The sequence below is a fragment of the Azolla caroliniana genome, unplaced genomic scaffold, assembly GCF_043228905.1.
Source record: "Azolla caroliniana isolate FFs.n. ecotype wild unplaced genomic scaffold, voAzoCaro1.0.p SCAF_17, whole genome shotgun sequence".
NCBI classification, from domain to species: domain Eukaryota; kingdom Viridiplantae; phylum Streptophyta; class Polypodiopsida; order Salviniales; family Salviniaceae; genus Azolla; species Azolla caroliniana.
In genome coordinates this window covers 15,459,722-15,531,810 of record NW_028230452.1, presented here as the reverse complement: position 1 = coordinate 15,531,810, position 72,089 = coordinate 15,459,722, and the positions used below count along the sequence as shown (strand labels likewise).

At 43.0% G+C, this 72,089-nt stretch overlaps 4 protein-coding genes across 4 annotated transcripts; 2 read left to right on the top strand and 2 right to left on the bottom strand.

Annotated features, from left to right (window-relative positions):
- The first annotated feature begins 26,163 nt into the window (after positions 1-26,163).
- LOC147853276 (allene oxide cyclase, chloroplastic-like) lies at positions 26,164-30,271 on the top strand. The gene is made up of 5 exons (XM_087333351.1): positions 26,164-26,571; positions 26,939-27,108; positions 28,771-28,916; positions 29,060-29,203; positions 29,687-30,271. Exons 1-5 carry the CDS (start codon positions 26,471-26,473, stop codon positions 29,936-29,938), a joined length of 813 nt encoding a protein of 270 aa, XP_087189477.1. The 5' UTR covers positions 26,164-26,470; the 3' UTR covers positions 29,939-30,271.
- Positions 30,272-32,153: 1,882 nt separating this feature from the next.
- On the bottom strand, positions 32,154-34,464 carry LOC147853275 (sirohydrochlorin ferrochelatase, chloroplastic-like). Its single transcript, XM_087332769.1, has 5 exons — positions 34,185-34,464; positions 34,011-34,072; positions 33,790-33,900; positions 33,171-33,263; positions 32,154-32,468 (listed from the first exon to the last, which is right to left on the bottom strand). Exons 1-5 carry the CDS (start codon positions 34,450-34,452, stop codon positions 32,358-32,360), a joined length of 645 nt encoding a protein of 214 aa, XP_087188895.1. The 5' UTR covers positions 34,453-34,464; the 3' UTR covers positions 32,154-32,357.
- Positions 34,465-37,688: 3,224 nt separating this feature from the next.
- On the bottom strand, positions 37,689-40,440 carry EIF6A (Translation initiation factor IF6). The gene is made up of 7 exons (XM_087333552.1): positions 40,325-40,440; positions 39,939-40,035; positions 38,959-39,044; positions 38,842-38,886; positions 38,626-38,756; positions 38,423-38,533; positions 37,689-38,257 (listed from the first exon to the last, which is right to left on the bottom strand). Exons 1-7 carry the CDS (start codon positions 40,332-40,334, stop codon positions 38,000-38,002), a joined length of 738 nt encoding a protein of 245 aa, XP_087189678.1. The 5' UTR covers positions 40,335-40,440; the 3' UTR covers positions 37,689-37,999.
- An 8,356-nt stretch (positions 40,441-48,796) lies between these two features.
- Positions 48,797-51,526, top strand: LOC147853273 (uncharacterized). Its single transcript, XM_087333675.1, has 4 exons — positions 48,797-49,018; positions 50,368-50,636; positions 50,742-50,806; positions 51,119-51,526. Exons 1-4 carry the CDS (start codon positions 48,822-48,824, stop codon positions 51,299-51,301), a joined length of 714 nt encoding a protein of 237 aa, XP_087189801.1. The 5' UTR covers positions 48,797-48,821; the 3' UTR covers positions 51,302-51,526.
- The last annotated feature ends 20,563 nt before the right edge of the window (positions 51,527-72,089 follow it).

Sequence of the window (72,089 nt, the reverse complement as noted above, 5' to 3'; positions counted from 1 at the left end):
CGCCACCTCCTTTATCTTCGGTCTTATGTCGACACACGGTCTCGACTGCCGAAGTCTTCGGAAGCAGTGTGAAGGAATCCCTTCGTTCATGCACATTTACCTTGTCTTCCTCATCGCCCTTCCGGTCGTCCGCTTTTCCGTCCACACATTCCGTCTCTCCGGTCTCACATTGGCGCACGTGCACAACCGCCTAAGTCTCTAGAATAGGTGTGGGGATATCCTTTCTTCCTCAATCTTCTTCCTCCTTGTGTTGGGCCTTCGTCTTCCCGTCACCACCTTCCGTCTCTCCGGTCTCACGTTGGCACACGGGCGCAACTGCCAAAGTCTCTGGAACAAGCGTGGAGAAAGTGTCGACATGGCTATCCGTTGTCGACTCGTCCATAGCCACCTCCGACTCAATGTCATTTGTCATGGCTACCTCCTCAATATCTTCAGACTCAAACACTTTATCTCCCTCGATCATGCAAGATTTTCTCATGCTTGCACCTTCATCACCTGATGTTTCGTACACAATGCGTGTTCCGAAACATTTATCCTCCCTCGAAGTGGCGTTCGCCATCCTCGAGTTACCGGCCTCCTCCTTGGCCGTCGTTTCTTCGTAAGACAAGAAGGTGACTTGCTTCACACCTTCTCTCTCAGTACCATCATACCGAACCTGAGCCTTTGTATCGGCCACTTCATTAACCCGCATTTGTTGGGAGGTCTCTTCTTCCTCAATCACCATTTGCCTCGGTTGTGTCTCCCTTTTAAGCTTTATTTCTTTTGTTGGTGGTGCGTTGCTGCATCTCGCCCCTCTTCGATCGTCCCTCATGAGCCGTCTTGTTGTCGTCAATATTCTCGCTCGCCCCTTATCGTGTAGTTGGCATACACTTTCCACTTTGCTCCAATCCTCGATGAGGCCATTTGCACCATCATCTTCTTCGAGTTTGAGGCCAATGGCCATCCTTCCCATTCGATCGATTGACTTCACGAACATAAGGACCTTATCGACCCCCACTAATCTTTGTTCCCGCTCCGAGAGTTGAGAAAAATGATGGTCAAAGTCTACGAATGCTTGTGTCGCTCCTTGGTGGGTCTTCGCTGATGTCACCCATTGGTCGAAGTTGCGTCGATCTCGTCCCTTCAGTCTCTCATAGTCATATTCCTCCAATAGAGCCTTCTCGAAAGTCTCCCACAAATCATGAGCTTCTAGAAGCTCTTTTACATCTTTGAAGATCGGTTGAGACACCACCCGACAAAAGTACTCCAGCCTCATAGCTTCGTCCACACCTCTTGAATCCATCTCCGCATTGTAGAATTTTAGAAAACTTTGGACTTCGGCGCCGTTGAAATAGCTCACTCGCTCGACTACGCTATCGACGGCTTGTTGGGCTTCATTTCGTCTTTTCCCTTCTCTTAGAAACTCCATCCTTTTTGACATTGCCTCCATGAGATATTCGTCATCCAGCCTTTCGCCTCCGGATCGTTGCGTGAGTCGGGTGGGAACCACTGAGGTTTTAGACTAGGAGAAAGAAGAATATGAGATAAGGCTCCTTATGAATCGATTGCAAGAAAGAGAAATATTTGAAAGAAGATATGAACCTCGTGAATCCCACGAGTATAGTGTATTAATTGATACTTAGAATGAAAGAGAGAAGTAGATGGAAAAAAACACGTGAATCCCACGAATATATTAGATTGATCAAAATCCTTGTAAAATAATCAACAACCTCTATACATCTTTCTCTCTTCCTTATATAGTGTTGGAAGAGTCTAAGTTTATCACATGCAAGCATCATGCTTTTCCTATCTTTAGATTTCATGCACACTGCATGTGCATGATTAGCTTTCTCTCTCATCTTTTCTTTTAACTCGAGTGTCTATGCATGAATAACTTTCTGTACCATGCATGTCTAGAAATTTTACATGGGATAAAGTTTAGTATAACTTTAAAATTCACAATACGCTAGTATAATGATAAGGATTAACATTATTAACATGGAGGTGCAAGGTTCGAATCTTGCCCCATGCATGTAATATATAATTTTATACTTTCTTCTATTTACAAATATGTCTCTTCATCTGGTGAGAGACTCTCACCGGCCTTCTTCATCCGGCTCTTGCCAGTTCTGCTTCATCCGGTTCTCGCCGGTTTTCTTTATCCGGTTCTTACCGGATCCTTCTTACCGGTCCTCTATGTCCGTTTCTCACCGACTCTCACCGGCCTTCTTCATCCGGCTCTTGCCGGTCTCCTTACCGGTTTCGGTCCTCACCGGTTCTTCCTTCCGGTTCTCACTGGGTACTCCATATCCTATCCGGAGAAACCAATAATGTAATTTTTCACGTAGTGTGTGAATTACACTACGACACTCGCCCCCTCCGAACCCGCACATCCTCCGGTATGTGCCGAAGTCCCCGATGCTTGCTATTCACCTTCATCCGAAGCTTCCTCCAATTCTCCCCTTAAGTTGACTATGAGTTGTAATCCACTTTCCTCGCTTTCCGCATCACCACGATCTTCGTCCGATTGCTCCTTCTTGTCGGTCTTGTCTAGGATCACATAGGGTTCTTCTTCAGTCCGCTTCTTGAAAATCTTCACCCATTTCCCGGCTATAGGCACTCGTAGCGTCGTTCCATCCAACTCACATAGTCGGTAGGTTCCGTTATCGAAAACTTTCCGAACCTCATATGGCCCGAACCACCTTTTCGCAAAAACTTTGCTCGCGAGCATCGTTGTATGTTGATGATCCAAACTACTGTCGTAGACAATCACCCAATCTCCTTCTTCAATCTTCCGCGGTCGTAGTCAGTGCTTTGTGTCGAACCGGCTTTTATTCCGGAATCGCGCTTCTTGTTGTCGGCGTATTGCTTCCGCTATGTCTTCCGGTCTTCCCTCCAGTTGTCGTATCCGGACCGCTAGTAGTTCTTCCCAGCTCATCTCTTCCTTCCATGGTAGCATTGTCCATGTCGCGATTGCGGTTTCCATCAGCATTACCGGTGCTTGTCTGTTCATAAGTTCTGCCGGCATGTAACCGGTTACGGAGCTATGCATCGTCCAATCCGCCCATAGTGCATACAGAAGCATCTGCGACCAATCCTTCACCCTTCCATCACATGCCTTCGCAAGTGCTTTGACAATCGGACTATGTCCTCGTTCGATCTTCCCGTTGGCTTCCGGATTGTATGACGTTGTCAGTGTTAACCGAACGCCATGTTTAGTGAAGAATTCCTTAGCTTTATAAGAGTCGAGTTCTCCCCGATCCGCAATCACTTGTCCTACGCACCCGTACCTGCAAAACACTTCTTCCAAAAGGAATTGGCATACCGTAGAACACGTTTTCCTCCGTAGCGCCCGACCTTCTACTTGGTTTGTGAGATCTTCCCGAGCTAACACCAAGTACTTCTTTTGTCTGATCCCGGTTGGCATGGCTACAATGTCGACCATCCATTTGAAGTTGATTGTTGGTGAGAATGTCGGATGTAACTCATCTCGGTGTCGAACTCCGGAGTAGATTTGACACTTCTCGCAACTGTCCGTGAACTCCACGACATCTTTGTACATATTTTTCCACCAATATCTTTGCTTGATCTTCCCAAATGTTGCCCATGTTCCCCGATGTCCAGCCCAATCAGATTCGTGAAATTCGGACATTAACTGGTTTCGTTGCTCTTTTGTCCCGACTACTCGAAGTGGTATGCCACCCGGTCTTTTCGGCTCCCTCCATAAAAATCCATTCTCCAAGAAGAACTTTCGTACTTGCCATTTCTTACTTCGGATCTCGGCTCTCTTCTCTTTATTGTCCGATGATTCCTCGATTTCTCGTAGCATTTTCCCGATCAACAAGGTTTCTCCCTCGTATTCTTCTTCCCGGAATTCTTGGATTACGTCCACCCGGCATATGTGCTCCGAAGCAAAGTAGTCTTCGGAAACTTCTTCATTATCGGATTCGGTTATGTCATCTCCGAACCACACCCTTGATAGCATATCCGCTATAGCGTTGTCTTTTCTGGAGATGTGTCTTACCTCCGGATTAAGTGACTTAACATATGCAATCCATCTTAGCATAGCCACATCCGGTATCGTGCAACACCGCATCATCCCGAGTATTGGAAGACAATCCATTTCGATCACTACTTCGGCTCCGATCAAATAATCTCGATCTGATTTGATTGCCGACACGACTCCCCATAATTCTCTTTTAACTTGTGCATATCCGTGTTGCCTTTCGTTGAGAACCTTTGCTCCGAATCAGATCGGATATCGCGAACCTTCCGGGTCGGCTTGATTGATGACCCATCCGATTCCGGTTGGACTTGTGTCAACCGTTACTATGATCGGTTGGTCATAGTTCGGCTTCTTTAGTGCTTCTGCCCTCCGTAGTGATTTCTTGAGCTTCGTCACGGCTTTGGTATGCTCCGGTTTCCATTCAAACTTCTTACTCTTCCACAACAAGTGATAGAGTGGGTCCGCTATATGTGCATAGTGCGGAATCCATATGTGGTAGAATGCACATGCTCCAAGAAACCTTCGAACTTCGGATTGTTACTCGCATACTTCTTTCATAGCTTGAATCGCATCGATCTTGGTTGGTGACGGTCTTCGGCCGTAGGGCCCACATAGATGTCCGACTACGAATATTTCTTCTTGTCCGAATGCCGATTTCTCTCCGGAAAGTGTTAGATGCACATCTTCTAACTTCTGTAACACTTTCTCACAATCACGGATATGGTTGACTACAAACCTTCAGCATCCCCGTTCATCCATAGCTTCATCTTTTTCTTCCACCGCACACCCTTTCATCGGAATGTCATCTAGGAACGGCATCGTTATCTCCGGAATGCAATCCCGGAGCACCTTGTTCATCGCATTCATCATATGTGTGACTGAGTTCGTCGCGCCTTGTGGTAGCGTACACATCCGGACTAATCCTATCGGTGTCTGCATGGTAGTGATGTCTTGGCTCTTCACAGCTAGTTGGAATTGGTCATATCCGGAGTATAGGTCTCCGATGGAGTATATCGCACGACCGGCAAATGCTTCCGCAAATTCGTCCACTATCGGACCGACTCCGGAGTTCCAGATTGTGACCTTGTTTACCGGTTGCAAATCTTGAATAAATCGGAGTGACCCATTCTTCTTTGGAACCGTAAACCATCAATTTGAGTATGGAGCATTTGATGGCTCTAGAATCCCCATCGCCACCTTCTCCTTGAGCAAGTCGATGATTTTCGGAATATGCGCCCGTGGCACCGGAATCGGCTTCAGGTTCCACGGCACATGGTCAATCGTGAAGATCACCATCGGCTCCACTATCTTCGGGTCAACGCATCCTATTTCTTTCGATGTAAATGCAAATGCTCTCCCATGTCGCTCTAGCATCCCAGGGAATCGTTCTTCTTCATTCTTTAATAGGAACCCAGCTCCACTGATCCGAAGTTTCTTCCGGGTCTCATCTGTGAAGGCATGTCCGATATCCATGGACTTCCGAAGTGTCGGATCCCCCGAGACTTCTTTCCTCTTTTGTTCGCTATCTGCGGGTAACGGTCCCGCGACCGGTTTCACTTTCTTCTCCACAGTCTTGTATTTCATATTTACCATTGCTTCTTCTTTGCGGAGCACATCCGGTCCCATTTTCACAATGATCTCGTACATCTCAACCGACTCCACCGGAACTACCCGGTTTCCCTAGCTTGTATCTTCCGCGAGCTCTTCAAGCCGTTGTAGTGTGCTCCCATAGAACACCTCTTCGACTATTCCCACGATTTCTTCGTCTTCTTTTATTATTGATGCCGACCGTAACTTATCCTCCACTTTTCAGTATTCTTTCTTCATTCCTCCGGTTACGGCCGTGTACGTGGATGCCCATCCAGACCGATTCGTACTTGTTTTGCACCGAGAGGTTTCTTCTTGTGTGGGGTATCAGGGCTTCTCGGACTATCACTTCCCCACTCCGCAACAGTCCACTCTAAAAATCCATTCTTGTTTGGGACAAGAGCTCTCTCTTCTTCCTTTCATGATTTGCTGGTACCGTTAGGAATTGGACGGATTTCCCTCCGTTTTGGCTCCGAATTCGCGCAAAAGCCGCACCGCTATCGAGCACCTTCGTCTCCATCCGTGATGCCGTGATAAAAGGTTGCCCGAGGATCACGGAGTGTGAGACCTCGTCTTGTATGAAGAAATTTTGGTCGATCTCAACATCCCCAATCTTCACCGTCACATCCGGACAAGCCGCAAATAGACCTTCCGTTGCTTTAGTGGCCGCCCGGATCTTCCGTCCATGATTCATGTTAATAGGCCACTTACCCTTCCGGTAGAATTCCTTGGACATCAAGTTCATCTCCGATCCGTGATCAATCAATGCTAGCACGGGTTCTTTGATGTTACCAATTCGAACCGGAGTCTCCGTAGTTGCGCGTGCCCAGTGTGGCTTTGTGTGGTGAGAATTCGGTATTTCGTCCTCCAATTCGGTGTCATTCATTAGAACGGTATTTGCATTCACCCTTGGAGCGTTCTCCTCCATACTTTGCCTTTTTCTCTTCACGAGATCCACAAGAAGATCGTGGAACTCCTTCTTCGCTATTCCAAGTAATTCTCGAAGCGAAAAATCTACCCGGCTATCGAGGATTCTCTCCTTGAACACCTTTTTCAAGTTCGTTTGTTGTTCGATGTCCGAGGCGAGCTTGAATGCCAGAATCATCTTTTCTTTTCCCTTACCTCCGGAGTTCCAGCTTTCCGGTGTCTTTGATGGACCGGCCGCCTCATCCGTGCGCCGTCGCTTCTCATCTACATACACTTCATGCAATTGCCATAAAGCAAACACACTATTCTTATCGACGAGGCACTCCCATCCCGTAGCTTCCCGGATGCCTTCCGCGGTGCTTCGGATCTCATTAGAGTCGGTTTTCTCGGTGTTTTCTAGCACTTCCGGCCAAAAAGATGTTGGGATTTCGGTCCCTCCGGATGGGATGTCCGGAGATGAATGACGGCAAGCCCGGTTGCGGTTACGGAACCGGATGATGAAGAGTACCCGGCATGAAGCCGGATGAAGAGTACCCGGATACGGATCCGGATGATGAAGACCCCGGTTACGGAGCCGGATGACGAATGTACCCGGAGAGAGATCCGGATGCGGGGGACATATTTGTGAATATGTTTGCCAAGGGCCCTTGAGGCTATATTTGTAAATAGCCCGAAAGTCATATGTGTATAAATATGACTTAGGGCAAACAGTTTGTAGTTGTTGCTCATTTTTATGTTTTCAGCCGAGAGAGAGCAAAGTGAGAGCAGCCGAGAGAGAGAGAGAGAGAGAGAGAGGAAGGAAGAGGTCGACGCCTCTGTGTAATACCGCCGCCTATGGCGAAGGCAGTGAGCTCAAGGTTGTTGCCTTGTAGCTTCACCATTGTACATCTCTGTGTATAGTGATAGTTGGAGTTTGAGGACTCCCGTGGTTTTTCCCATTTAGGGTTTTCCACGTAAAACATCCTGTGTACTCTTCTCTCTATTGTCTTCGTGCATTTCGTGTATTTCCCGTTTTCTATGAATCGATCCTGTTCCTCGGTTGTGGCCGAGCACTGTTGTTCAACAAAGTGGTATCAGAGCGACGGTAACACAGAAAATGGAAGGCGGCAGCAGCGGGCAGCCGGGGATGATGGTGCTGAATGCGCAGAACTACGCCGACTGGAAGATAAAGATGGAGGATCTGCTCATTGTTCGGGACCTGTATGAACCGATCGACAGGTCGGAAATACCCAAGGGGGTACTTGAGACGGAATGGAGGCTTCTGAACCGGAAAGCCGTTGCAACCATTCGGCAATACGTCGACGTGAGCGTTCTACAACACGTGGCGAACGACACCAACGCATATGAGATGTGGCGGAAGCTGTCGGGCCTCTACGAGAGGAAGAATGCGTTGAACCGGACCTCCCTGATGAGAAAGATAGTGAACCTCAAGTACCGGGACGGCGAGAGCATGGTGGAACACGTAAGCACGTTCATGGGATTCGTGAACCAGCTTGCGGCGATCAAGTTCCCGTTGGAGGATGCAATGCAAGCCATCATTCTGATGTGTACATTGCCGGAAAGCTGGGAGAACTTGGTGGTGACTCTCAGCACCTCCTGCACCGAAGATAACTTGTCTCTACAAACGGTAAAGACAAGCATTTTGAACGAAGAAGCGCGTCGGAGAGATAAAGAACCGGCCTCCGACTCGAAGGCGCTGCTTACCGAATCGGAACGGGGAAGACAATGGAACCGGAGTCCGCAAAGACGGGAGAAGTCGGGGACCCGGTCGCAGTCAAGAGGAAGACCCACATGCTTCCACTGTGGGAAGCCGGGGCACTTCCGGAAGAATTGTCGGCATTACCGAAAGGACAACGGAGCCGACGACACCGATTCGAAGAAGTCACCGGAGAGAAACGGTGCATACCGAGGAGCCACGGACCGGAGAGGTCCGGATCGGCGAGGGCAGGACCGGAAAGGAACGACGGCACTCGCGGCAAGTGAAGAAGAGATAATGCTCATTACCGAAGAGAGGGAGCTGAACCTTGCCGGTGTAGAGATGACCTGGGTGGTCGATTCCGGAGCGTCGTTCCACCTGACACCGGAAAAGAAATACTTCTCATCCTACACAGCCGGTGAGCATGGCTGTGTCCGGATGGGAAATGAAGGCACATGCCGGATTGCCGGCATAGGAGACGTGTGGCTGATGACATCAACCGGATGCAAGATGCTGCTGAAGGATGTGCGACACGTTCCGGAGGTCCGATTGAACCTGATCTCGGCCGGGAGGCTAGATGATGAAGGCTACACGGGTAGCATCCGGAACGGTGTCATGAAGTTCAGCAAGGGGAGCCTGATAGTGGCTCGGGCCCGGAAGGTCAACACACTGTACCTGATGAATTCCCGGCTATGTCCGGAGGAGCTGAACGTGGCAGCTGACACTGCCGGTGAGCTGTGGCACAAGAGATTGTGCCACATGAGTGAGAAGGGGATGAAGAGGCTTGCAGAAGACAACCTTATTCCAGTGAAGCATGTGCACCTGGAGAAGTGCACCGATTGCCTGGCCGGTAAGCAGAACCGAACCTCCTTCCACTCAAGGCCACCGACGAGACGTAGTGTACCATTGGAGTTGGTGCACACTGATGTGTGTCAGGTAGAAACGAAGTCACATGGCGGAGCCCAATACTTCGTAACATTCATAGATGACCATAGCCGGAAGTTGTGGACGGCACCGTTGAAGACAAAGGACCAAGTATTGTCCGTCTTCAAAGAACTCCACGTGAGAGTGGAAAGGGAATCCGGCAAGAAGCTGAAAGCGATACGAGCGGATAACTGAGGGGAATACCAGGGGCAGTTCACGGAGTACTGTCGCTCGAAGGGAATCCGGCTTGAGTTTACCGTGCCGAAGACGCCGGAACTGAACGGGCTGGCCGAGAGGATGAACCGGACCATAATGGAGAGGGTCCGGAGTATGTTGGCGCATGCGAAATTACCAAAGGGGTTTTGGGCTGAGGCAATGTCGACGGTGACATACGTGATAAACAGATCACCCTCAGTACCTTTGGACGGAGACACACCGCAGAGAGTGTGGACCGGTAGGGAAGTATCCTACCGGCATCTGAAGGTGTTCGGGTGTCTCGCATATGTGCATGTGGCAAAGGACCGGAGAGGAAAGTTAGATCCAAAGACCCGGCCATGCATATTCCTCGGTTACGGCGACGACGAGTTCGGCTACCGAGTATGGGACCCGGTCGACAAGAAGATATTCAGGAGTCGAGATATCATCTTCATGGAGAACAAGACACTCGCCGACTGGGAGTCGGAGAAGAAGATGAAGAGCTCCAAGTCGACCGGTGAGGATCAACTCTACGAGGAGCAGTCCCGACCGGCAAGGGACCGGTTAGCACTCGAGGATCCGGCCGAAGACGGTGAAGAAACAGAACCGGCCGAGGAAGATGAAACTAATACCGGAACCAGCCCCGATCCCGAAATGGATTCGGATGAAGAGGAAACGGAGGAGCCGGTTACCGAAGCTCCGGAACGGAGATATCCTCTAAGAGAGAGAAGGGCCCCCCGGAGATTTCCGGAACCAGAGCACGTGCTGCTAACCGACGAGGGGGAGCCGGAGAGCTTTGAAGAAGCAAAGCTTGACACCCATAGCCGCAGGTGGTTAAGTGCCATGCAGGACGAGATGGATTCCCTGCATGAGAACCACACATATGAACTTGTGGAGTTGCCGAAAGGAAAGCGGGCACTTCGGAACAAGTGGGTGTTCAAGCTGAAACCGGGAGATACAAAGCCAGGATCGTGGTGAAGGGGTTCCAGCAGAAGAAGGGCGTCGATTTCGACGAGATATTTGCCCCGGTAGTGAAGATGACCTCTATCCGGACGGTGCTCAGCATAGCGGCAAGCATGGACCTCGAGGTAGAACAGATGGACGTGAAGACGGCATTCCTTCACGGTGACCTCGAAGAAGAGATCTACATGCAGCAACCGGAAGGATTCGAGAAGAAAGGGAAGGAGCACCTGGTATGCCGGTTGAAGAAGAGCCTGTACGGACTGAAGCAGGCTCCCCGGCAATGGTACCGGAAGTTCGACTCCTTCATGACCGACGAAGGGTACCACAAAACGCAGTCCGATCACTGCGTGTTTGTGAAGAAGTTCGAAGGAGGAGACTCTCTAATACTCCTCCTATACGTGGACGACATGTTGATCGTCGGACGGGACCAGGTCAAGATACGGACGCTGAAGAAAGCGCTTCACCAAACCTTCTCAATGAAGGACCTGGGTCCGGCGAGGCAAATACTAGGGATGCACATCATCCGGGACCGGAAGAAGAAGCAGTTGTGGCTGTCACAGGAGAAGTACGTGACAAAGGTGCTTCACCGGTTCAACATGTCGGAAGCAAGACCGGTCGGGTCAACCCTCCCGGCAAACTGCAAGTTGTCCAGCAAGCAAAGCCCCAAGACAAAGGCTGAGAAGGAGGACATGATGAAAGTACCATATGCCTCTGCCGTTGGAAGCTTGATGTACGCAATGGTGTGTACAAGACCGGACATAGGATATGCAGTTGGAGTGGTGAGCCGATACATGAGCAATCCCGGCAAAGAGCACTGGAACGCGGTCAAGTGGATACTCCGATACCTGAAGGGCACGGCAAACGTGTGCCTCCGATTCGGCTCCGGTAAGCCCGAATTCGACGGCTTTACTGATTCGGATATGTCGGCTGATGCAGATACCAGCCGGTCCACATCAGGGTATGTGATGACGTATGCAGGGGGAGTTGTTTCGTGGCAGTCGAGGCTGCAGAAGACGGTTGCGTTGTCAACCACGGAGGCGGAGTACATGGCGGCTGTTGAAGCCGGCAAGGAAATAATAGGACTTCATTAGAGAGCTCGGTATCCGGCAAGAGGAGTACCGACTCTACTGCGACAGTCAGAGTGCCATCCACCTTGCGAAGAACGCGGCCTATCACTCCCGGACGAAGCACATCCAGCGAAGATATCACTGGATCTGGGAAAGGATAGAAGACAAGGAGTTCGTGCTGACGAAGATCCACACGGACGAGAACGGGTCGGATATGCTGACCAAGGTGCTCACACCCGACAAGCTGGAAGCATGCCGGAAGAGGGTCGGATTGGAGAAACATCCCATGCCGAAGTGAAGGGGGAGTTTGTTGGGATTTCGGTCCCTCCGGATGGGATGTCCGGAGATGAATGACGGCAAGCCCGGTTGCGGTTACGGAACCGGATGATGAAGAGTACCCGGCATGAAGCCGGATGAAGAGTACCCGGATACGGATCCGGATGATGAAGACCCCGGTTACGGAGCCGGATGACGAATGTACCCGGAGAGAGATCCGGATGCGGGGGACATATTTGTGAATATGTTTGCCAAGGGCCCTTGAGGCTATATTTGTAAATAGCCCGAAAGTCATATGTGTATAAATATGACTTAGGGCAAACAGTTTGTAGTTGTTGCTCATTTTTATGTTTTCAGCCGAGAGAGAGCAAAGTGAGAGCAGCCGAGAGAGAGAGAGAGAGAGAGAGGAAGGAAGAGGTCGACGCCTCTGTGTAATACCGCCGCCTGTGGCGAAGGCAGTGAACTCAAGGTTGTTGCCTTGTAGCTTCACCATTGTACATCTCTGTGTATAGTGATAGTTGGAGTTTGAGGACTCCCGTGGTTTTTCCCATTTAGGGTTTTCCACGTAAAACATCCTGTGTACTCTTCTCTCTATTGTCTTCGTGCATTTCGTGTATTTCCCGTTTTCTGTGAATCGATCCTGTTCCTCGGTTGTGGCCGAGCACTGTTGTTCAACAAAAGACACCTTTGCTCCCGATGACTCCCCGACACGTATTCCCGCGGTTGTCGCATAATTGTTCTTCGCCGCTATTTCCTCCTCTAGGACCTTCTTCATGCCGCCTTTTCGGAAGTTCGGTCGGAGAGGCTTCCGAGAGTCCATCGAATGAATCTGATTTCCCTCGTAGTAGATAAGATCCTGTCGTAGCGCTTCCTTGTGCTCGTCGCAATCCCTCCGATCATGTTCGGTGCTATCGCACCATATAATTCGACGGTCCATATACTTGGAACTTGTGGGACGGTCATCTGACTTCTTCACCATCGCGATTTTTAGATTCTCCATCTCCTTCAGCAACTGCTCCACCGTAGTTGCATCTATTCCCTTCTCAGTCGTAGCTTCCCGAGCCCGTGGTTGATAGTCTTCCGATCCGGATCTCGGTTTCAGAATCGGTTCTGAAACCCTCTTTTCTTCGTTGGCAAGCCATTGCCCCCTCTTTGTGTATCGCGCGACGATATCCCGCACGCTTTCCCATGTTTCGGTGAGGCCACTCTCGGTAGTCATGTCCTCTAGAAGCACTCCAAGATCCTTCCGGTCCCGGACATCTACGGCTCGTAAGAACATGATAACTTTGTCCGGTGCGAGGATAGCTTGATCTCTCATAGACAACCTCCCGAACCGACTTTCAAATGCCGAAAACACATCGAGGACCTTCATCCCCTTGTCCGGTGTTTCTACCCAATCCTGGAATCCTATCCGCGTTGCCTTGGAGGAGTCCTCGATAGCGAACGTGGTCTTTAGCGCCTCTTCAAATGCTTCCCACGTCGGATTTTGTTGTCGTAGCACATGGATACTTGCTTGAAGCCCGTCAGTAGCTACCCGGTTGAAGGATGTCACTTGCAGTCCTTTCGAAATCCTGCATCGTATCATTTCCGCCTTGTAGTCCCGAAGATAGCGCGATACGTCCTTCCCGTTGAATTGCCCGATCCGTTGCACGAGCCACTCTACTGCCGCCGCTATCTCCGACATCGCACGTTGTTCTTGAAGCATCCGCTCGAACATCATCATCATGTTGTTAGCCTCCGGTTGATTTTCCATCTCCTTGCCACTCGTTTTCACGTCGGGTTCACCACTTGTGTCGTGCCTTTCGCCTCCGGATCGTTGCGTGAGTCGGGTGGGAACCACTGAGGTTTTAGACTAGGAGAAAGAAGAATATGAGATAAGGCTCCTTATGAATCGATTGCAAGAAAGAGAAATATTTGAAAGAAGATATGAACCTCGTGAATCCCACGAGTATAGTGTATTAATTGATACTTAGAATGAAAGAGAGAAGTAGATGGAAAAAAAAACGTGAATCCCACGAATATATTAGATTGATCAAAATCCTTGTAAAATAATCAACAACCTCTATACATCTTTCTCTCTTCCTTATATAGTGTTGGAAGAGTCTAAGTTTATCACATGCAAGCATCATGCTTTTCCTATCTTTAGATTTCATGCACACTGCATGTGCATGATTAGCTTTCTCTCTCATCTTTTCTTTTAACTCGAGTGTCTATGCATGAATAACTTTCTGTACCATGCATGTCTAGAAATTTTACATGGGATAAAGTTTAGTATAACTTTAAAATTCACAATACGCTAGTATAATGATAAGGATTAACATTATTAACATGGAGGTGCAAGGTTCGAATCTTGCCCCATGCATGTAATATATAATTTTATACTTTCTTCTATTTACAAATATGTCTCTTCATCTGGTGAGAGACTCTCACCGGCCTTCTTCATCCGGCTCTTGCCAGTTCTGCTTCATCCGGTTCTCGCCGGTTTTCTTTATCCGGTTCTTACCGGATCCTTCTTACCGGTCCTCTATGTCCGTTTCTCACCGACTCTCACCGGCCTTCTTCATCCGGCTCTTGCCGGTCTCCTTACCGGTTTCGGTCCTCACCGGTTCTTCCTTCCGGTTCTCACTGGGTACTCCATATCCTATCCGGAGAAACCAATAATGTAATTTTTCACGTAGTGTGTGAATTACACTATGACAGCATGATGTATTGTTTGGTGACATGTGTTCACGACCACATGCTCGGTTACATTCGAGAAGCCAAGATGCCGAAGGAAGCATGGGAAAATCTATCAAAGTTTTTCGCTGCCAACACGACCGCGAGGAAGCTTCAACTCCGCCAAGATTTGAACAGCATTCAACAAAGGGACATGTCCATCACGACATACACCTTGAAGATCAAGGAGCTTTGCGACTCGCTCGGCTCAATAAGCGTAAGTATAGATGATGATGAGATGGTGCAAATATGCCTCGGCGGCCTCGCACCACGGTTCGGCGCGATGTGAACCGCCGTTCTAGCATGGGAGAAATCTCCCTCCTTCTTCAAGCTCCAATCAATGCTATTGGGCGAAGAAAACCACGTGCGTACAAGGAGCAATGACTCGGAAGGCCACATGCTCTACACGCACTCTAATGGAGGAAGAGGACGCGGACGAGCGAGAGGCCGATTCGGCCAAGGACAAGGCGGACGAGGTCCGACCTACGACAACAACTCCCAATTTCGGCTGCAAAACGGAGGCCAACGAGGAACCTTCGCAAGAAGGGGGAGCTTCCACACCGGCCTGAGCCGTCAAAATGCAACCGAATGCGGATATTGCGAAAAGCTCGGCCACCACGAAGAAGAGTGCAGAAAGAAGATGTGTGAATCGGCTTCCACAAGCCAACAACTCACGAATTACGCACACAACTCCGACTATGAAGATCATGGCGGAATGTATGCACACAACTCCGACCGTGGCGAAATGTACGGGCACAACTCCGATTACGAAGATCGTGGCAGAATGTTCATGATGAAACATAGAGCAAACTCTATGTCAGCCGCTACCTCAACTAGTGCCTCCGGTCCGGAAGACGTATGGTTTGTCGATTCCGATGCCTCGAACCATATGACATCGCATCAAGAATGGTTCCGAGAACATCGAGAGCCGGACCGACGGCTATGTCGAAACCGGAGACGACACTACGCACCGGATTCGGCACATTGGCAATGTTCCGTTCGGAAAAGAAGGTAAGCAAAATTACATTAAAAATGTCTTGCATGTACCGACCATTACGAAGAATTTGGTCTCCGTCAGCCAAATTGTAGAGCAAGGGATGCAAGTTTGATTTAATCAAGGCGGTTGCTTCATCGAAAAAGAGGGCCGACTCATCGCACGCGGACGAAGAGAGGGCCGGATGTTCATTCTCGATTCATGCGAGATGAAATCTACCATGTTCGCGAAAAACACGAAAGCCGACTCCGACATAGACCTATGGCACAAGCGAATCGGCCACATCAATCTCAACAAACTCAAAGCAATGAAATCGAAAGGAGTCGTCATCGGACTCCCGACATTCAAAGAGAAGGAGATTGAAGGTGTATGCGAAGCGCGCCAATTCGGGAAGTAACACCGACACCCATTCCCGAAAGAGCGGAACGTGAGCAAAGGTCTACTAGACGTAGTCCATTCTGACGTATGGGGACCAGGGCATACGGCTACATTCGGCGGATGCCGATATTACGTGCTCTCCATCGACAACTTCTCTAGGTACAGTTGGATCTACCCGATGCGGCAAAAGAGCGAAGTGTTCGGACACTTCAAAATTTCAAGAATGAAGTCGAGAAAGCCACGGGCCGACATGTACGATGCCTTCGATCGGATGGCGGCAAGGAGTACTTCTCGGACGATTTCACGGCGTATCTCCTAAAGGAAGGAATTCGACGAGAATTCACTTGCCGACACACTCAGCAACAAAATAGAGTAGCCGAGCGCAAAAATCGGCACATCCTCGAAGTAGCGCGGGCCATGATGAACGAGAAGCATATGCCCAAGTCATATTGGGCCGAAGCTACAAATACGGCCGTCTACCTAATGAACCGGTGCACAACATCCGGCGTGCACGAGGTCACTCCGCACGAAAAATACTTCGGAGAGAAGCCGGACTTATCGCACATCCGGATATTCGGCGCGATCGCGTATGTGCACATCCCCGACGAGAAGCGTCAAAAGCTTGACCCAAAGTCAAGGAAATGTATCCTCGTAGGATACTCACTCAAACAAAAGGGGTACAAGTGCTACAACCCCTCAAGTTGAAAATCTCGAGTAAGTCGAGACGTCGTTTTTGACAAGTCCGCATCCTGGTACGCACCAGAGACAACTTCGCCTCCAACTCCGCTCGACCCGGAATCTGCCGAACAAGAGATCGAGGATGAAGATCGCCCTACGCGCATGATCGAAGAAAGTCCGATCACGACCCGACTAAGCGGACCACAAGAGCCTTTGAGCGATCAAATCACATCACGGCCTAGCCCGAAGATGGACAAAGGCAAGGCGAAAATGGTGGAATATGAAGACAATCGCTTCGACGACGATGAATCGACTCACTTACTCGACAGTGAGTTCAGCGGTTTCGAGGTACCAATCGGAGCCAAGAAAGCCCTCATCTTTGCAAATGAAAAGCTCCGCCGATCCACTCGTGAAAAGAACCCCATAAGCCGATTTGGCTACAATGATTATATGGCGTACCATTACGCCTTTATGATGAAGGTAGCGACAACACGGGAGCCGAAAACCTTTTCGGAAGCTACGAGGGACTCGCGATGGATCGAAGCAATGAACGAGGAGATGTAGGCACTACGGAAGAACGAGACGTGGGATCTCGTTCCCACCTCACCACACAAAAAGGCGATCGGATGCAGATGGATCTACAAGGTGAAGTATAACGTCGATGACTCCGTAAACCGCTACAAAGCTCGACTCGTAGCGAAAGGATACGCTCAGACGCATGGCGTCGACTACGAAGAGACCTTTGCCCCAGTGGCAAAGATGACGACGGTGCAGACCGTAATTGCGATTGTCGTGGCGAAAGGGTGGCACCTCCATCAAATGGACGTCAAGAACTCCTTTCTACAAGGCGAATTAGAAGAGGAGGTGTACATGATCTAACCACTCGGCTTCAACTCAAGCACCCATCCGAAAGTTGTTTGCCGACTCAAGAAGCCACTCTACGGCCTCAAGCAAGCACCGTGTGCTTGGCATTCGAAGATAACGCAATATCTTCATCAAATCGGCTTCCGTATGTCAAAATCGGACAACTCCCTCTACATACAAAGCGATTCCGCAAGTCCGATCGTCATCATCTTATATGTGGATGACCTAGTCATTGGAGGTGAGCATCTCGTTGAAATCAATAAAGTCAAATCCCTCCTTTCCGACAAGTTCGAGATGACGGACATGAAGGAGCTCCACTACTTCCTCGGCATCGAGGTAATTCGGACTCCGACCGGAATCATCATCTCTCAACGGTACTACATCCTCGAATTGTTATACAAGTTCGGGATGGCTAAGTGCAAATCCATGGCAACCCCGCTCGATCGTAATCTCAAACTAGATGCGAACTCCGGCACCAAAGCGTGTGAGCCGACTCAGTATCGGCAACTCATCGGGAGTCTCATCTACCTCACGATCACATGACCCGATCTCAGTTATCCGGTCGGTCTCCTTAGCAAATTCATGCAAACACCGCGTGATACTCACTTGGATTGCGCTAAGCGAGTTCTACGCTACGTCAGCGGCACAATGGATTGTGGCGTCCTCTACAAGACCGCGATGCCAATACGACTCGAGGGGTACACAGACGTCGATTGGGCCGGCTACAAAGCTGATAGAAGATCAACCTCCAGATTTGTTTTCTCCCTCGGCAACGGAGCAATATCCTGGAGTAGCAAGAAGCAGCCCACCGTCGCTCTTTCGAGTACGGAGGAGGAATACAAGGGCACAACCGTAGCTGCGTGTGAAGCCGTATGGCTCAAGAGGATTTTGAAGGATCTGGGCGTACCCATCAAGGATCCAACTTCCCTTTACTGCGACAACATGAGCAGTATCTATCTGGCTCGGAACCCGGTGTTCCACGCGCGGACAAAGCACATCGAAGTGCACTATCACTTCATCCGAGAGCACGTTCTGGCTGGCGATGTTGACCTACAACACATTAGCACCAATCTTCAAACGGCCGACATCTTCACTAAAGCCTTAGGAGCCGACAAGCTATGGCAATTCATGACCGATCTCAGATTGACGATCCCTGACTTGCCAAGCTTGAGGGGGAGTACTGAAGACACTATGCAATAACGCATAGATTCCGCAACCGCGCACTACGCAATAACGCGTGGATTCCGCAACCACGCAATGTAGCAGCGAAGAACCGATCTACCGTGCAAAGCCGCGAAGAAAGACGCAAGCCGAAGCACAAACTTCGCAACTACGCACGCAAGCCGAAGCACAGACTTTGTAACTACGCACAACGCAAGCTGGAGCACGGATTCCGCAACTCCGCATAAAGCGAGCTGACGCGAGTCGACGCGGACTCCGGAACGCGAGTTGAAGCGGATTTCGGATACCGTCTGAAACCGACCCGACTTGAGCTTCAGGGGGCGTGTTGAGAATCAAGCTCAACTTGGTCTAGTGTGTGAACTCACCTTGAGAGTGAAGAGACACTCCAACGGTCAAGAGTCACCATTATGTCACCACTTTGTATTCTAGCATTTAGTATGAGACATAGAATCATATTCTATGACACATAACTTATGAGCTTTAACATTTCCCATGCTCCATGAGGCTTGTAGTTAATGAAGAGAGAGGGTGACTACATAAAGCACCCTCCTCCCACCTTTTATGAGAGTGAAGAGACACTCCAACGGTCAAGAGTCACCATTATGTCACCACTTTGTATTCTAGCATTTAGTATGAGACATAGAATCATATTCTATGACACATAACTTATGAGCTTTAACATTTCCCATGCTCCATGAGGCTTGTAGTTAATGAAGAGAGAGGGTGACTACATAAAGCACCCTCCTCCCACCTTGTATAATGTTGGTCTTTCTCCTTTGTTAATATACTTTTACCTTGCGTATTCACTATGTCTTATTCCTTGTCTCTCTTTCACTCTCTCTCTCTCTCTCTCTCATACACACACATAACTCATATCTCTTCCGCTTCACAAGAATCCATCTCTTGATTCTTTACATGTTGGTTGGGAGTTCTGTCCGGAGGTGACGATGAGAAATAGGTGGGTGCAACCAACTGGTTCACCCTCATTTGTTCTAGTCAAGTCGGACACGAACTATAGCCGAATGGAGTAGCGCCAACGGGTCTATTCCAAGTTTTTCCTAGTCAAATTTGACAGGGATTTGCTTATTGAATTGCTGATTATGGATTAAGTGCAAGTGGTGCCAATCAAGATGTTGATCTTGCGCCAAGTGACTATGGGGAGTATAGGGACAGAACCGACCAGTCTTCCCGAATATTTCCTAGCCAGGTGGAGCATGGATGATTTCAATGGCATCATGATTCCACTCCAAGCGACTACGACCTCGAGAAGAAAGTATATAGCTGTTTGGCCTATAGCTCAATGAAGTATGAATCGGTAAGTTTCTCTGCTCAAGATGCGATCTTGTTAGTTGTCGATCGAAAGATTTCAATCCGACTAAAATTTGGGATATGTTCGAAGAGTTAGATCAACTGGAGGTCCTCAAGGGGTTATGATCGAAGATGTTGTTGAAGATGAGTGATGGCCGGCAGTAGATTGAAGAACCTAGCTCTAATACCAGATGTTGGATGTTAGACCATTAGTGTGGAACCAGAAACAAGACTTACATGTTGAAGAACCACAAGTTGATGATAGGTTAACAAGATGGGCATATTAAAGTTGAGTGTTGCAAGACAACTTAATCAGAATACAAGATCAAGACAAAGTGAGCGAGAGAGAGAGAGAGTCAAAGGCACGAACTGTAACTGTATTATTCAAATGTTACAATAGAATGAATGGCAGCACCATGAACTAGTTTACAAACTCAGTTATATAATAACTGAACTAGGGCAAATGCCCTTTGGCTTCGTAGTAAATATGTCCTAACCTACTATGTCCAAATGGGACAATGTGAATACATCCATTATGCACCCATATTCGACAAGTACCTAACCTGGTCCTTTCCTTCAATTTGTTTTCCTTCTTCTTGTGTTGTTGCTGCAAAACTTCAATCTGCTCTAATACCAATTTGTTGACACTAAGTATGTCTGGGTCAACTACTGTATGATGATATGCTGACTTATGCGGAATAATATGGAGTTGGAAAACAAGTAATAGGTGAATATATGGTGCATTGTTCAATCACAACAACAGGATAATACAAGAAAAAAGATGAGAGACAGTTATACAGTTAAAGAATTCAAGAGATAGTTCCTATTCAAATCCCTCTGAACATTGATACAAGATTCAGTTCCTCATATTAGTTAGGTTAACTAAGGCCTAACTTTTGAGGACATGTTCACACTAAGAATACAATGGGTAGGGTGGGACTTTTAGCCCAATACTCTCTTCTTCATATTTATTATTTCAACAACTAATGAATAACATAAGGTAATATTCGTTGGAACCTTAGTGTTATTTTACGTTTGTCTCACGTCTGTCACTCATAGGTGATTAGTGTAATTAAGCATTGTTATAAATACATTGTTCTCTTTAATCTCTTTTTCCTTTTCTCATTATTGACCCTTGACCTCAAAATCATTCATATAAACATATTCAAGTTTTGTGAGGCAACTGCAATCATAGGCAATTGGTAGTTCTTGGAGTAGGATAGTGGGTGAAATTGTGCATGGAACCCTAACAACCTACTTAGGGTGTAGTTCTAGTAAAGATCTAGCAAAGTTAAGCCTAGTATTGGTGTATGTGAATGTGGTGGTATGCTTGTGGCACTCACATGCCTTAGCTATTTCCACATTAAACATCTCTACCTTGCTATCAGATATTCAAGGAGGAGACTCATTTTTGCAAGCTATTTGAGGAGTTTATCATGCTCCAATGGAAGTTTTGATCATAACTAACATTCAAGGTGTTTGACATTGGCCAATGGTTCTAACAAGATATCAATCCCTTTGTTCACATTTTTTACTTCAAGGATTCCATCTTCTTTAGTGCATATGAGGTCATCTAAGGTGAAACCTAGCCAACCTACCCCACATTATCACCTTTGATAGTGTGTGTAAGGTCAAGGGAAGGAGGGTGCATGTACTAGTTAATCTCATTATCATGAGAATACAAGTGTGCAAGTAGCCCAACCATCTATGAATGTGACAGATGTTGGACAAGGTAATTTTGGGTCAAGGAAAAAAATTTCATGATGCAAGTGTAGATGTTAAATCTAACAAAATAGAGACAATGTCTAGATAATAGCTAGAAGTACTAAGTTTAACTTGTGATGCAAAAACACTATTGATGCAAGTCAACGGAATGGAACATTAGATTGGACAAATTCCATAAATTCTAGATGTCCAAAAAAATGGCTGCTAAGATTGCAAGATGTAATTGGAAAATCAAGATTAATTTTAGCAATAACACTTACTTGGTTAACTTGACATATGGGTTAATCATGAAAATTAATCCCTATATGTCCTAGGCCACATCGAGAATATAATCGTTATGTGCATAACCATAACTGATCATGAGATAAGTTTTCCATATGTTTTCTTAATCTTATGATGAGTACATGCAAGTTAATTAGGAATGGAACGACGGTATAAATTGTAATATTCAGTTCCATGGTGTGGGATAACTATTCAGTGTGTTATCAGTGATCATGTGACCACTTAAAATAATGCAATTAAGTGTGAACACACTAAGGCCTAGGGTTTCTGCCTATATAAAGAGGCTAACTACCCTCTTATTGAGGGGAGGCTTGACTCATGTTGAGACTATGATAGTGCCATTATGGCGCTTGTTAGTTAAGCATGTGCGTTCCTCACAAAACCCAAGGTACGACTTGCATCAACCCTTGATGGTGTGGGACATCGAGGAGGTACAGATCTGTCTCACGCCGTTGCTAGGGGGTGTTTAGGTGGTTTGACACCCCTCTTTCCTTTCTTTGGTCTATATTTCTTTACGTTTTGTTTGATTAATTTGTTTGGCTTTAACAATAATATACATAGTTTGCATCTTTAGTCAATGACCCTTGACAACGTGTCGCATCTATCTCCATTGGAGTGGGTAGCAATGGGCACAGTTCGGTTTTGGTTCGGTTCGGTTTCAAGGCAAAGAAACCAAACCGTTTATTTAAAACAAAACCAAACCAAACTGTTTATGAACTCTCAGTATTTAAACCAAACCATTTAAGAAAAGGTAAAAACCAAACCGTTTAGGGAAAAGTTGAAACCGAACCGAACCATTTAATAAAAATTTTAAACCTATCACTTCAGTCAAACTAGTTAAACATCCAAAGAAACAAAAATACATTAAATTAAATACGCATTTAAGTTAAATTTATTAAATCAATAAAAAACCATTAATTAAACCATTACATCAATAAACTATTAAGGTAAAAAAAAAAAAAGTTAACCAAAAACTTATAAACCTTTAAACCAAACCTGTAAACCTATAAACCCGAGTTTTAGAACCGAAACCGAACCGTTTATCAAGAATCCAAACCAAACCAAACCATTAATTTTTTTAGAACCAATAAACCATTAAACCATGGTTTAATGGTTCGGTTCGGTTTGAGCCGAAACCGTGCCCATTGCTAGGAGTGGGGCACCCTTTATAATTGTGTTAGGTGCTTGTGTAAAGGTTGAAGGTGGACTTGCTACCACAAATGCATTAGTTTTGACCATAATATTTGTTGTTTTGAATGTTGCTCAAATAGTCAGTTATCACATCGTACTACTCGACTAATAGCAATCATTTGTTATTTTGGACCTAGAAAGTTAAAAGTAACTCATTCAATATATATTGTTTAGCCCATAACAAAATTGATCCATTAATACCTCTTCATCCTAGGGAATGTCAAATTCAAGGAGGCAAAAATCTACAGCATAAGCCGAGGCATGGTGATCTTCCTATTTGAATCTTTGAATCGTATTGAATGTCATTCTTGCATTATTTGTATTGCCAAAACTTTCTTGGAATTCCTTGATGAAACCATCAAAATCTTATTACGAGGGAAAGTGTTGTACTTGTCAGTAGTATTCCTACCAACCCAACTTGAGTTGCATCCATTGGATATATGTTGGCATGCATCTAGATGACAATGCGCACTTGATCCTTCAAATTCATGAAACTTTCCTTGTAGGATAATCTTTGATTCCTTGTGGAAAACTTGAATTTTATTAACTCAAAGATAAGATAGTTGCTTTAGTTGAAGAGTATTTTCAATAGCACGTCATATTTGTGTGCATACTTTGACATTTAGTTACTCTAAATCTCCAAGCAATATTTGGTTTTCTTGATTTAATGTCAATAATTTGGTTGATGAAAAGTTAAGTTCAAAGAGATTGCACATATAATCTTGCTTACTATCAAACTCTAATGTGATGATAAAGCTAGAAAAACTCCCCAAAAAAGTTATCAACCCACCAATGGTCTCAAATTTTAGAAATAGTTTCAACCTCACGCTTATTTTCCTCTTTAGTTCTTCTTCTCATTTTAGAAGGAAAATGTCAAGTGCAATACAACTCCATATTTTCCTTCTCAATGAAAATGGTTTTAGTTCTTCTTCTTCCCCACCTAGAAAATATTACCCACCCCTCCTCTTTAATTGGCTCACATCATTTGTTGAATGAATGTTTTGATGCTCCAAATCATGTGCAATTTTAGCATGAGATACCCAAGTATCTCTAATCGTCATGCAAACAACCATCTATTTCCACCTTCATTACCACAATCACCCACCCTGGGGCTCCTCCTCAACCTAAATAACGAATTCATGTGTCAATTGATAGAAGGGCCTATAGAACCATGTTGTTTTGCCCTCATCTTACCAACATGATTTTGAGACAATGATTGGCATGTCCTTTATACCTGCCTATGTTGCTTTCGACCAAACACCAAGTTGTATTTTTTCACTCCATGCCTTTCCAATACTAGCACTCATCACCGTCTCAAGTTTTTTCAAACCACCAACTTCATGCAATCAATCACTTTACCTCCCATCAACATCAAAGACACCTCCCCAATACCACTACCCTACCCACCCAACCCCAACCCCAACCCCAACCCCAACCCCGGTATTGTCCCCCTCCAACCTCCCATAAGAAACCCTCAATTGCCCTGACTTGGGCAGCATATCTCACCTCACCCTCCCTAGCCAACATCCTCAACTCCCTTCCCCCAACAAAATACTTTTAACCCTTATGAGTTGGACTCTTGACTCCCTTATGCAATTGAGAGTGCATACCTACTATTTGGACAAGGGGGATGTTAAGCACTTTTCATACCAAACACCCCAACACATTTCAACATAAGCAAGGATATTGCTAACCAAGGAAACAAAGAAGAAGGGGACAATGAAGAAGTGGAGAAACAAGGGAGAAGGAAATTAAAGAGGGAGCCCTTATGTGCCAAAACAATGTGAGTACCATACCAAATGCTTTTAGCCTTTTTTTAATGCCTTTGTAGATGTCATTTTTGTTAAATTTAGAGCATTCTCCTTAATCTTTTCACATTCTTTAATAATCTCACGCTAATACTTCTCTAATCCCTACATCCAAGCATGAAGTCATCTTTCTCAATGGATTGGACTAAGTTGTGATTCTCGTTCAATTAAGGTAATTGTGCCTCTGCACCTTGAGACAAAATTCCTAAATCTAGATTCAATAGAATGATGAAGGGTGGTTTGGTAACCATGCAAAATGTTTTTATTTTGCCTAGGTGGATCATGGCAATCAAAACTATGCAAACCACGTTCATATACCTCACATTGTACAATCATATTTGGTGATCACTATCCACTTTATCTTTTATCTATTCTAAACTTGGTGGGCCAGATGAACCATGGAGACATTGATTATTTACTAGCAAATTCAATACACGAGATGCACATCAATGATGTCTTTGGGACAGCTAATATGTTGTAGATAAATCCTTTATTTTACTAAGGTCCTAAACATTTGACTCACCTATGCAATGGTCACATTGAGTAATGAATGCAATTCTATAATCATACTACTAGACCATGATAAAGCAACCCCTATTGTTAGCAATATTCAATACAATAAGTTATAATGACAAGATAGAATAATAGTTATGAACTCGAGGTATTTCTTTACCAAAGAATTAACTTTTAATAATGTTTCTAGACTATATCTTAAAAAAGAACCTAACATAATTAAGATCATAAGTAAAAGCTCACAAACTAAGACGACCATTTCATCCAAGCCAAATGAAGTTCTTAGTGAAGCCAAGTGATGACTTGGGATAACATTAGCTATAATCAAATTGTCCATACTAAGCCACTTCTAGGAGCTTGACCTTCTAATATAAGTTACAATTTCTGATATGAAGGTTGCTTGTGAGGTACAACTTGTACAATTATTGTTATTGAGTACAAGTTAAGACACGTACCACAAAGTATTTGGGAATGGAATGCACAGTAGATAATGAGATACCAACCACAACAATTATTATGAAAGAGCAAGCAATAAATTCGAACACTTTTGTCTAATGCGTACACTTGGAGAGAGAACAAAAAAGACCTAATTAAACAAAAAAGTCATGTAAGAACTAAATAAAAAAAAGACAATTGTCACGTGTTTTAATCAGTACGGAACAATGGAAGCAAGATCCCTGGATCATTGTTCTAACTTAAAAATCTCATCATGGATTCGCATCAATTGGAGGGAACAAAAAAAAAGTTTTACAACAAAAGTCTTAAACAAAGATTTTACCAATGTTTTTTGGGGGCGAGGGAGAGGGAATAAGAAGTTCAAGCAACAACAATCCTTTTGTTTTTTTGGAAGTGGGAATCAACATCAAAAAAGTTGGGATTTTCCAAATACACATAATTTCTATGGTTGAAAGGAGAGATGGATGTGTTTTTAAATAGCCAAGAATAGAGCATGTGGTCTAAATCAGATTCAGTTTTAGCAGTAACATGGAGCTTCCTTATAAAATAGCATCTCGAGATAAACATCTCCCACACCACTATCTAACATCAAATTTCTCATTTTCTATTAGTACTATAGTATAAAAGAGCATACGCATATTTCATTGCCATCCTTCCACCCATCTCTCCCCCTCCTTTTCTAGGTTGTAATATTCACCCTACAAGGGCAATAATAAAAACTCTCTAGATTACATATTTCATCAAACATCAATAACTATGGCAATAACTACCCCCAACAATCCATTTGTTCCTTCTCACATTCCTCAAGTTGCGTTCAACAATTCTCACATTCGGGCTTCCTTGCCTTCATTCTCCTTGTAAGTCTATGGATCTTTATTCACCTCGCAATCAATACAAAGTTATTTAATATGAGTAATGCATTTAGAAAATCTTCCTTCCCCTCTCTACCCAAAAGCAAAGGATCAATAAGTCTTCCACATGTTACACAAAGAAGTTCCTTTTGCCATGTAATCAAATTGATATTTTACCATATTTAAAACTATTATATTTTTATGTATAATCCTTCTACATTTGTGATTGACAATAAACCATCATACCATCTCCTAGGTGGCATAAACGACCCCGATAAGAGAAAACAAGAAACCAATGAATTCAAGAATTGAAGCAACTAAAAATAGCTAACATTGCTTTTAGTACTATTTTCTTATCTTCAAATATTTTCAGGTCTCCATATGGAGGGGCAACTCACCTTACACGCAATTCAACAAGAATGCCCTTCATTCGGAAAATATCGACACTAACAATTACACTTAAAGGAAATAGTTCAACAACCATCACAGCATCAGTTGATAACACCACTAATACAGCCAACTTCACAAGAAGGCATCAAGATGGTAAGTTCAAATTTCTCTTTTCAATGTTTAATATCACTTACATTGATGAGAACTCTCTTCAAGGGTGTCAATCATTGACCACTAACTTCAACTCCATGGTTTAACTTACCATCAAACACAAAAGCATTTTGCACATCCCGATTACGACACAATCCCCAATATCTCAAAAAGAGGAAAACAAACTACATCTTCAATCTTAGGTCAACTTGTATGAATTGTATGAACACCCACTATCTTGGTGTCAAATAACATGCAAAAACTTGCCAATTTTGAGAAATGTAACCCCAAATTTGACAAGCAAGCTCACATTGTATGAAATGATGAGCATTATCTTCCCCTTGAACATTGCAAACAAGTAATTGCATCTTGCTAGTCCACATCTCTTCAGCAATAATCCCAAAGGTAAACACCCAATGATACTATCCAACTGAAGACTTTTGCAATAAGTAGCAATTTAGGATGTCAATTACATTTCAAGATCTACCACCGTCTATAATCAGGAATGCATACCTTCTATTCATGTTCAGCCTTACATGCTAGCCATCAAAGGAGACTCAACAAAGAAATCTTACAATAGACTTACTCATAGAAATTGTGCTTGACCTTTTAAACACCAAACAACCCATGGTTGCTCTTTCATTCATACAAGTAAAAACCATTGCATCAATGTTATGCTACGTATTTGCTGCCACATAGACCCATAATTGTGTGTGATGCACAATAATCATTGTGCTCCAACAAAATTCAAAAATCTCTGAGATCGGGACTCAACTACATCTCTCACCTCTTTGACTCCCAAGTGAAGCAAGTGTTGGCCCCAATACAAGATAAAAATGTCAGAAAGTATCCAATCGCATCTCACTAAACCCCCATGAGCCTTTTCTCTCAGAGAGCCTTAACACTCATTCAAACCCACTCACACCAGTTAGGTGTTGAGGTGGCATGATGGCATGATGGCATGATGGCATCATCACCCAAATGTGAAGGTATGCAACGTATGCAATGAAAACCTAGTGGATGATAAATATAGGTTATTGATAGCATGCTCAGTGAATTGAATAATTCATGAGAAACATGATGACTTGTTAGATAGGCATGAGTGTCAAGTGTCATACTCAAATGTCCACCAAGAAGGGTGAGCACATATGTGATCGCATTGCTTTCACATAGAGTTTTCACTCAAAGGACTGACCCCCTTTCTTAAGGAGTCACATAAAAGATAATATGTTAATTTGGTTCCATAGGTCACAATTGGCCTCCTCGAGGACAATAAAAAATCTATTGTCTTCTCTCTAGTCATTGCCTTGGTGGCTTATGCCGTAGCATCAAAGTCATAAAATTGAGAGAATCAAATTTTGACCCTCACCATGGACTAGGCCTTGTCCCATAGATTGCAATCAATCTCCCATAGATGTTAAAAAGATCTCTCTAACTATCAATGGTTTACACCATAGCATCAAATATATAAATTTGACACAACCCAAGTTCTATCGTCACCATGGGCCCAATCAGCCTAGTCCCATAAACCTTATCAAGTTTCCTATCAACATTATATGTGTGTGTGTGTGTATCATATACACATGCTATTTATAATTTAGCTAACTTATATATTGCTTATTCCCCACCATTTCCTGTTTTTAATCTTTGAAAGAGATTTTACAGATGAAGCACAAGAATTGACAGTTTATGAGTTCAATGAGCAAGATCGTGGCAGTCCACTGATATTACCTTTCAATAAACCTGGTTTTGATATGCAAAGGCTAAAACTAGTCAGCGGTCTAGGCATGATAGTTCCTTTTACAAATAAGGTAAATACATGAACCACATGCACATAATATTTTTATTTTATCTAGAGGTTACATAGCTGAATTTTAATGAAAGAGGTTTGTAAGCAATAATATGCTTAGTTTTCCACATCTTGGATTTCTCAATACTTTATATGTCAATGCAGCTCTTTTCTGGGTCCTTAAAGAAGAGACTGGGAATAACAGCTGGATTGTGCATGGTTATTCGATATAACCAAGAAAAGGGTGGGTGTTTATATGAGGCCACGTACAGTTTCTACTTTGGAGACTTGGGGCACATATCTGTTCAGGTAGAAATTATGCTGCAATGTTCTTTACAGTAGAGGTATAAAAAATGTGTTTCTAGTTTATCAAGAACCCCAACATGTCACTCCTAGTTCATCATAATTCCCTTATTAATTTGACGAATTCACTTAGATAAACACAAGATTAAAACCAAATTGTTAATTATTACATGCCAAAAATGAGATACCAATATTATCAATTGCAAATTAGCTTCTAATAGGCAACAAACCATTTTAATTTTGCAAGGTCAAATCAAATTTTCCAAAGTTACGAATTTTAATGAGCAAAAGATAAAACAAATAAACACCATAGATTCAACTACGTATAAACTAATTTCAAACGTAGTTTGTGGCATTTTAGAAATTGGGGTAAACTAAGAAGATGGGCATTCTAGCTAATTACATTTTCTTAACTAAATGTTGAACTTCTATTTTTTGTTATATCTAAATAATACTCTTAGTTATTAATGTATGGAGTGAAAATAGCAGGGACCTTACACCGACTATGAAGACACGGTCCTTTGCCTGACTGGAGGAACAGGCATTTTCATGGGTGTATATGGAACTGTCACCCTCAAAAATGTTAAATTCCCAACGTGCCTATTCTATAGGTTTCAGCTTTATGGAATCCCAAAATTACCGTCAGAATTGATATGGGAGACCGTTCCTCCAACTGAGAACGTGAAACCATTCCCAAATGCTTCATCCCCAGGAATAGCATTACGCAATTTCACCGATTGATATTTGCATCAAGCATGAATTCCACACTGCTAAACAACTCTATACTATCATTATATGCTTGGAAGTTACAATCTCACCTTTTTAGTTAACCTTGATACCAAGTCATTCTTGGCTTCAAGTTGGAAAAGGTCCTCCAAAATAATTCAGCGCACACAAATACACACACACATTTAAGTCCTACCGTCCGCATTTTGCATGCAAGCTTATTAGAGCTTAGCCTAATTCAAGAATACAAGGTTATTAGAGATATTAAGAGATTAGATTATAGATTTCAATAATTTTATTGAAATGATTAAATTTCAGTTTCTAAGGAACATGAGCTAAGATTTCATACTGAATTTTCAAACTTTATTTGCCTTTCTTTTCCTTGATTCGTACGTGGATAAGAATACATTTGGTGTCAAAGCAAACACAGCGAAATTGAATAGTTAAGAGAGAGAGAGAGAGAACAACATTAAAATTGACAACATAATTATTATGTGATATTTCATGCATACAAAATGAACTAGCATTAGGCATTGAAAAGAAAATTATAAAGCAAGGATACAAAGTGTGGTGATAGAGAAACCTATAATAATGTCTTTTAAGACGCCAAAATGGCCGATGTGAGCAAGCCAGATATTGCATCTTAACATGTTTGATCATCTTTAAAAAAACACTCAAAACAAATTTAAGTAGGCATGGTTACTGAAGAATCTAGATATCTAAGAACTTAAGATTATGAACTAAGATCAACTGAAAGTTCTCTGTTGATGAGCTGTTGTGGTTCTATTGTTGTCCAACAACGCCCCCTATGCCTCTTGAGTTCTAGCAATCAACTGGTGTAACAAGAATTGCAATTGAAGAAAGATTATTGGAATGGAAAGCTAACATAGAGTGTGGATATTTTGCATTTCAAATTGATGAGTATAGGGATGTCCAGTCTAATGTGCATGGATGGCTAGATACAATCAGAGATTCCTCTTTCTCCTCTTTCGGGAGAGTATCTTTAAAACTAAAGTATGACTTAGATAAATCGATTTGCGGTGTATCAAAAACAAGAAGCGAACTACTAGGTGGTGTTGGTACTAGTGTCAACAAAATCACTCAGAATAACGAGAAGTATCCTCATCGATTTCTCAATGTTTACTTCTTTACAAAACGATTGTAACCGAAGTTACTCACCAAAAATTTGTGATAGATACGATTGATTATTACACCGAGAAGTTGAATCCTATAGGTCTTTCAAGCTTAATCGTTTATCGAAATTACTTGGTATTAAAACTAAGGCAGCACAGATGTCTTAAGCATTGTTGGTGGTCTTCATATTACATTACCTTGCGTAGTGAGCTTACATTTTAACCTTGCAACCCAATTTACATGTCCCCCCTTGGATAGCCAATACTGTGGCACCCATGGGACAACGTATTTACATGGAAAAACCAAAACTCCATCGTTAAACAATCAAAGGGCCTTGACCATTAGGCAAATAGATCCAAACAAGATAAAATAATAAATTTCTCAAAAATTGATGCCTGCCTCTTCATTGCTTCCTTCAGACATGAGCAAACGGGGGCATACTGGGATGGATAAGGTGTTGGTATTGATAGGCGACTTAGTTGTGGTTTTGGTTGGACAGTGGAGAAAGCAAGGCTTAAACTTTGGAGGGTCTATACAATAGACCAGTCATTGACAGAGGTAGGATAGCAGCAACTAGGGTGGGGCAATCAGCCAATGTGGCTGCGACAAATCAGTTGAATTGGTAATCTAGTGGATAGGCAACAAAATAGCAGTAGCATGGGGTCAATGCCAAATCGGGGGCAGCAACAGGTTGCCACAGGCAATGGATCTTCAAGAAATGGGTGGAGAGTGACCAGCACCAATCGACAATATGTAGCAAGAACAACCCAAAACACCATTCTTTCTCATATTCCATTACATTGCACAGTAGGCCAATGTCTTGGTTAAAGAGGCAATGGTATCTCCCTCTTATTTCATAAAACATTGTGCAGTGATAACAAGTGTTCTTCATATTTCACCCCCTAATGACACAATTGGAAAATTATTTCTTCCAAAGGTGTGCATGCATATCTTCCAAAGGTCTGCATGTGCCCTATCACAATGTGCAGCACATGGGATAGATGCTGACATAAGGGGGCCTGATTACAAATTCGTCCTCCAATGTGTGTAAAAAGTGTGCCTTATAGTGGAACAGCTTCTTATATACACATAAAACTAAGATTTATAAAGATGCAATTTTGAAAAAAGGAGAAAAATACAGATATATCTATTATAGTTTTCACCAAGATTTTACTACTTTGTTGAAGTGGGATGATGTCTCCTCTCTTATGCGTTGCAAGATTGCACGAACCTTAGAAGAACCCACTTGGAAGCTTTTGTTCTCCATCATATTACACAAACTTTCAACAACTTTTGAAAGTTATGAAGACTCGAGAATTTTGCATCGCCCTGTTCCCATACACATCTTGCATTCAGAAACTTCACCGCTTGCTTGGTGCAAGCAGTAGTTTATTCTATCTTGTAAGATATCCTGAAAATCACAAAAGAGATTCTATATCATCTTTATGAGTTTCTTAGTCAAAAATCCTATTATCTTACGAGAACTCTAGAACCTGAGGTAATTGTAAAATAATATCATAATAACATAGTACATAGTATATATGGATCACAACATGCTTCTTTACTTCATATCAATATATATTTTTTATATTTAGCTCTCAATATTTGCAATGCGGATATTGCCAAGCTTGTAGAAAGTGCTATAAATTTATGCTAGTTGAAATCACATAGAATTTGTGGATATAATAAACCGGGCCCTGTTTTCTAAAATGATAATATACTCATCCAGCATATAAATGATTGATCGTTTTTTTACCCATCCTCCTGCCATAATTGTTCAAAATATTCCATAACAATTTAATTTCTATGTATAGTCTTAGATATGACGGCAAGAAAGTTGGTTGCTTTGATATTACTGAAACAAAATAAGAATTTTGTGAGTATATATGGATACTTTTGTGTTTAAACTTCGATACTAGAGAAGCTCAGGAATATAATAACAAAAAAGAAAATAATCAATTGTACTTTGGCCTTTATCTAATTGAGAAACTTATTAAATCGTTTCTTCTAACAATATCTACAGGCCGCTAACATTTAATCATTCAATTGGTTACTAAGCCTAACATAATAGCAATCATACAGTAATTATGATTTTTGAAGTATGGAACAGTACCACCATAAGATCATGCAAACCAATGGGTGCTGTGACAATGTATGATATGTTAGGGTGTTCACTTGCAGCTTCTAATGCCAAAGCTGGGATATCCTGTTTCCAAATTACAAGAGATACAATCAAACCTCTTTAATTATAATCGCTTCTTCCCCAAGAATATAAAGCTACAAGAGAAAAAATAAAAATAAAAACCTTTTGATTTATTTCTAGTGTATGTTATACATAGGCTTCCAAAAGAATCGGATCAAGTAAATCAAATGAAATTTTCAAATATTTCTTAAATAATTTCTAGTGTAAAATATGCACTCGGATCTAGGAGATCGGAAAAAATTAAGAAGTAAAAAATCAAAGTAAATCTTCAAAACAACTTTCACAGTATTTTAAGAATCCAGTAAACATCTCAACATGAAGGTTCAAAACGGGTTCTTATATTATTTCCACATTATGTATACCTGCCAAACTATGATATCATACTTAATACATTTTATAAATGAAATTTTTAGAAAGGCAAAAAACCTTAACAGTTTCCAGTTGCATATTATTTCAATGACAACCCAATGGGAGAAAATAAGGGGAGATGATCATTCAAGAAATAAACCTTAATCATTTCTAACTATACCTTATCCCAATGTCGACCAGGAGAAAGAAAATAAGGGGAGATGATAATTCTTGTGGCCCCTTTGCCGACACATTTAGTGAATGCTTCTTTTATGGATGGCTTTGCGAGTTCCTTTCAATGAAGAAACAACAATAATCAATAGATGTTTAAAACCCTAAACCTTATACATTTTAGCAAGAAAGAAAGAAGTTCAACTTTAATGAGAAATTATATGCGTATACCATGTGAGCTGGTTCTACATTCAAATGACCAGTTTTTTTCTTGAACATATCAACAAACTCCTCTGTAAAATCACAGTACCATGAAGAAAGAGATGTCATCCTTTTACATCAGTCTGGAAACTAATTGGAACCTTTATGGAAATAAGAAGAAGAAATCAATTGTATAAAAAATACCTAGCATGGTGTTGGATTGGGTCCTTCGAGACCCATGATCAACGATCACGATACCATCATCCTCTCTATAATATCGGCTACTAGACAAGCTCGATTCTGAATAAGAAGAGGAAAGGGTGAGATAGGCTCTGCTTTCGATCTTCTCCATCTTCTTCTTCTGGGATTGGACAGAGCCGATTCTCAGAGACAGTGGCTTCGAAGCGAAGAGCGGAGGCTGGAATCTGACAGGATGGAGAAGCAGAGAAGGATCGGAGAAACAAGAAGCCATGAAAGTAACAGCAAAAGGGCAGAAAATTAATAATTATGGAAATGCCCCTCCCTCAGCTTTCCTTATTTATCAGGAAATACCCCTCTCCCCCCCCACACACACAAACCCTTCATATTTTTCTCCATCTCTCTTATTCTCTGCTTCACCTATTCATCACTTCGCCAGTAACAATCGGCAACGGTTCGGTTCGGTTCAGTTCGGTTCGAGAGTGCCCAAACCTGAACCGGTTTGGAACCGAACCGTTTAAAAATCTTGAAACCTGAACCGAACCGGACAGAACCACGAAACCGTTTGGTAATTATAATCCAAACTGTTAAACCTTTAAACCGCCAAACCCCCGGTTTCGTGGTTCGGTTTTGGTTTTCAACTTAAGTTGGAATTCAATTTTTAAATTTTTAAATTTTTTATTATTTCAAATTTTAATTTCCCGAAATTTTAAAGGTTTCTCCTAGAATGTGAGAATTAGGCTTACAAAATAAAAACAATTTAAAATTTTTTATTTTAAAAAAATTTTAAAAACCATCAAACCGTTTAAACCGCGGTTTAAAACCATTAAAATTGAACCGTTAAAAAAAACTTGAACTTAAATTGAACCGTTCAAACCGTTAAGCCATGGATTTGCGGTTTGGTTCGGTTCGGAACTGAACCATTGCCGATTGTTACGCTTTAGTTCGGATTCGTGAGTGATAATATAAAGAGAGTAAGGCGACTAGGATTTTATCAAAGTATATTAAATGCAAATAACAAACAACAAAATCGCACTTTAGAAGTCGCAAACCTCCTCCTTATACATTCAGTTTACCCTCTCCTTTCTCTTGTTATGACAACCACGTTATTATCCTTCTTAATTCCTTGCTTCCTTTTACCAATTAGGCAAAGTTTGCCTCAGGAACTTACGAAAAACTCAATCATGGCTTTAAGCGATTATCATAGAACTCCATGAGAGCAATGTAAAAAGATGTGTCAGCTCAAGGTTCTGGATGTCTTTGTACCACTAGAGTTTTGCCTCCACACATGTGTTGTAATCCAAAGGGGTTTGAATAGTCATATACCTTATTAATGGCGAGTCAAGCAAGAATAACCAGGAATTGCTTCCTTGGGAACTGTCTCTACAGTTGTACGTAATCTTCTTTATAGTTAGGAATTGCTTTGTATCTAGGAATCTCTTAATACAAAAGTTGCTTCATGTAAACAAGTTCTTTTATAGAGAGCCTTCATTTATGGAATCCTTTCATTTATATCTTTTGTAGGTAGATTGTTATCCTGTAATCCTATTTAGCAATGTTAAGTCTCGTCATTTAGAGGTACTTTTGTAGCTAGCTCCACTTTCATAGGTAGATTTTCTTCATTTGCAATGTAGATGTTTAGTAAAAACAAATTATTTTTGGTGATGAACCTCTATATTGACAACTTTTGGTGTGGTTTGTCTTCCCAAAATTTAGATATACAATTGCTAATGGCATCATTTGCTCTTCGTTGACCATGATTGACCCTAGTAAACACTCTTTCTAAAGAAATTATCCACTCTCAATAGATCCTATGGCCATTACTGCATGTAGTATATCTCTTTGGTTTTTTTTTTCATCTACAGAAAATTCTTCTTCTTCTTCTTTGTTTGTAGTTATCTATCTCTCTCTCTTAATGTATATCCTTTTGTTGTTATTTCCCATGGAGATCGTAGCCATAGAAAGGTTTGTTAAGTACATGGTTAAGGCACCAAAACTCCCCGCACATTGATTTCCTAGGATTGCAAGAAATGAAGAAATGGTTTGAAAAATGGGATTTATCACATATGCTTCATGATGCATCATTAGATCACTTTGTAAATGAGGCCAAAATGCACATCACAGGCAAAAGAAACAAAAGCAAATTTTTGTGTTCTGGTTGGATGCAAGATATAGAAAAATGGTTTGGAGAATGGGATGCAACACACTTGCTTCATGATATGCATTTTTTTGCAATGCCAATGTATCGTGACATGGGAAAAACGCGGATGCTGACACTCTACACGTTATATCGCATATGTTGCACCTAATGACAAAATCATATTGTTTCTCGAACATGGAAACTACATGTATCAATACATGTTCGAGCCTATCCCATCAGTTGCTACCCAAACTGTTGCTTCGATACGACTTAGTTCACACTCACATCATTGTGAGATGGAACATTGGAGCACATGTGATGAGACTAGTTGACTATGCACATTTTGCCTAAAAAAATTGAGGAGTTTGAGTATCATATTTGGATAGAATGCTCTGTCTTTGATCACATTTGACTATGATTTCACACATCTTCAACCAAACCCAATAATCACACGAATCTCTATAATCATAGTGTGCTCTCTCAATTGCAACATTCATTATGTAAAGTTCTTGAACATCAAGAGTTCTCTCTCTCTCTCTCTCTCTCTCTCTCTCTCTCTCTCTCTCTCTCTCTCTATGCGACTTCGCTCACATGCATTACGATGTGAGACGAGGCCTTGGGGCACAAGTGATGAGAGTGGTTGAATATGCACATTTTGCCCTAAACAAGTTTGAGAGTCGAGAGTAGCAGACTTTGATTCAATGCTTTGCCTTTAATCATATTCAACCATGCTTTCCACATATCTTCGACCATGCCCAATCCTTGCACGAATTTCTCACAACCACAATGCGCACTCTTGATTGCAACATTCATTGGTAAATTTCTTGAACATTGAGAGTTGCTACTCACTTTCACATGTATCACATGAAATGTAATATTTTTGGTCTCATGGGTCATATTTGATCTCCAAAGATGATAGTAAAACATTTCTCTATGTCTAGAAAGCAGAAGGTGGCTTACGCACGATCCTATGCATATATAGCAGTAACAGTCATAGGGGCTTAATTCTCCTCGCCAAAGGCTGCCTATGCTTTACTTCCTCATGTTGGTGCTCTTGAAAGATAATGTGCACATATACAATTCCACATGCCATGAACTAAATTGCGGTTAGTTGATACACTCGTCATACTAAATCTTCCCTATAGAGTAGAAACTTGGAGACCGAATCTTAACACAATTTAGTCTCCATGTTTGCTTGCATGATAAGGAGCAAAGCATTAATAATGTCTTCTGATATTATTTGGATGGAGATGATTCTTCTTGAACTTCTTGAACTTACCATGATTCTTTCTCTTAACAATTTAAGCAATCAAGCAGCAGATTCTTTTTCAGAAAGAAAGGTACATATTGCTAGATGATTAACATAAATATGCAAGTTAATAATTTCCTTGAATTTTATTGAGGAGGAGATAATCAAAATTACACCAAGTTCAGAATGCCGATGGCGGAGGATACTAATGGTCGCTGACGTTCCGTATAAAAAAATAGAACATCAATTTTAAAACTTTAAAAGCAGGTTCACCACTTTATCTTACCAATGCAAAATCTACATTACAGAATGCACTTTGCAAAGGCAAATCTCTTTACCCAAACCACAGTAGCCATCACGGAACGGGTTAAAAAAATTTATGCCCTTACAGGAGGAAAGCTTCTGTTTTTAACATATAAATTCTTGTTCTTATCAAACTAAGGTATCGATCAACGAGGCTCGCATCTCATTAAGAATAGAGCTAGGTTGAGCTTCCCTCAATTTGAATACGCTCTCAATGACAGAGAGTTCAGTGGCAGTCGTATCAAATCCACAGAATGCAGTCCAATCATTCACAACCAATCCGGCTCCAATGACTTCGCTACCCCTGTTTACGGTTCCAGCAACCAAAGGAACTTGTAGCAACGAAGATAACTCATCCAAATCCTCCACAGATGTATGCGGATGAACCTAATTTGAATAACACCCAAATGGTGCCAAGAAATTACACAAAACACTAAAGTAAGGCTCTCTGATACTTACGTTAGAAAATAGACCTCAATCAGTGCCATTTGAAAGATGTGAGAAAAACACAAACATAAAGACAAGACTTAGACAATAAATTTTAGCACATACCAAACCCCCTCTATTGGAGAAAACACAATAGCTGCCCACCAAAATGTTGCCAGCAATTGTTTGTCTAAAGACTTCCACATTTAGTACATCTGCTATCAATTCTTCTGTTTCCTATAGACAACCAGGTTGATCAAATTTTGAGATCTTCCATCCATTACTCATATTATTCATACTTAAGATGATATTAGATGGAGTGTACTTACCCGATCAAGATCAGTGTGAACCAATGCCACATAATCATTGCAAGAAACACAATTTCCAAGAGCTGACAAACGCTCATCAATTCTCTGAACTACTACACTATCTGGTAGTGAATTCCGGATGTGTTGTAATTCTGAAAATTAGTGGGCAAGTATTAGGAACAGTTTTATTCACTTAGTTAATGATGAATTGTACCATAAAGGACATCCAAACCATACCTTGATCTGTAGTTGAATTGGGCAGAAGAAGACCATTTTTGTTACCTGAAACACACAATATCTGTAAGAATCGCATACTTTTGTACTAAAACTGAACTGAGACAAAACAAAACATACCTACACACATTCTGCCAATCACCCTTGTTCCTGCAATAGATGCCTTCACAACTGGTATGGTATCTGATAGCTCAGCTTCAAAGGTGCTGCCATATAATATAAATAATGAGTAGATGTGATCCAGTAATGCTTATGTCAATACTGGTGCATACAATATACATGTGCAACCTAGAAAAATTTACATCCAATTAACATATAGCAAAGATTTGCAGCATATGATTATAATGTAATCTAGAAAAGCTTCTTGCGCAACAAATTTACGTCGATGTGATCTAGGAAAGATTGCTAATGCAGTGACATGCCATACAAAAGAAAAATGCAATGTGACCTACCAAAAATTCACATAAAAACTGGAGGAGAAAAATTAAATTGATGCAATGTAGCAAATACAAATGATTTCATCAAAACAACAAATGTTGTTTCTAAAGTTTCTCCAGCTCCAATTAGATGGAAAACTACATTGAAATTTATTCATATAATAATTCAGTACAATTTAGCAACAATCAAATGAAGAAAACACCTTCAATACCAATGGTTGCATTGGCATTCAGATGAATTTGTATGAAAACTTTGGCACTACACGAATGGATGTAAATGTTATTGGGTGAATCTCATTGAAACTAGTTCGACATAAGTTTGAACATAGTACAGCGACGTTTATATGAAACATTTGAGTAGAGATTATTCTGATTGCATCTAACTGTGGTTATATTAATATGCAAGTGGAAAATAAGTTGATTTAATCTGCCAAAAATTGCATCCAGAAGAAAATATTGTAGTCATCGCCTGAAAAACCTTATATCAAAGTCCCAAATTATTGAAAAATAATCTAGCAAAAAGAGCATCAAGTTATTTGATGGTTTGCAATCAAATCTTCGAAACAAAAGAAACAATAAACGATTTCAATGCAACCTAACAAACATGTCAATCCAAATTTGCAATGGAAAAGGTCGGAAATGATACATAAATAAAAGGAATACCTGAAAAAATTCTCCGATCCTCCAATGGCTGTTAAGCAATAAGCATTTGTAAGCTTCGAAAACACTCCGACCTCGCTACTATTCTCGAATTGAGTTCCTAGATAAAGGAAAAACGACAAAAAAATAGGTGAGGGCTAAGAAAAAGAAAACGCATCGGCAGAAAGGGGAGAAACAAAGAAAGAATCGGAAAGAATCATTGTTAGCAGGAAAAATAGGGGGGGGAAGCAGAATAAAAAAAGAGAAGAAATGAGCAATACGGAAAACGAGCAACAGAGAGAGAGAGAGAGAGAGGAAGGAAGGAAGGGATTATTGTTAACAGAAACAATAAGGAACAGAATTAACGGATCAATACGGGAAAATACAAATAAACACGCGCACAGACTTACTGGTAGCCATGGCTGGGAGCGAGCAGAGAAGATTCCTGAGGAAGCAGAAGCAGAAGATGGAGCAGGAGCAGAAGGAGCAGGAGACCTAGAGATGCAGCTTGGTTTCACACTTGGCGGACAATCACAAACACACTTTCGTATATATATATATATGGAGAGACAGAGACTCAGACGTATCGCCCAAGCAATCAGCCCCAACACCCTTGGGCTCTATCTAGTCTTGGCTTTGGCTTTGGCTTTGGCTTTAATATTTATCTCAAAGCCTAGCTTTGGGTTTGGCCCTCTCTCTCCGGGAAATGATACATAAATGCTAAATTTTGCAATGGAAAAGGTCAGATCGTGAGTTGAACGCATCATCACATGTGGGGGGGGGGGGGTTAGGATCCTCCCTTCTCGACGCCCTTTGTGCAATGATCTTGCCTTCTTCTTCGATGAAATCCGACCGACACCAAGCTTTTGGTGATTGTTTGGACGTGCAGGACACTCCTCATGATCCCTTTCTGGGCGACATGGCTCAATGGGACATCTCCGATATGTTTGATAGGGTGAGGAGTATCGTCGTCGGTTTCGACGACCACCGGCTACTCCAGCTTCTCGAGATAGGAGAACCCTTCTTCATGGTTCGTCATGTGATTCAATGCGTCCGAGTCCACATACCACACCTCCTTTGATTTCGAGGTGCTCGTCACCATCGAGTTGGCTTTATGCTTCATTACGAAGGTTGGGCCCATTTCGGCTTGCCCTAACCTAAGCCTTCAGTGTAGTGCAATCTTTGACGCACATCTACGTCACCCCGGCTCGATCCAACTCTATCCGAATCGGCGTGCTTCTTCCAACGCTCACTCTCTCTATGGCCCTTCCGGCTACAATACCAACAATTTGTCGTTGGCTTTCCTTGTCGGCTTCTAACACTGCCTTGACTCCCCCTGCTTGTGGAGGGTCTAGAACTATTGTCGGCATTTCTATTATGCCTTTGGTTCTGCTCCTGTTGGCCGCCTCCACTACATGCAGACCTGCCTCATCCACCATGACCACGGGGCCTATCAGTCTCCGTGTACAACATCTTGTTGTCGGCGTGCATGCTTGTCGACGCACCCATGTGGTTCTCTTCAACAATAAGCATTGACTACAACTCGAAGAAGGACGAGGTATTCTCGCTCGTGTAGATCGTCGTTCGGAATGATCCAAACTTCTACGCCAGACCTCTAAGGCAAATTTGCACCATCTTGTCCTCTTCAACCGTCATGTTGATGAAGCTGAGCCAGTCGCAAATCTCCTTTACCTTGGAGGTGTAATCAACCATCGTCATGTCTTTTTGTCAGACATTTCTCAACTCATGTCTGAGCTATAGCTTTCTGGTTGTTGTGCTTGCGGCGAAAATCTTCTTCAGATTTCCCCAAGCATCCTTTAGCGTTTTGGCGTCTTGGATGTAGCTTGGTGGTTATTCTTTGACATTGGACACGAAGTAGTACATAACTCTACTTGTTACCTGCTCCTAGGACGAAAAGTCCTTGTGTGTCGCATCCGATGCTGCATCATTAGCTCCTTCGACATAGCTCTAGTATCCGTGTCCCGAGGAGATACTAGTGCATCTTATATGACCGAGATACATAGTTGCTTCTTGTTGAGAATCGAACTCAACTTCCCATAGAAAGAGGTTTCACACTAGCTCAATTTTGTAAATAGTAGAAAGGGCCCTTGCCCTAGTTTAGTTGGTATTTAAACCAACCTATTGTAACTTTGTTACTGTTGGAAGTAATACTAGTTTTCTCATCTTAAGTCTCTCTCTCTCTCTCTCTCTCTCTCTCTCTCTCTCTCTCTCTCTCTCTCTCTCTCTCTTTCTCATAAGTGCTCATACACACACACACACACACACACACATAGAGTCCTACCGCTGCATACAATCACTCTCCTTTCTTTACATGGTATCAGAGCTTGTGGTTTTTTGATCAACACTAATTGACTGTGGTGTTCTACATACCGACAATCAACAGAACCGGTTCAAGAAACAGAGAAGAAATCATCATGAATACTCAGATGGGAAACGCTCTCCTACGGAGAAGCTCGACAGGACAAACTTCGCATCTTGGGAGTACAAGATGCATCAGTACCTTGTCGGACAAGGATACTGGAGCTATATTGAAGGAGCTCATGAAACGCAGCCCAACCCAACACACGCCGACTATCCTGTTTGGGAGCAGGCCGCAAGCCGTGTGTTGTATTGTCTTGCATCATGCGTACATGATCACACGCTTGGCTATATTCGAGAGACGAAAACGCCGAAAGAAGCGTGGGGCAATCTCAAGAGGATCTTCACAGCCAATACGGTTGCCCGCAAGCTCCAGCTTCGTCAAGAGTTGAATGGCATTCAACAAAGGGACATGTCAATTGGCAGCTACGCCTTGAAGATCAAGGATCTGTGCGATGCCCTCGGGTTGATCAATGTTGGCATTGACGATGAAGAAATGGTGCAGATATGCCTCAGAGGCTTGGCACCTCGATTCAACGCAATAAGGTCTGTTGTCCTCGCAAGAGAGAATCCTCCCACCTTTTTTGATCTCCAGTCAATATTGTTGGTCGAGGAAAATCAGGCCCGACAAAGGAGCAATGCACTAGAGAGTCAGATGCTCTACTCCCAGTTGGATGATGGAAGAAATTTCGGTCATGGAAATAGAGGTCAATTCGGACAAGGCCGTCACGGTCAGCAGACCCAAGAGCATAACTGCCACCAATGGCAAGCGGACAGGAACAATCCCAGAGAGTTTGGCAGAAGGGGGGGTCATCACGAAGAGGAGTGCCGAAAGAAGAAGCGAGAGTCGGCTTCAACTAGCGGACAACTCACGAACTACGCATCGAATTCCAACTACGACAATCGTAGCAGAATGTTCACGAATTATGCATCGAATTCCGACTACGACGATTGTAGCGGAATGTTCATGATGAGGCACAAAGTGCACTCAATGGCGACACAAGGTGAAACAAGCACCACGCCCTCAGAGAATGTATGGTTTGTTGACTCGGGAGCATCCGGCCACATGACATCTCATGAAGATTGGTTTCGGGAATTATGAAAACCCAAACATCTTGGATATGTTGAGACAGACGATGACATGACTCATCCAATACAACATATCGGGAACGTCCCATTCGGAAACGACGACAAACAAACCTACCTCAGGAACGTACTGCATGTGCCTACCATCACAAAAAACCTGGTCTCGATTGGCTAGATTGTCGAACAAGGAATGCAAGTACGATTCAACAATGATGGGTGCTTTATCGAAAGAGGTGATCAAGTCGTAGCTCACGACCGTCGTGAAGGCCGTATGTTTGTCCTCGAATCAAACGAGATAAAATCGACCATGTTTGCAAAGGGCCTCAAAGTCAAAACCGACCTAAACTTGTGGCACAAGAGAATTGGTCACATCAATCTCCAAAAGATTCAGAACATGAAATCGAAAGGAGTCGTAATCAGACTCCCGAACTTTACTGCAAAGGAGATTACGACTCGTACAATTCAAAAACCGTGCCAGTTCGGAAAGCAATGCCAACATCCATTCCCAAAAGAGCGGAATGTGAGCAAAGGGATCCTGGATATTGTACATTCCGATGTATGGGAACCGGCCTAGACAACCACACTCGGCAGATGCCGATATTACATCACATTCATTGACAACTTCTCCAGGCACACCTGGATCTACCCGATGAGACAGAAAAGCGAAGTGTTCGGACACTTCCAGAGGTTCAAAGCCGAATTCAAAAAAACTACAAGTTGGCACGTACTCTGCCTTCGATCAGATGGAGGCAAAGAATATTTCTCAGATGAGTTTATGACGTATCTCCGAAATGAAGGAATTCGATGAGAATTTTCATGTCATCACACACCTCAGCAAAATGGCGTAGCCATGCGGAAGAACTAGCACATAGTAGAGGTTGCACCAGCAATGATGAACAAGAAGAACTTGCCGAAATAATACTGGGCAGACGCGATGAACACGACCGTATACCTCATGAAAAGGTGCACAACCTCGGGAGTACACGATGCAAGCCCCCACGAGAAGTTTCTTGGTAAGAAGTCGGACTTATCACATGTTCGTATTTTCGGCTCAATCACTTATGTGCATATTCTTGATGATACGCAACAAAAGCTCGACCTGAAGTCAGAGAAATGTATCCTCGTGGGGTACTCGCTCAAACAAAAGGGGTGCAAATGCTACAATCCATCTACCCGAAAAGTTCAAACAAGTCGAGATGTCGTTTTCGACGAGTTCGCATCCTGGTACGCACCAGAGACAACCTCGACTCCGACTCCACTCGACCCGGAATACATCGAAATAGAGGCAAGGGTTTAGGGTTTAGGGTCGACGAAAGTCCAATCACGACCCAAATAAATGGGCCACAAGAACCTCCGAGTGATCAAAGCACATCTCGACCGAGTCCGAAGCTGGAGAAAGGGAAGGCGAAAATGCCAGAGTATGAAGACGATCACTTCAACGGCAACGAATCGACTCACTCCCTCGATAGTGAGTTCGAAGCCCTTGACATCTGGACAAATGGAGCGATGAAAGCCTTAGTATCCACAAACGAGAAGCTCCGCTGATCCACTCGTGAAAAGAACCCCGTAAGCTGATTCGGCTACAACAATTACATGGCGTATCATTACGCCTTTATGATGAAGGTAACATCAATACGGGAGCCGGAAACCTTTTTCGAAGTCGTAAAGGATTTGCGATGGGTCGACGTGATGAATGAAGAAATGCAAGCCCTATGCAAAAACGAGACATGGGATCTCATTCCTCACATTTCGCACAAGAAAGCGATTGGCTGCCGATGGATTTACAAAGTGAAACACAATGCCAACGGCTCCATAAATCACTTCAAAGCATGGCTTGTTGCAAAAGGATACACACAAATGCACGGAGTTGACTACGAAGAGACCTTTGACCCGCCGGCAAAGATGACAACTGTGCCCCATTGTGCGAACCGTGCTTGCAATTGGAGCAACAATAGGGTGGCACCTCCATCAGATGGACGTGAAGAACGCCTTCCTCCAATGGGAACTAGAGGAGGAAGTGTACATGATCCAACCACCCGACTTTGAATCGTGCCATCATCCTAATGTCGTGTGCCGACTCAAGAAGCCACTCTATGACCTCAAACAAGCATCGCGTGTGTGGCATTCGAAGATCACGCAATATCTTCATCAAATCAGATTTTGAATGTCAAAATCTGATAATTCTCTATACATCCAAAACGAGTAAGATAGCCTAACCTTCATCGTCCTATACGTGGATGATTTGGTCAGCAGAGGAAAGGAGCTTGCCGAGATTAACAAGGTCAAATCACTTCTCTCCGGTAGATTCGAAATGAAAGACCTTCACGAGCTCCATAACTTCTTAGGCATCGAAGTAATTTGGACACCAGTCGGGATAATGATCTCACAACCACACTGCGTCCTCAACTTACTCTACAAGTTTGGCATGATGGAGTGCAAACCTGTGTCCACCCCGCTTGACCGTAATCTCAAGCTTGATATCGATTCTGGAACAGTCGAGTGCGAGCCAACTCAGTATCGCCAATTGATCGGCAACCTCATCTACCTAACCATTACGCGACCCGACCTAAGCTATTCGGTTGGCCTACTTAGCCAATTCATGCAGAATCCGTGAAACCTTCATCTTGATTGCGTAAAGAGGGTACTTCGGTATGCCAGTGGTACGATGGATTACGACATCAAATACATGTCAAATACGATAATTTGACTCGAAGGGTACACAGACGCGGACTGGATAGGTTATAAAGCGGATAGACGGTCAACATCATGATTCGTCTTCTCCCTCGGTAGCAAAGCAATCTCATGGAGTAGCAACAAGCAACCGACAATCGCACTGTTGAGCACGAAGGCCGAATACAGGGGCACGGTGGTCGCCGCGTGCGAAGCCGTATGGCTCAAGCGTATACTGAAGGATCTGGGCATACCCATCAATGATTTGATTCGTCTATACTACGACAACATGAGCAGTATCTATCTGGCGCGGAACCCCGTATTCCACGTACAAACTAAGCATGTCAAAGTGCACTACCGCTTCATCTACGAATGCATGCAAGCCGGAGATATAGACTTACACCACATCAACACGAATCTATAGGTAGTTGACATTTTCATGAAAGCCCTGGGTATCAACAAGCTGCGGGAGTTCGCGTCGAACCTTGGCCTATCTATTCTCGACCAGCCGAGCTTGAGGGGGAGTACAGAACAATGAACCGATTGATTGATCGAAGCCGAACAAGGAGTACGCAACCGAAAAGCCGAACAATCGAAGTTTGAAGCGTTCTGAAGACCGATCCGAAACAATTTTTCGATATCCGGAAGTTGTGTTCGAAGGGGCGTCTTGAGAATCAAACTCAACTTCCCATAGAAATAGGTTTCACACTAGCTCATGGACATACCAGGCTAGTTTTGTAAATAGTAGAAAGGGCCCTTGCCCTAGTTTAGTTGGTATTTAAACCAACCTATTGTAACTTTGTTACTGTTGGAAGTAATACATAGTTTTCTCATCTTAAGACTCTCTCTCTCTCTCTCTCTCTCTGTTTCTCATAAGTGCTCATACACACACACATAGTCCTACCGCTGCATACAATCACTCTCCTTTCTTTACACTTCTGGTGAGCTTCTTTGTCGGAAGTGAGATGTCCATGTTCTTGTTGTTCCAGAAGAAGGAATGTCTTTGTGTAGTCTTTGCTTTTCGGTTAGATGTAGAGGATTCTCAACTCTTGTGCTCTAATACCATGTAAAAGAATATGCGCAGAAGTGTATGCGGAAGACACAAAGTACATAGTCGGTTATCCGAAAGTATAACAGTTAGGTAAACACAGAGAATGTAGATACACAATATGAGAGAGAGACAAAGAGAGCAGACAACAATACTTAATTCAAAATAATCAACACTCTGTACATATGACGTGCTCAATGAGCACTTTTATACAAGCCCTAGGACTGACAGAAGTAGCAATGGGCACGGTTTCAACTCAAACCGAACCAAACTATTAAGCTATTGTTTAACGGTTTATTGACCATTCCAAAAAAAATTAATGGTTTGGATTTTTGATAATAAGTTCGGTTTCGGTTCTAAACCTCGGGTTTATAGGTTTTTGGCAAACTTTTTTTTTTACCTTAATAGTTTAATTAATGATTTTTTATTGATTTAATTAATTTATAAATGTTTATTTAATTGAATGGTTCAATTAAATTATTTTATTGATTTAATAAATTTAACTTAAATGCTTATTTAATTTAATGTATTTTTGTTTATTTAGATGTTTAATTAGTTTGACATAAATGGTTAGGTTTAAATTTTTTATTTAATGGTTCAGTTTGGTGTCAACTTTTCCTAAACGGTTTGGTTTGGTTTTTGTTTTATATAAACGGTTCGGTTTCTTTGCCTTGAAACCAAACATAACCGTTTATATAAAACAAAAGTATTGACAAGTACTTGAATGCTCATTAACTAAGCTTGACACTAATAACCTATAATAGTCTTATGTACTAAAATAGGAATATAGGTCCCTAACGGCTTGTTGGATTCCATCTGACTCGGCCTAGCCGATTGATCTTCATCCGATCCCGCTCTCGGTTTCTTCAACCAATCCGATCGTAGTCGATCGGTCTCCATCTGATCCAGCTCTTGGCTTCCTCAGCCGATCCAGCTCTCGACTTAAACACCTCACACATTTCTCTAAGTTAGATTTTATTACATGACCAAAATATCTAGATACAGTCTTACCAAATGCACTAAGGGTTGCCACTAGACAACTTAGAATATAATCTCACGAACATGAGATCGAGAAATGGTCGTACTAATGGAGTCCTTAGAGAGGAAAGGATAGATAGATTATGTCACATAGAGGTAGAGGATGAGTATCACTTTACATGCAAGTGTCCAACTTACGCAGAGATAAGGGCAAAAATACCAAAGACATAGTACTAGGACCCTTATCTCGATCCATCTTTTCATTGTTACATGGGGATGGGTGTGATTGATCCGACCCGACCCGACCCGACCCACCCGTAGCCAGGGCATTGGTGCCTAGAAGATTGGGTCTGTGGGCTCGGGCCCAGCGGTCACGGTCGGGTTTTCCGAGGACCCAGATGGAGGGATCATCGGGGCCTTCACTTGGGCTTCTCTCGAGAGGTTCCATGACGAAAAGTAGGAAAGAAAAGATAAGTGAAGCAAAGCTAGCTCTATGGTATATCTATATATATATATATATAGGAAATAGTGTGAGATCAATTTGTTATTCTTTTTCTTTGTGGGCTTTTTGGGAAGAGGAGGTCGTGGGTTCGAATCTCGATTCAATTCAATCGAGCCACAGATGATGATGATGATGATGATGATGATGATGATGCAGAAGAAGCTGCAAGTTCCCCGTGTGATGATATCCATCCATATCCCACGTCTCTACAGTGCTTCATCCGACCTCTCTCTCACATTCAGCTATGGCTTCTTCTTCTTCCTCCTCCTCTCTCATCACCATCCCTCTTCTTCTCCTTCTTGTCTCCATGTCCCCTCCCTCCCTTGCTTCCCAGCACTGCGATTCAAGATGCAGGACAGAGAATTGCGGCAGCGATGGTGTCTGCATATGTGACCTTCCTAGCAATTCTACAATGCTTCTTGGGGATCGATCATTTTTGGGGTAATTCCACACACACACACACACACACATACTCACAGTCACACTTTAAACCTTTATTCTGCTATAAATCTCCATTCTCTCTGTTCTCCTTCTTCTGTTTTACTTCCTGAATTTACTGCATTGGATCTGAAATGGCAGGGTTTCCCTTCTGCTGTAAATTGTGTGTAAATGTGCATTATGTATTATATATGTGCAGTAATGCATGCATGCATGCATATTATGTGCAATTTGCATATACTCTGTTGAATATGTGTGTATTCAGTATGTTCTTATATGTGTTCAAGATAGTATATTATGAATAATATGAACACATTTATCCTCACTGCCTTGGACCTTTACAGCAGAAGATTATACGACTCACCCCACAGAAAATACCCATCACGACTATATGGGTATTCCAGATCAGATATGATCTGAATCGTGATAGTACCTTTACACACACACAGAGACTTTTCAATACTTGCATCATAGATACTTTCACATCACTGTACATACATACAACACATTATGTATGTGCTCTAATGTCTTAAGATCTTTTTTGTGCACACGATCTATACATGTAGACTCCATTATTTCAATTTACATATTATATGGATGTATCATATGATGCATCCATGATCTGAAGCTATATGATTTGAATGGAGAATAAATCCACATGTTCTGATTAATTGATCATGTTTAATAGGTTGAATGAGTAATTTTGTAATAGATTTGGATCCTGATTTCTAGCAACACTGCTGGTTGGATATGCGGATCCTAATGCTGAACAATGCTACTGGATGTGCATGTGTGTGAAGAAAGGAAGAGAGATAGATAGAATTCGTTCTCGTTCTCAGAGGTTATCTGAGGCAGAGGCAGAGACAAACCAACAGATATAACTCACTTTGCTGAGGTTGTTCGACAAAGACGATAATTTCATGCAATTCAACTCCTACACTTCACAGCCATTGAGTAAATTGGCATGATTTTCAACCTAGGTCTATCGGTTAATAGAAATATGGTTTTCCAGTGGGGTAAATCTTTGAAGGATAATGATGGTGTTATATTAATGTCTGCAATGGGGCAACTGTGTACATGGGGGATTTTAAAATGGAAGAACAAAATATAAAAGTAAAAGCTGAAATGAAAAAAACAAACCTTCTTTCCGAATTTCACTGTTTGGATCTTCCATGATGATCAATTGGGGGGACTGGGCCAAGCCCATAGCCAGAGATTGAACTTGGATTCTGTCAATTTTATGACTTTGATGGCATGGTATCAGCATCCAAGCCAACAGAGACAGAAGAGAGAGAGAGAGAGACAGGAGAGAGTGTGTGAGAGAGAGAGATCCCTTGATTACCTTCTTTCAGGGGTAAATTTTGCGACATACCTCGGACCATGTGCGATGGTACTAACAGCTTCTGGTGCCAAAATGGGACTTGCAATGAGATTGTCCAAGGGGAAACTTACACTTGTTTGTGCGAAGAAGGGTATGCGGGGGAAAATTGTGAATTAGAGGGAATACCATGCGGCGATTCGTACTGCTTCCACAATGCTGAATGCATACAAGCTGAGGACCCGTGTGATTGTCCAGCTGACTGGAAGGGTAGCCAAGATTGTTCAATGCCAACAGTAAAGAGTAAGTAAGATTTGCTTGTGGATTTATTCCCTCTTGTTTAGTAATATCATCTAGTCTCTAGTTCCATTATATGACACTTTTTTTTTTGTCTGTGTGTTAATCCAGATTCTGTCAGCGGTAAGCAGCCGACAGGATCCTTCAATACTAATAAGCACAAGGATCATGATGAGGTGATTGCAACTTAATTTCTGTTATACGCTTGGGTTACCTTTGCTTGATGTTAAATCTCTATATCTCATGCATTCAAGGTCTCCTAAAGAAACACTCACAAATAAAATTCACCCCTTTCCTGTTCTAAATTCTATCATTGAACACCTCACCTTAAGTGGTGGTACCCATCCAAGCTGTATATAAGTGGTGCTCTCCCTATTCAATCTGCTATGCTGATACACCCAAGATCTTTTCAAATGGGTGAGTACATTAGCACTTGAGAGTTACTTCACTGGCATTAAAGCAAATCTCTTGTTTTCTTTACATTACAGTGGTATCTTCCAGTTGCCATAGTGGTGGTGGTGGCGATCGGCATTCTTATTGGTGTAAAGTCGATGAGAAAGCGGGCGGCAGCGACAAAGTTTTACAAACTTCAACAAGTGCAAATGCAAGGGTTTGAGGAAGATGAAGAGGCATTAGCGCATGGCCCTTTGACAAAGGCACAAATAGTTTGAAGCATCCTTAATTATTAATCTGTGTGATCTAATGAGGCACATTATGAATCACTAAGCACCGGAGTCCAATCATTGCCAGTAAAAGATGTAGAAAAGGGAATGTACGAGACCGTCTTTGACTTAGCCTAGATTTGTCGTGAATGTTTACTTTACTTGCAAAGGATTGAAGAAGGTTTCTCATCTTTATGCAGACCCACAAATTTTCAATATTCATTTAATTCCTAAGAGAGTCATTATACCAAATTTGAGCAGCAAATCAATGTTAGATATGTTTTTTATGGTTCTACAGTAGAAAAAGGTAGTGTTTGCTTAAGACAGAATGCAGATGATGAACTATTTAGACTGGCGAAAGAACATGGGTTGAATGGTATAACTTTATGGTTGATTGCACAGCCAACTGTTGAACAGAACAAACCCTTCATATGCACATATGCTTTGTGATATATCCCTCAGCTCTGTAATGTACATCTGAGTATGCCTGTCTTAAGACAGGGATGCTTCAAAAAAGTTTAAACATAATCATACTATTCTCTAACATCCTAAAAATTTGTATATGTATTATTATTTGTCATGAATGCTCAAAAGGTAATGCATTGAGATTGGCAAGACTTAAATAACGTTGATTAATATGGCTTATGCAGCTGGCGAAAATTACTTAGCTGCATCAAATAATAGAACTAAAGATTGGATGCATATTGGAAGTGCTGTTTAAAAATAGTTATCATAGCAAAATCATGGATGTGAGTAGTGATAGGTAGCAAGAATGGAATAGGAAGAAAAGATAAATGGTAGTTTAACTCCATCATAGTCTGAAATGTGGGCCAAGAAATGCATATACTCTAGCCATTAGAAAAATTATTTAAAAATCATCACTGTCCAACTCCTCAAATTAAGATAATACACATGGTTTATAAATGGAAACATATGCTGAGACCCACATTACCATGCTTACTGGTCAAACCATCCATTAATGACCACTGTATAATGAATGAAAGTTTATATAATGCTCACACCGATTGATGGTTGCTATATGCTGAAGAACCAACTAACCTCAGTTAGTATGTGAGTTGAAGCTGAGATGAGGCATCAGTGGCTGAAGCCATCCCCATCACAGCCCTCATATGGCGAAAGGAACACATGTTTTTCATCCATCAACACCAAATGATTAAAGATATGATGCCTTTTAATGATTGCCAACATTTACTGTCTTCCTGGAAGCTCTACAATGGATCATGAGACAACAAAATTGAGAATCCAAAACAATCCCCATTACAGCGATTGCAGGGTATATGTATGCATTACAATATTGAATTGATGGTTGCTCTAAATGATGAAATGTGACAGCGAAGGCCAGAAATGGTATGGTCAAAAAAGAATCTGTAATGAAATTTTAATTTTTCTGCACAGGGACCATATAATCGTTGGATATTATCAAATTCTTTTGTCATTCAGGGAGGATTATTGTATGATATTTACTTATATGAAGTTGTACAGTACAGTTGATCCCAAGACAAGACGATATAGAGAATAAGATCGTATACAATCTACTTAATTTGATGGCTTGTTGGTTACTGAAGAAAATATATGTTTGCTATCCACTACTGATTTGATAGCTTTGCTGCTGACTGAAGAAAAGATATATGTGACATCCACTGGTTTAAATTTTGACTAGAAAAGAGAAGATCACTCATTCACTAAAAACAATACTTTCTGGTTTAAATTTTGTCTTTTGAAAATTTTCCAGTTGAAACATATTTATGAAGGGGTAAAATTCCAGATAGAAATAAATCAATTCTCTTCCAAAATCCATACTTTTCTCACCATTCTTCTTAGTCTCTCGCATGAAAAGATAAGAATTTCTTCCAAAAACTTCACGCAAGCTACTTGAGAAACAGTCTCAAAACATCAAAGATTTCAAGCCCTAATTCTATTGCATCATGATAGCAGCTTGAAAATTGGTCTCAACAAATCAATACTCCAAAAGCAAAGAGAGCTACTAGAGAACGTGTCTCAGATGATTAAAATATTCCAAATGTAAATGGTACATACATTAATGACATCTGCTCAAATCGGCCACTGTATCATGAAAGCTACTTAAGAAATGGGCATCAATGTATCAACATTCCAAAGGGTAATGCTATATACATCATGAAATCTACTTGAAATGGCCACTACATCCAGATAGCTACTTGAGAAATGGTCTCAAAACATCATATACACCATGAAAGCTACTGTCAAAAGGGTCTTAACAAATCAAAATGTTCCGAAAAGAAAATGTTATGTTCACCCCGAAAACTTCTCCAAATACTTGACATTTCCGAAAGCCAAATTGTATGCACATCATGAATGCTTCTCTCGAAATGCTCAATATTTGCATTTCCCAGAAAAATTGTATATACATCACGGATAGCAGATCAGAATTCTCAATATCTCCAACGCAAAAATGTTTATATACACCATGAAAGATTCTTGAGAAAATGGTCACAAGAAAACGATCAAGAGAGCAAGAAGAATCACAGCAATGACTGAATATTTCAGACCTGCTAAGGTTATGGTTATGGCAACTAAAAAGAGCTGCCAGAATATTTGTAAAATAGCTAACCCTAACAAACCAGTGAGCAGAAGAGCTAAAACGTTCTCAGGTGTCGGATCCACAATCTCCCGCCACTCGATCTGGAAATATCCATCGTTGAATGCAAGAAGCCCTTCAAAATCTTCTTCATTTCCCTGTCGTTTCTTCTTAGACGTCGTTTCTTCCTCTTCTTCTCTCCCGCTGCGCCCAAACCATCCCCGGGGAAGCCTAAAAAACTGGAATCTTTTCCTAGGAGAAGATTCCCCTCTTGCCTCAGCCGAATATTCCTGTCTAGATGCTCCTGCTTCTACTACTACTTCTTCTTCTTCTTCATCGGGAGTCTTTGGTGAGGGAATCTCGTCCGAGGATTCCTGAGCAGCACCGGAAGAATCGCTGTCGAGATCGGGGCTTCGATTGGCGAACGTTGGGGGGATGAGAGGGGAGGGGGCTCGCCGTGTTAAGGAAAGAGAGCGAGAGGGAAGGGAGGAAGGGAATAGGGTTTGATGCTTACCTGCTTGACAGAGGGGCAGAGGAAGGGAGAGACGAAAGATGTGGCCATGGAGAGCGAGATCCACCATATCCTCTTCTTCTTCTTCTTCTTCTTCTTCTTCTTCTTTTCTGCTACAGACAGACAGAAGCAGGGGAAGCAGGGGAGGTTTCTGGTTTTCCAATATTACAAATATAGCCTCTTCTCTCTCTATTTACAACAAAGTTCTAGGAGTCGGTAATGGTTCGGTTTCGGCTTATCTGGTTTGGCCTTGTCCACACCAAACCGGTTAAGCCTAAACCAGATTAGGATAACCAGTTTGGTCAGACTCGTTAAGCCTAAACTGGTTTAGGAACAGATTAAGCCAAGCTGATTAAGGCTTAATCGGCTTGGAAATTGATTTGGCCCAAACTAGGTTTCCAAGCTAAGAGTCGGCAATCGGTTCCGTTTCGGCTTATCCGGTTTGTCCTTGTCCAAACCAAACCGGTTAAGCCTAAACAAGTTGGGAGTTTCCAAACCAGTTCCTAAACCGGATTAGGCTAACTGGTTTGGCCCTAATCAATTCTGTTCAGCTTGAGCCATCCCAAACCGAGCTCAAACCGGTTAGGAAGTTAAGAACCGAACCAAGTTGCCCAACCGTTTAGAAATAGTTAACGGTTCAGTTTAGGCTTGAGCCGAGCCATTGTCGATTCCTACTTGAACAAAATAAGTACCATCATCATGGAGAACATAGCGAGGTCACATATCATCATATTCGCCATTTGAATTGGTGTGTAGGGTGGCATTGAGTTTGGAGTCGTAGTAGTCTTTAGAGCCCTAGATAGAAGGGTTCTATACTTTGTAGTAAGTTATTCATGGTGGAGTTTTTTCTTTCGTAATGAAAGCCATTATTTACAAGGGAGAGAGAGAGAGAGAGAGAGCCCAACTAAGTTTCGAACCCAAGATGTAGTGCTTGTAGTGTAACGATTTACCACTAGGGTAAACTAATACTAGAGTGAGAGAGAGTCTTCTAAGACCAAATATGCCCATGAGATAATTGGTTACAATAATGAGATGTGTGCCCAATCATCGGAAAAAAAAACATAGATAAAAGAATTTTAATGTGGTACAAAAAGATGTTATGGTGTAACATATTCTATAAAGGAAATGACTATGTGTTAGGACTAGTTTCATTTCTATCCAAGTTTCTTGCAAAGGAGCAAGAGGTCAAAGTGTTTCGATGTGGGTGTGGCCCATGGTCCAGATGTAAAAGGTATCCCGCCCATAGCTTCTAGGCAGCATAACTCACATTCCCTTATCTTCTTAATTGCTTTTGTACAACGAGTAGCTTTATGGCTTGGTATCCACTTGTGTTTGGTTTTCCTCTTCAGATGTCACGAACGGGTAGACCAGGACAGGGATAAGTAGGCGAGCTAAATATTAATAGAGAGCGAAAGATAGATATATATAGAGAGAGAGAGAGCATAGACAAGAGAACAAGAGAGAGAGAAGGTAGACAAAAGAGCAAGAACTAAATTATGCTTCTATAACTAGTGTTGTTCACCTTTATTGTAATCAAGGTGCACCAAAGTATTTATACAAGAATGTGGTGGTATGCATGCAAGTTAGGAAACATCTAGAGAGTGCATGGAAACTTCTAGAGAGTGCATGAAGATGCATTCTCTAAAAGTTTCTTGAAAGTTCTAGTGATCAACATAAAATGTAATAAGTTGAAACTTATACAATACAATAATGCATAGATGGATGTAGCTCAATTGTTAAGGTTGCCCAATAAGACCAAGATGTCATGGGTTCAACCTCCTACATTCCATCGTGTCGATGACATTATCCTCCCTCTAAGGCCGCCTCCCAGAACTCGTTGCTGGCTTATGTGGGTATCATTAATGAAAATAGCGAATGGCCTCCGGAGCATTTTGTAAATGTGTAATTGGTTCCCATGTGGCGTCCGAAATGGGGTAACCTTTCCATAAGACCAAATATTGGAGTTGTCGACGACGATATCGAGGGTCGAGGATTTTTGTCAACCTCATATTCTTCGCCCGTCGACAATTCCATAGGTGGCGGTGGAGGAGGTTGTCGTCTCGGAATTCGAGAAGGATGGTAGAGTTCGATGAGAGAAACGTGAAAAACATTGTGAATCCTGAATGTTGGAGGAAGTGCTAACCAGAAGGCGCCTGGGTTGATCCACTCGGTGATATGAAAAGGGCCTAATCTTTTGTAGTCCTATTTTGCACAAGGACGTGTGGTGGCAATGTGGCGACGTAACAACCAAACCATGTCCCCAACTACAAACGTCGATGCAGCCAAGCGATGTTGGTCCGCTTGATCTTTATATTGGTCGATAGCGACACAGAGCTCCAAGGAGAGATCACGATGGACATCGTGTAAAGCGCGGGCACGCGTCTCTGCCGATGGATTGACCGAAGTTGCAAGTATGGAAATGCTGAAACGAGGGTGAAATCCATAGTTTGCAAAGAAGGGGGAAATCTTAGTCAAAGCATGGATACTATTATTGTAGGCAAATTCTGCCATTGCAAGGAAGCCCACCCAATCCTCTTGTTGTTAGCTCATGCTACACCGAAGGTATTGGTCGAGCATTTGGTTGACTCGTTCCATTTGTCCATCAGTTTGAGGATGATATGTTGAGGACAAGTTTACAAAAGTCCCGAATGTTTGTAGAAGTCGTCGCCAAAAGTGGGAAATGAACTCAGAATCTTGATCAGAGGTGATATCCTCGGGTAAGCCATGTAATCGAACAACATTTTTAAGAAAAAGGTCAGATGTCTCTTCCCCGAAAATGGTTTTGGAACATGGGACAAAGTGAGCCATCTTCGAAAACCGATCGACAATGACTAGCACCGTGTCATGGCCACCAACCAGAGGGAGGTTAGTGATAAAGTCCATGGATAGAGAGACCCATGGTTGACTTGGAATGGGGAGAGGGTGGAAAAGACCATATGGCTGATGGTGAGACATTTTGGACTGAGCACATACATCACATTTCTTGATAAATTCCTTGACAAATTTCCAAGGTTGGGGCCACCAAAACACTCAAGATAGCAATTCTAGGGTTTTCGTGACCCCAAAGTGGCTGGCAAGAGGATCATCATGACAGTTTTGTAGTACTTGTGTCCGACATGATCCTTTGGGAACGTACAAGAGATGATTACGATATAGCAACCCATCCTGGGTTGTAAATTGGTTGAGATATGAGCTTTTCATGCCCAAAGATGGGTCATTGATGCGGGCCATGATTTCTTTGGCGAATGGGTCTGACGTGGTTGTAGTGGAAATCTCGTTGAGCAAAGAATCATCATGCAACATGCAGGTGGCGAACATCTGAAGTTGATCAGGCCGCAACAAACAATGGGATTGTTGTGAATATGCGTCATCTCCTGGGCGCAATGCAAAATCAGGACACCGAGAGAGGGTATCAACTTTCCCATGTTGAACTCCAGGTCAAAACAAGATTTCAAAGTCGTAGTCGATGAGAAAAGATGACCATCGGGCTTGCCTCCGATTCAATGTACGACTGGTGGTGAAGTAAATTAGATTTTTGTGGTCGGTCAACACCTGGATGCGATGTTGGGCCCCCGCCAAATAGGGTCACCACTCAGTGAAGGCAGATATGATTGTTGCAAGCTCCTTGTCGTAGACCGGATAATTGATTTCCGAGGCGGTAAACTTCCAAGAATAGAAGGTAATAGAATGTAGTATGCCCTCGTCGTCTGGTTGGGACAAGACAACTCCAATGGCAAAGTCGGAGGCATCGATTTCAACTTGGAAGGGCCTTGTGGGGTCGGGGTGGACCAACACTAGGGCTATGAGAAAAGCTGCCTTGAGGGCATCAAAAGCACTTTGCGCCGCAGAGCTCCAAAGAAATGGAGTATCTTTTCTAGTAAGGATGATTAGAGGTTGCACTAAAGAGGAAAAACCATTGGTAAATCGTTGATAGAAATTTGCAAAATCGAGAAATGATTGTACCTCTTTCAACTGAGTAGGGATAGGGCAATCGGTTATTGCCGCTACCTTGCATGCATCCATTATGATCCCGGAGGGTGAAATCACGTAGCCTAGGAATTCGCTAGTGGTCCGATCGAATTCACATTTCTCACTTTTGGCGTAAAGTCCATGTTCCTGAAGTTTGGATAGAACTAGTCGAACGTGTCGGGTGTGCTCCTCTATGTTGGAAGAAAATACTAAAATGTTGTCAAGGTAAATCACCACAAAGTGATCGAGATACTCCCGAAATATATTGTTCATCATGTGCTGAAAGACCGTCGGGGCGTTAGTGAGACCAAAAGGCATCACCTTGTACTCCAAATGTCCATAGTGTGTTCGAAAGGTAGTTTTCCACTCGTCTCCTGGCTTGATACGCACAAGATTGTAGGCTCCCCTCCCCGTATGTCGATTTTGGAGAAGATACGCCGGGTTCGAAGTCGGTCAAAGAGTGTTGGAATTAAAGGCAAGGGATAATGATTATGTACCGTAATTTTGTTGAGACCCCGATAATCCACACATAGGCGTAATGAGCCGTCCTTCTTCTTGAAAAATAAGATTGGGGCCCCAGCCAGTGATTTGGAGGGTTGAATGAAGCCCTTGGCGAGGTTTTCATCCAGATATGTGTGAAGAGCCTCAAGTTCGGGTTCAGATAGCCCATAGATGGGCCCAAATGGTGGATGTGCGCCATCTTGGAGTTCGATTGGGCAATCATAGGGGCGATGTGCCGGTAACCGGTCTGCATTTCATTTTTCGAACACGTCCAAAAAATCGCTATATCTTGCGGGCAAATTGGTGACAGGAACAGAGACGTCCTGTGACACAACGGGCACGGAAGCGACCACACTAGAATCAACAACGTCGGAGATTGAGTTGAGATCAGAAGAATGTGCACCCAAGCTGAAAGCAACCACCATACAAGTAACGGTGTTTGTGGAAGAGACCCGCGTTGTCGTGCCTTTCGGCTCCGGATCGTTTGCGTGAGTCGGGTGGGAACCACCGGGGTTTTGGACTAGGAGGAGGAAGAATTTGAGGCTAATCTAGTTATGAATATGAATAGATTATAAGAAAGAGATATAGAAACTTGTGAATCCCACAAGTATAATTGTTTTAGTTTATCTAAATCGTAGTAATAAATTGAAATAATTTAGAATAGATTAGAGTAGATTGAGAAAAGAGATCAAACCTTGTGAATCCCACAAGTATTACATTAATCAATATTTATGTAAGAATATGAATTTAGATTGAAAGAGATAGATTATCTTAAACTTCGTGAATCCCACGAGTATATTTTATTGATTGTTGGTATTTTAGGAAATATATCCAATTTCCCAAATATTTTTCACACACCTATTACATTGTGCTCCCCATCCTTATGTAGTGATGGGAGAGACTAAGCATAACTACATGCTTTTTTTTCTAATATGTTCATGCACACTAAATGTGCATGTGATGCTTTTCTAATCCTTGCTTTTATTTGCTAAATATAGTGCTCATGCACGCTAGATGTGCATGAGTCACTTTTTAGTCGCTTGCGTTTTTCTATAAAATATTCACGCACTCTAAAAATACATGATTTACCTTTTAATAAAGGTAGGCGCAAATAAAGCAATTATAGTTATTAAATCTATTTATAGAACACTAAAGATAAGGTAGCATAATGGTAAAGTTGAGGTTTGGCTACGTGGAGGTACAGGGTTCAAATCTTGCCCTATGCACGTGATAAATATCTTGATATATTATTTTATTTATTTATATGTAATTAAATCGGTTATATTATTTTTTACTTTTTCACGTAGTGTACGAAATACACTACGACAGCGTTGGTGTTTGTGGAAAGGTGATGGAGTGGCTGCACCAATCCACCATCGGATTGTGTGCTTCCAACCAGGAGAGCCCTAAAACAATCGATGTCGAGGGGTTGCAATGAGATAGAATGTTAATACCTCATGGTGGAACCCGACTTGAAGTACCAACGAGACAATGGATTCAGTAACCGCCCCTGAAGAGAGAACCTGTCCGTCAATAGCTTCAACAGATATGGGTTGTGTTGTGTGGACGTTGGGGATTTTATGTGTTCGGACGAATGCAATATCGATGAAATAAGTAGATGCACCAGAATTGAGCAAGGCATGGGATTTTATTGAAATAGACCCAAAACAAAGACTTACTTGCAAAGTAAAACCTCCTTCTGGCATGACTGAATTGTAGGAGCATAGAGAAGTAGGGCGATGGGAAGTGTCCCGCGACGTGGATCCTATTGCAGGCGGACTTGCTCATTTTCCTGTTGTCCAGAAACCTCCGCAAGACGTGCACGATCGTTTTCTTGTTGTCGAGAAACCTTAGCAAGACCTACACGGTGGGATTGATGATGAGGGCCGCGCATCGGACAATGGCGGATGACATGGCCGGGGGTACCACAATAGAGGCAGAGGCCATTGTCACGTCGATGTTGCTGTTGGACATCGGTTAATGGTTGGAACCGAGCATGGTCGATCTCAATTGGGGTACGAGGGTCGACCTCCATCGGGGTATGAGTATCATTGGAAGATGGCAACCGTGACGTGCTTGGTGAAACTGATATATATGGCCTTGTGAGTGGAGCATTGCAGGAGGAAGACGGAAAGCTTCGAGTCCCCCATTCCTCTTGTCGAAGCTCGAAAAGACGATTATCACATTGAATGGCTTGGGAGATTACCTGGGACAATGATGTGGGCTCCGAAAAGTTTAAGAGAAGAGTCTTGACATCCTTTCTGAGGCCTTGATGAAATTAGTCGCATAAAGGTTGGTTATCCCAGCTATCATCGCATGTGATCTGACGAAACTCTGAAGCATAAACGGAATCTAGACGAGAGCCTTGCTGTAAGGAATAGAGTTTCGTGAGTGTCGTTCGTCGTCGATCTGTCTCTCCGAATGTGGTTTCAAGCTCCGCAAGGAAGGCAGGAAAGTTGTCTAAGAGTGGGGATGAGGTCTCGATCAATGGTGCAAATCACGCTTGTGTTGGTCCCAAGAGAAGGGTGCCAACGAGGCCAACCCGAGAGAAATCATGAGCATAACGTTGGGGTTGTAAGGGATGATAAGCTGAATTTGATTGATGAAGCCACGAAGATGCGCCCTTGAGCCGTTGAATTTGTCAGGTAGGCTGACGTTAGTTTCGAGGACATATGAATGAGAAGAGGAAGGGGTTGGGTTAGGTGCTAACGGAAGGTGAGGCCTAACGGGTGGAGGGTTGTTGGCTATGCTATTTTGAAGCTCCTGTAATGATTGAAGAAGGCTTTCATTTTCTAATTGAAGTTGTTCCAAGGCTGCCATTACTTGGCTTAAGGCCGAGTCGGACAAGGTAACAAGAAGGGAAGGTGAACAAACTATCACGGACGGGTACACCAGGATAGGGATAAGTAGGCGAGCTAAATATTAAGAGAGAGAGAAAGATAGATATATAGATAGAGAGAGAGCATAGACAAGAGAACAAGAGAGAGAGAGAGAAGGTAGACAAAAGAGCAAGAACTAAATAATTATGCATCCGTAATTGGTGTGGTTCACCTTTATTGTAATCAAGGTGCACCGAAGTATTTATACAAGAATGTGGTGGTATGCATGCAAGCTAGGAAATATCGAGAGAGTGCATGGAAACTTCTAGAGCGTGCATGAAGATGCATTATCTAGAAGTTTCTTGAAAGTTCTAGTGATTAACATAGAATGTAATAAGTTGAAACTTATACAATATAATAATGCATAGATGGATGTAGCTCAATTGGTAAGGTTGCCCAATAAGACCAAGAGGTCATGGGTTCAACCCCTTACATTCCATTGTGTCGATGACATCTAGTGGTGTAGGTGTATCCACATTCATCGTCCCCCTATTCTTGAAATGTATTAGTGATAACATGTTGGTGAATATTCGAAAGGTTATGGTTAACATTTTTTAGCTTATTCTCACTATGTTGTTTTAGTTCTAAGTTATACCTACCTAGTGTCTTGGAGAGGGTGGGAGAGGGTCCTAGTATGTCTTGGTACTTTACCTGAGCCAACATTGTAAGTGACTCCAAGATATACATATGATCCAACTACCTCAACGAGTCGATGAGAGAGTGTTAGGTGGGACATTTAGTCATAACCTGAGCAAATGTGGAAGATAAGGACATTGGTTTTCCCCAGATTCACGACCAATCTTCTTTGTCTTCAAAAGTCATCTAAGGTATTAAGGTGCATTTGTAGGTCATGTTCAGACTCAGAGAATAAAACTATGTCATTTGCATAGAGCAAGAGATTGACTTGCATACCCTCTAGGACCACTTCGTTGCCTCCCTTATGAGCAGTAAAATTATTAATTCATCAATGTAGATCCCCAAAAGAGTCTACGATAGGGGAATCACACAAGGAGATCAACAAAAGGTAAAGGCTTCCCAGACGACATCATGTCCTCCTTGGTTTAGGTCCCTCGTGGTCCCGCTCGAGTAGCATGCACATGCACATTTTACGTGACAATGTTATTATGGGATTGATCTACATTATTATTATGGGATTGTGACCAACAAAAAATGGGATTGATCTACAATTTCGAGACAGATGTAATGCATTGTTGGTCACAATCCCATTTGATGATGTGTTCTCAGATATTCAAGTGACATTGTCACAAGCTTTACAAGATCTAGAGGTTCATAGTTACCAACAATCAAGTGTGATGGGCATGAAACATGAATTACATTATAGCAATTGTCAATCGCATAAAAGTTTCATGGGTTGCATGCATCCCATGCTAGAAAGAATGTGGTATGCCTAGAGATTAATGGAACTTTGAATACATAACCCCCAAGTAATTATTGGTAATTGTGTTAATAAAACCATATTGCATACCATTGGAATCAAAACAACAAATTGTAATGATACAACTACATATCGAGAAGGCATATAATCATGCAAGTTTTTTTTTGTTATTCAACTTATGTCTTATATAGGTTTTGGTGAAAGGATGTATAGACTCTCTTTGATGTTGGGGTAAGGTGTATTGTCACATGTTATGTTAAATGGCGGTGTTACTAAGGTGATTCCATTGACAAGGTCGCTTAGACAAGGGTGCCCATTGAGTCCATTATTATTTTCCATTGCTACACACCCAAATTCAATTAAAATGCATGAGTTGGCAGCACGTGGGCATATAGTTGTTCTAGCTTAGAGAAAAATTTGATAGCTCAAGCATTGCCAAATGATTCATTTTTATTTCTCAAAGCTATACCTAATAATATAGCCCTACACCATATGGATTTCACTATTGGGTGCTTGTAGGAAATGGGGAAAAGTGAAGGTTGGGAGATTGTCTTTTGCTCAAGCCATACAACTAGATAATAATGGTGTGGTGGCATATGTTCTCATGGCGAATATATTTGGAAGAATTGGTAAGTTAAAGGATGAATTTTTTTTCGAAAACATGATCAGAATAAAACATGATTCTTGGAGAATGCAAGAATATGAACATGCCATGGATGTCTATGTCAATGAGCATACTATGGATGCCTATATTGATCATGAATGAGTTGATAGATCTGATGGGTTTTATCAACTCATAAACATATGGATTTCACTATTGGGTGCTTGTATTCAGCCATATGGATTTCACTATTGGGTGCTTGTAGGAAATGGGGAAATGTGAAGCTTGGGAATTTGTCTTTTGATCAAGCCATACAACTAGATAATAATGGTGTGGCAGCATATGTTCTCATGGCTAATATATTTGGAAGTGTTGGTATGTTAGAGGATGGAAAAAAATCGAAAACGTGATCAGAATAAAACATGATTCTTGGAGAGTGCAAAAATATGAACATGCCATGGATGTTTATGCCAATGAGCATATCATGGATGCCTATATTGATCATGGATGAGTTGATAGATCTTATGGGTTTTATCAACTCATAAACATGAACATACCATTAATATATATATCAATTGTTGAGAATCAAGCTCAACTTGATCTAGTGCGTGAACTCACCTTGAGAGTGAAGAGACACTCCAACGGTCAAGAGTCACCATTATGTCACCACTTTGTCTTCTAGCATTTAGTATGAGTCATAAAATCATATTCTATGCCACATAACTTATCAGCTTTCACATTCCCCATGCTCCATGAGGCTTGTAGTTAATGAAGAGAGAGGGTGACTCATAAAGCACCCTCCTCCCACCTTGTATAATGTTGAGTCTTTCTCCTTTGTTAATATACTTTTACCTTGCGTATGCACTGTGTCTTATTCCTTGTCTCTCTTTCACTCACTCTCTCTCTCTCTCTCATACACAAACATAACTCATATCTCTTCCGCTTCACAAGAATCCATCTCTTGATTCTTTACATGGTATCAGAGCGATTTGGTAGCTCGATCTAGCCCATTCGCCTCATCGTGATCGTGCGTGGTGCTCTATGGCGACGACCAAGAACCGGCTCATAGCTATCGTAGCTTCGCTACATAGTTCGCATTCGAAGAGAGAAGAAGAAGAAGAAGAAGAATCGACATAATGAATATTCAAATGGGGAGCGCTCTCCCTACTGAGAAGTTGGATCGAAACAACTTCGCATCTTGGGAGTACAAGATGCACCAATACCTTGTCGGACAAGGCTATTGGAGCTACATCAAAGGAGCGCATGAAGACCGACCCGCCGAAGCGGCTCTCGGATACGCGACATGGGAGCAAGCCGCAAGCCGCGTGATGTATTGTTTGGCGACATGTGTTCATGACCACATGCTCGGTTACATTCGAGAAGCCAAGACGCTGAAGGAAGCGTGGGAAAATCTACGAAAGATTTTCGCCGCCAACACGACCGCGAGGAAGCTTCAACTCCGCCAAGAGTTGAACAACATTCAACAAAGGGACATGTCCATCACGACATACACCTTGAAGATCAAGGAGCTTTGCGACTCGCTCGGCTCAATAAGCGTAAGTATAGATGATGATAAGATGGTGCAAATATGCCTCGGCGGCCTCGCACCACGGTTTGGCGCAATGCGAACCGCCGTTCTAGCACGGGAGAAATCTCCCTCCTTCTTCGAGCTCCAATCAATGCTATTGGTCAAGGAAAACCATGTGCGTACAAGGAGCAATGAGTCGGAAGGCCACATGCTCTACACGCACTATAATGGAGGAAGAGGACGCGGACGAGCGAGAGGCCGATTCGGCCAAGGACAAGGCGGACGAGGTCTGACCTACGACAACAACTCCCAATTTCGGCCGCAAAACGGAGGCCAACGAGGAACCTTCGCAAGAAGGGGGAGCTTCCACTCCGGCCCGAGCCGTCAAAACGCAACCGAATGCGGATATTGCGGAAAGCTCGGCCACCACGAAGAAGAGTGCCAAAAGAACATGTGTGAATCGGCTTCCACAAGCTGACAACTCATGAATTACGCACACAACTCCGACTACGAAGATCGTGGCGGAATGTTCATGATGAAACATAGAGCAAACTCTATGTAGGCCGCTACCTCAACTAGTGCCTCCGGTTCGGAAGACGTATGGTTCGTCGATTCCGGTGCCTCGAACCATATGACATCGCATCAAGAATGGTTCCGAGAACTTCAAGAGCCGAACCGACCCGGCTATGTCAAAACCGGAGACGACACTACGCACCCGATTCGGCACATTGGCAATGTTCCGTTCGGAAAAGAAGGTAAGAAAAATTACATTAAAAATGTCTTGCATGTACCGACCATTACGAAGAATTTGGTCTCTGTCAGCCCAATTGTAGAGCAAGGGATGCAAGTTTGATTTAATCAAGGCGGTTGCTTCATCGAAAAAGAGGGCCGACTCATCGCACGCGGACGAAGAGAGGGTCGGATGTTCATTCTCGATTCATGCGAGATGAAATCCGCCATGTTCGCGAAAAACACGAAAGCCGACTCCGACATAGAGCTATGGCACAAGAGAATCGGCCACATCAATCTCAACAAACTCAAAGCAATGAAATCGAAAGGAGTCGTCATCGAACTCCCGACATTCAAAGAGAAGGAGATTGAAGGTGTATGCGAAGCATGCCAATTCGGCAAGCAACACCGACACCCATTCCCGAAAGAGTGGCGCAGACGGCTACATTCGGCGGATGCCGATATTACGTGCTCTTCATCGACGACTTCTCTAGGTACACTTGGATCTACCCGATGCGGCAAAAGAGCGAAGTGTTCGGACACTTCCAAAATTTCAAGAATGAAGTTGAGAAAGCCACGGGCCGACATGTACGATTGGTTCGATCAGATGGCGGCAAGGAGTACTTCTCGGACGATTTCACGGCGTATCTCCGAAAGGAAGGAATTCGGCGAGAATTCACTTGCCGACACACTCCGCAAGAAAACGTAGTAGCCGAGCGCAAAAATCAGCACATCCTCGAAGTAGCGCGGGCCATGATGAACGAGAAGCATATGCCCAAGTCATATTGGGCTGAAGCTGCAAATACGGCCGTCTACATAATGAACCGGTGCACAACATCCGGCGTGCACGAGGTCACTCCGCACGAAAAATACTTCGGAAAGAAGCCGGACTTATCGCACATCCGGATATTCGGCGCGATAGCGTACGTGCACATCCCCGACGAGAAGCGTCAAAAGCTTGACCTGAAGTCGGAGAAATGTATCCTCGTAGGATACTCACTCGAACAAAAGGGGTACAAGTGCTACAACCCCTCAACTCGAAAATCTCGAGTAAGTCGAGACGTCGTTTTTGACGAGTCCGCATCCTGGTACGCACCAGAGACAACTTCGCCTCCGACTCCACTCGACCCGGAATCTGTCGAACAAGAGATCGAGGATGAAGATCGCCCTACGCGCATGATCGAAGAAAGTCCGATCATGACCCGACTGAGCGGACCACAAGAGCCTTTGAGCAATCAAAGCACATCACGGCCTAGCCCGAAGATGGACAAAGGCAAGGTGAAAATGGCGGAATATGAAGACGATCGCTTCGACGACGATGAATCGACTCACTCACTCGAAAGTGAGTTCGGCGGTTTCGAGGTACCAATCGAAGCCAAGAAAGCCCTCATCTCTGCAAATGAAAAGCTCCGCCGATCCACTCGTGAAAAGAACCCCGTAAGCCGATTCGGCTACAACGATTATATGGCGTACCATTACGCCTTTATGATGAAGGTAGCGACAGTACGGGAGCTAGAAACCTTCTCGGAAGCCACGAGGAACTCGCGATGGATCGAAGCAATGAACGAGGAGATGCAGGCACTACGGAAGAACGAGATGTGGGATCTCGTTCTCACCTCACCACACAAAAAGGCGATCGGATGCAGATGGATCTACAAGGTGAAGTATAACGCCGATGGCTCCGTAAACCGCTACAAAGCTCGACTCGTAGCGACAGGATATGCTCAGACACATGGCGTCGACTACGAAGAGACCTTTGCCCCGGTGGCAAAGATGACGACGGTGTGGACCGTAATTGCGATTGCCGCGGCGAAAGGGTGGCACCTCCATCAAATGGACATCAAGAACGCCTTTCTACAAGGCGAATTAGAAGAGGTGTACATGATCCAACCACCCGGCTTCAACTCGAGCACCCATCCGAAAGTTGTTTGCCAACTCAAGAAGCCACTGTACGGCCTCAAGCAAGCACCGCGTGCTTGGCATTCGAAGATAACGCAATATCTTCATCAAATTGGCTTCCATATGTCAAAATCGAACAACTCCCTCTACATACGAAGCGATTCCGCAAGTCCAATTGTCATCATTTTATATGTGGATGACCTAGTCATTGGAGGTGAGAATCTCGTCGAAATCAATAAAGTCAAATCCCTCCTTTTCGACAAGTTCAAGATGACGGACATGAAGGAGCTCCACTACTTCCTCGGCATCGAGGTAATTCGGACTCCGGCCAGAATCATCATCTCTCAACGGCACTACATCCTCAACTTGTTATACAAGTTCGGGATGGCTGAGTGCAAATCCGTGGCAACCCCGCTCGATCGTAATCTCAAACTAGATGCAAACTCCGGCACCAAAGCGTTGTCACGAAGTTTCGCGCACGTGTGTTGCTTGGGCGGGACCACGGGGGTCTCGGACTAGGGAGTACTCAAGGGATAGAGAAGACCCGAGGTTTGCTTTACGACAATACTACTTCCCGACCCCTTCCCGAGCAAGGTCTTGTTGCCCTTTGTTTTGTGAGGCCAGTGGCTCTCGTTGATCACGACAACCAATTTATGTCGCGAAGTTTCACGCAGATGTGTTACTTGGGCGGGACCACAGGGGTCTTGGACTAGGGAGTACTCAAGGGATAGAGAAGACTCGAGGTTTGCTTTACGACAATACTACTTCCCGACCCCTTCCCGAGCAAGGTCTTGTTTTGTGAGGCCGGTGGCTCTCGTTGATCACGATTCGTCGACCTTCCGATATCACCGTACGAGCCAAGTGACCAAACGGGTACAAGCAAGATGAGCATGCAACATGAACGCACAAGGGGACAATAACACAAACACGAATGTTCGTACATCTTTATGAGGAGGAGAGGTGCATGGGCGCGCTCGAACGCTCCCTCGTCACAAGACGTCGAACGTACGAGGAAGACACAAAACACATGCACAAAATGCTCGTACGCCTTATGAGGAGGAGAGGTGCATGGGCAAGCCCGAACGGTCCCCTCATCACAAGACAGCTGAACGTATGAGGAAGACACAAACACACACACAAATGCTCGTACGCCTTTATGAGGAGGAGAGGTGCATGGGCAAGCCCGAACGGTCCCCTTGTCACAAGACGGCCGAACGTACAAGGAAGACATAAACACACGCACAAATGCTCGTACCAAACGTACAAGGAAGACACAAACACACACACAAATGCTCGTACGCCTTTATGAGGAGGAGAGGTGCATGGGCGCGCCCGAACGCTCCCTCGTCACAAGACGGTCGAACGTACAAGGAAGACACAAACACACACACAAAATGCTCGTACGCCTTTATGAGGAGGAGAGGTGCATGGGCAAGCCCAAATGGTCCCCTCGTCACAAGACGGCCGAACGTACAAGGAAGAAACAAACACACATACAAATGCTCGTACGCCTTTATGAGGAGGAGAGGTGCATGGGCAAGCCTGAACGGTCCCCTCGTCACAAGACGGCCGAACGTACAAGAAAGACACGAATAAAGAAAGAAAGAGAGAAAGAAACACGAATGATATTGACCAAAAAGATAAATACGTGTTCGATTCTAACGCAAGAGAACCCTTTATAAAATAGGGTTTTGTTTACAATGGCAACTTATAGTTAACCACAAGCTCAATCAAAACATAAATATTAAATGCCCTTAGAGACAAGGCAAAATCGAACACGACGAAGATGAACACACGAGCACCACCAAAATGCCAATCCCAACGAACCACGACCACCCGAGCGGCGAGCACACAGGCTCGCAACAACGAACGGGGCGGAGCAACGTCGAACCAACGAAGCTTGGGCTCACGAGCACTTCAAGTGCCGACGCGAATAAGACGAGCATGTGGCGATGGGGGGATGAAGGGGTATGAGATGAAGAGAAGTGGTGAATAAGGAGATGAAGAGCTTCGAAGGAAAATTGGTGATAGTCTCCTCCTCCCAAAACATCCTCCCAAATAAGCCCCCTCGACCTCCTTTTATAGGAAGAAAAGAAGGGGGGGGTCGCCAAATTTGTCTTCAATGAAAAAGGAATAAAATTCCTTAAATCACGTTGCACTGTAAGACTAGATTCAAACCGTGCACCTCTAGCTAGTAGTCAATGTGACTATCCACTAGCCCACTAACTCTCTCTTATACAATATATAATTCTATCTCTATAAATGTATAGCATGTCTCCCCTCTACCTTTTATCTCTCCTCCCTCTTACTTTTTGCACGAGCTTCTATACCTCCTTTTCACCCTTTCTTTTCCTTTTTATTTTGCATATGCATAATTAATCGCTTTTGTGTGCATACACATTGCACATGCACATTTTTGACCCCCCTTTCGCCGGTTTTTCCCACCCTCGAGCACGCCACATCACGACAGCGTGTGAGCCGACTCAGTATCGGCAACTCATCGGGAGTCTCAACTACCTCACGATCACACGACCCGATCTCAGTTATCCGGTCGGTCTCCTTAGCCAATTCATGCAAACACCACATGATACTCACTTGGATTGCGTTAAGCGAGTTCTATGCTACGTCAGCGGCACAATGGATTGTGGCATCCTCTACAAGACCGCGATGCCAATACGACTCGAGGAGTACACAGATGCCGATTGGGCCAGCTACAAAGCTGATAGAAGATCAACCTCCAGATTTGTTTTCTCCCTCGGCAGCGGAGCAATATCCTAGAGTAGCAAGAAGCAGCCCACCATCGCTCTTTCGAGTATGGAGGCAGAATACAGGGGCGCAGCCGTAGCTGCGTGTGAAGCCGTATGGCTCAAGAGGATTTTGAAGGATCTGGGCGTACCCATCAAGGATCCGACTTCCCTTTACTGCGACAACATGAGCAGTATCTATCTGGCTCGGAACCCGGTGTTCCACGCGCGGACAAAGCACATCGAAGTGCACTATCACTTCATCCGAGAGCGCGTTCTTGTTGGCGATGTAGACCTACAACACATTAGCACCAATCTTCAAACGGCCGACATCTTCATTAAAGCCTTAGGAGCCGACAAGCTATGGCAATTCATGACTAATCTCGGATTGACGATCCCTGACCTGCCAAGCTTGAGGGCGAGTACTGAAGACACTATGCAATAACGCGTAGATTCCGCAACCGCGCACTACGCAATAACGCGTGGATTCCACAAACACGCAACGTAGAAGCGAAGAGCCGATCTACCACGCAAAGCCACGAAGAAAGACGCAAGCCGAAGCATAGACTTCGCAACTACGCACGCAAGCCGAAGCATAGACTTCGCAACTACGCATGCAAGCCAAAGCACAGACTTCGTAACTACGCACAACGCAAGCTGGAGCACGGATTCCAGAACTCCGCATAAAGCGAGCCGACGCGAGTCGACGCGGACTCCGGAACACGAGTTGAAGCGGATTTCGGATACCGTCTGAAACCGACCCGACTTGAGCTTGAGGGGGCGTGTTGAGAATCAAGCTCAACTTGGTCTAGTGTGTGAACTCACCTTGAGAGTGAAGAGACACTCCAACGGTCAAGAGTCACCATTATGTCACCACTTTGTCTTCTAGCATTTAGTATGAGTCATAAAATCATATTCTATGACACATAACTTATCAGCTTTCACATTCCCCATGCTCCATGAGGCTTGTAGTTAATGAAGAGAGAGGGTGACTACATAAAGCACCCTCCTCCTACCTTGTATAATGTTGAGTCTTTCTCCTTTGTTAATATACTTTTACCTTGCGTATTCACTGTGTCTTATTCCTTGTCTCTCTTTCACTCTCTCTCTCTCTCATACACACACATAACTCATATCTCTTCCACTTCACAAGAATCCATCTCTTGATTCTTTACATCAATGAACATGTCATTGATGTATTTACTGATGAGATTAACATGGATTTCTATATTGATGATGGTTGTATATAAGGGAACCTAAATCTGCAACCTATGAACATGAATATATCACGGATGTTGATGAACATGCAATGAAATTTCTACCCATATTGCATAGATCAAGGGGAAGTTGAGTTCACAAATCAAGGGTCATGAACCCAAGCTCAGGGCTTGGAGAAAGCAAGGAATATTGAACATCAATGTACAAAAAACTATGTGTGGTTATTGTATATATACACATCAAA

What these genes read in the sequence shown, in the direction of transcription:
- LOC147853273 (XM_087333675.1), top strand. Translation starts at nt 48,822, where the DNA reads ATGGCTTCTTCTTCTTCCTCCTCCTCTCTCATCACCATCCCTCTTCTT. An exon ending in GGGGATCGATCATTTTTGGG is followed by an intron (nt 49,019 to 50,367) that starts GTAATTCCACAC and finishes ACCTTCTTTCAG; the next exon opens with GGGTAAATTTTGCGACATAC. An exon ending in TTCAATGCCAACAGTAAAGA is followed by an intron (nt 50,637 to 50,741) that starts GTAAGTAAGATT and finishes GTGTTAATCCAG; the next exon opens with ATTCTGTCAGCGGTAAGCAG.
- EIF6A (XM_087333552.1), bottom strand. An exon ending in GATTGGCAGAATGTGTGTAG is followed by an intron (nt 38,887 to 38,958) that starts GTATGTTTTGTT and finishes TGTGTGTTTCAG; the next exon opens with GTAACAAAAATGGTCTTCTT. An exon ending in TTCACACTGATCTTGATCGG is followed by an intron (nt 38,534 to 38,625) that starts GTAAGTACACTC and finishes GGTTGTCTATAG; the next exon opens with GAAACAGAAGAATTGATAGC.
- LOC147853276 (XM_087333351.1), top strand. Translation starts at nt 26,471, where the DNA reads ATGGCAATAACTACCCCCAACAATCCATTTGTTCCTTCTCACATTCCT. An exon ending in CACAAGAAGGCATCAAGATG is followed by an intron (nt 27,109 to 28,770) that starts GTAAGTTCAAAT and finishes GAGATTTTACAG; the next exon opens with ATGAAGCACAAGAATTGACA. An exon ending in TGGGGCACATATCTGTTCAG is followed by an intron (nt 29,204 to 29,686) that starts GTAGAAATTATG and finishes TGAAAATAGCAG; the next exon opens with GGACCTTACACCGACTATGA.
- LOC147853275 (XM_087332769.1), bottom strand. Translation starts at nt 34,452, where the DNA reads ATGGCTTCTTGTTTCTCCGATCCTTCTCTGCTTCTCCATCCTGTCAGA. An exon ending in CCAATCCAACACCATGCTAG is followed by an intron (nt 34,073 to 34,184) that starts GTATTTTTTATA and finishes GTGATTTTACAG; the next exon opens with AGGAGTTTGTTGATATGTTC. An exon ending in CTGGTCGACATTGGGATAAG is followed by an intron (nt 33,264 to 33,789) that starts GTATAGTTAGAA and finishes ATTTGGAAACAG; the next exon opens with GATATCCCAGCTTTGGCATT.